Raw genomic sequence first — 72,089 nt, forward strand, 5'->3', positions numbered from 1 at the left:
AAATAACTTGGTTGCTGTTAAGATCATTGACATAGTCTGTTGATGTGAGAAATTGGTTTTGGCTGTCAAAGATGGACATTTGGTATGCCAAACCATGCACCACTGTACACCCTACCAGTGGTGGCAGCATGGTGCAACTCCCCCACTGGTGGATGCCAGGTGGATGCCCCTAATCCTACCGATGACCTGTATCATACTCCCCAGGCTTCTTCTCTCAGTTTACTGAAATCTCTTCATGTAGCCAAATACATACATAAGGAGAGCCTTGACAACATGGCTACTGCTAGCAGCCTGGCTGTTGTCCAAAGCAAAATACAACTATCAGAATCCCAATTTGACAAAGAAACTCTGATCTCAGTGCTATGAAAAGCCAAAGTCCAACATAAAGGATTGATAAGCAGGCATCACTTGCCCTCTTAGCCCCCTTCATCAGCGGAGTTCTTTTTCTTTTGCAGTGTAGAGTGTTCAGTTATTCCCGTTGTGTCACTGTTACCTTGGGAAAGGGACCAGAGAAAACAGTGCATTTTCCAGTTTTGTTTGGACAATGGCAGATGTGCTTCATTTGTGCTTCAAAAAAAGGAAACGAGAGTGAAAAAAAATCCAACCAGCTTGCAGACCGACTGGCACAGTAAAAATGAGGCTATATCAGGATGGTGTAATTTTGCTACAGGAAAAACACAGTTAAATCAATATTTACCTCAGAACAATTTTAGCAAAAAAGTCTTTTTCCAGTTTAGCTCAGGAGAAATGGTTAGCAATTGGATATGTTTCTTATAGTTTTGCTAATTAGCATCAAAGATGTTTACTGGCCCTTAAACTTAAAGCTGAAACTGCTAAAACTATGAAATGGAGCAGGGGCCTTCATGTCATTTTTGCCCCAGGGTCCACTCATGGGTCACTATGGCCTTGCTAAAATTGCATATTTGAAAATGATCAGTGCCAACTATTACCACTCATAACCTACCGTAATTATTGGCAGATAAGACAGTACAAAGGTAATTATGAATTAGTGGCAATAACATTTCATCTTTTGCTGACAGCTGGAACAAATCATAATTTCACTTCCATTTGGATAATTTTGCAGATGTGTTTGGAATTAATAATTGCACTAGAATATGCTAAATCTAATTATTCACTCAGGAATTCCTTGTTCTTCATTCACTTATAAATGCATTACTTCTCATTACTCTGCACTGTGATAAAAATGATGAAATCTGAATGTGAAGTGGAATGAGTGTAGATATTAAAGTTCTCACTCTGTGTTGGAGTGAGCTGCAGGGCATTCAGGATGTCCTACAGTAAGGGAAGCACAGTGTGTCAGAGAATAAGAATCTGATTGCTCCTCCCACAGCACTTCCTTTGTTTGTTTGGGCTGCTGCAGGTCTAACCGTGGAAGTTGGCTGCCTGAAGGGTGAGAGCTGTTTATTGAACGTTTGCTAAAGGGCTTGCTGTACAGCAAATCAGGATAGTGCTCAATCCTCACAGGAACCCCCTCCCCAGTTCTCCCAGCAGGTAGAAATGGATACACTAACAGCCCAGTTTGCGGCTCTGTCCACCTGTGGCTCAAATCCCTCCTCAGCTTATCTGTATCTGTACTTCCTGTGAGAGGTTCGTGTGTTTTTTTTTAAAATCTGTGCTTAGTAGTGCCTCACACAGTTTGTCATCATGAGCAGACTGCTGCACCCTGTTTCCTTGATCTGAGGAACATGTCTAAAGCATGTGACGCAAGCTCCCCCAAGGTGTGGACAGTAATGTGTGACTTTGCATTTTATATCAGTCTAGACAAGCATTCTAACCTCCCACTGGGTGTGTCTATGATCTCTTCTTTACTCACCTGTCTGCACTGACTCAAATGTGTCTGTAGCTGGTAACTACTGTGGCTTTCTATTAGTATACTCTATACCAGGAAAGGAGTGTTTTATTCAGAGGCTACAGCTGTGACTCACTGACTGTGTTGCTGTAATGCTAATACAGTAGATCCTGAACAGCTCTGATGAGGCACATTTTATGATCGATAAAAGCAAATCTGTCCTGACATGTAGGTTTTCAGGCGCACTATAATTCATCATTCTGACATCAGTCTCAAAAGTAAACCTTGTATCCTTGCTCCCTTTCTTCTTTTTGTAATTTTTAAAATATTTGACAACAAAAATGTAGGCAGAAATGCACTTTCCTTGATATCAAATTGTTTTTGTTACACTTTCCATGGAAAAACAACAACATGGAAATATTTGATACAGCTATGTGAACCCTAACCCTAACCCTACAGAAGGGTCACAAGTTAGGGAAAGGTCAGGTTGACAAAATCCTTAGGGATGGTGGGTCAAGTGTGTGCATATACAGTATATTTACATCATATAGCCTAACTGTACATACACAATATAAAAACAAGTGTTTTGAATGTGGTAATTCTGTCATATGATTGTGAGACACACTGTATGTCCAAGGATAACCCGATGCCCACCAGATAAAGAGAGTTTCTTATCTGCAATACAATCAGAAAACACTTTCATTGACAGTTGGCTTTCACCTCTGGTATTTGCCTGGCAAAGGACTTCTTAATATTATTTTGGAGAGAGTAGGTTCTCATATGACTGCTGTAATGGTAACATACAGCTGGGAAGAATGTTTCCCAATCATCATTTAATTAAATTACCCACATTTTTTTTTAAATGCCTTAATTGTTTTTTGTTTTTTTTTTCCTTTCATTTTGATCATGTAAGAGCACTTAAAACTTTAATCTAATCTCTGGATGCTTATTCAGCATTTTGCCAATTCTGTCAGTATAATCTCACAGATTTTGATTACCCGAGAAGCCAGCACATCCATCTCTATTTAAATGTTACATCTTAAAATGTCATTTAAATTAATAAGTACAGGAAAAGTAGCACTTAATCAGTCTGATTAGGCAATGATTACTTCATTACACAATCAGCTGTCAATAATTCTGGAATCAGCCACAAAATAGATCAGTGCAGTCTGTTAGCCCACTATAAAACTGGCTTCATCTCTCCTGATTCAGTTATTCCATGGTCATCATGTTAACTGAGAAAATAATAACTGTTCACATTATCCATTATTCATACTTTTATGTAAAAAGAAAAATTATTGGCGCTGAGGACTGAAACAAACATGGTCAGATGAGTGGAGGGCTGTATTTTAGAGTGGAGAAGACATTACAATAATGAGCATGACACTTGGGAATTGCAGTAAATCAGCCAGGGGCTTGCTTTATCCTAATTTATGCACTTGAGAGGCCTCAGTGATGTCTGCTGGATCAGGCACTCCAGTCTGAACTCCCATTGGTCACATGGCACTTATCTCAAAGAGGATTATCATTAACCTCTGCATACTGGACAAATTCCCTGCCCAGCTCCCTCATTGTCTCCACCTAATTATCCCCGGGTTTAATTGGCTAAATAAATCACTGCTTGGCTGTAACAACTTTGGTGTGGGGTGCATGTCTTGAACTAAATAGGCAAATAAGGATATTGACTCCTGAGGTCATGTGGACATATTAAAGAAACGGGTTTGGCTGAGTTAGGATACTGTATTTCTGTCTTTAAGTTCCAACAAGCTAAGAATCCAGAGGTCATGGTGAGGTTGTGTTTGAACTAGTGGAGAATTCACTCCACTGAAGTACAGTGCCACTATGTTGGTAATGAATTTACTGCGCTGTGATAGGGTTTAAGAAAATAATCTGGGGGATTACAAACTGGGTCTAAAGACCTGTTTATGCTGTACATTCAGCAGACAAATGTTGGGAAACATGGTAAAAAATTGTGGTCAGGAGTCACAAAACTCCCTACAATTGTACTGCAGCTATGACTAACATGTGCAAACTAACCAAAGAGAATGTGAATGACACATAATATAATGACCAATATGACATCATGAGTACTCAGGGCCTAAAACTATGGCCTCCCACTGTCCCAGGAATGAAAAAATTATGTTTGGGACAAATAGAGATCTTCCACAGGGTGAAATAGATTTTTGTATGTATGTTACAGCATGACAAAGGGCAGCCCTGCTGGAGTCCAACACGCACCGGGAATAGGTCTGACTTACTGCCAGCAATGTGAACCAGGCTCCTGCTCTGGTCGTACAGGGACCCTACAGCCCTTAGCAGAGGGCCTCCGACCCTGTACTCCCGGAGCACCTCCCAAAGAATACCACGAGGGACACGGTCAAATGCCTTCTCCAAGTCCACAAAACACATGTGGACTGATTGGGCAAACTCCCATGAACCCTCGAGCACCCTGCGGAGGGTATAAAGCTGGTCCAGTGTTCCACGGCCAGGATGAAAACTGCATTGTTCTTCCTGAATCTGAGTATCTGACTAGCAGGCGAATTCTCCTCTCCAGATCCCTGGAGTAGACTTTCCCAGGAAGGCTGAGGAGTGTGATCCCCCAATAGTTGGAACTCACCCTCCGGTCCCCCTTTTTGAATAGAAGGACCACCACCCTGGTCTGCCAGTCCAGAGGCACTCTCCCCGACTGCCACGTGATGCTGCAGAGATGTGTCAGCCAAGACAGCCCCACAACATCCAGAAACTTGAGGTACCCGGTGGTTTGCCACTGAGGAGCTTCCTGAGGACTACCTCAGTGACTTCGGCTTGGGTGATGAATGAATCCACCTCCGAGTCCCCAGCATCTGCTTCCTCTAAGGGAGGCATGTCAGTGGGCTTGAGGAGATCCTCGAAGTATTCCTTCCACCGCCCGACGGTATCCCCACTCGAGGTCAACAGCTCCCCATCTCCACCATAAACAGTGTCAGTGGAGGGCTGCTTCCCCCTCCTGAGGCACCAGATGGTTTGCCAGAATTTCCTAGAGGCTGACCGGTTGTCCTCCTCCATGGCCTCCCCAAACTTTTCCCAGACCCAAGTTTTTGCTTCCACAACCGCCCATGCTGCCGCATGCTTGGCCTGCCAGTATCCGTCAGCTGCCTCAGTCCCCTTTGCCAACCATGCTCGATAGGACCTCTTCTTCACCTTGACAGCATCCCTTACTTCCGGTGTCCACCACTGGGTTCGGGGATTGCCGCCACAACAGACACCGGAGACCTTACGGCCACAGCTCCGAACAGCCACGTCAATAATGGAAGTGGAGAACATGGTCCATTCGGACTCAATGTCCCCAGCCTCCCTCGGGATCTGGTCAAAGCTCTCCCGGAGGTGGGAGTTGAAGACCTCCCTGACAGAGGGTTCCGCCAGACGTTCCCAGCAGACCCTCACATTTCATTTTTGGTCTGCCAAGTCTGTCCAGCTTCCTCCCCTGCCAGCAGATCCAACTCACCACCAGGTGGTGATCAGTTGATAGCTCAGACCTCCGGCTTAGGGTGTTCTGGTGCCATGTGCACTGATTGACACCCTTATGCTTGAACATGGTGTTTGTTATGGACAAACTGTGACTAGCACAGAAGTCCAGTAACAAAACACCACTTGGGTTCAGATCGGGGAGGCCGTTCCTCCCAATCACACCCCTCCACGTATCACTTTCACTGCCCACATGAGCGTTGAAGTCCCCCAGTAGAATGACGGAGTCCCCGGTTGGAGCACTCTCCAGTACCCCTCCCAGGGCCTCCAAGAATACCAGGTACTCTACACTACTGTTCGGCCCGTAAGCTGAAATAACAGTGAGAGACCTATCCGCAGGCGCAGGGAAACGACCCTCTCATTCACAGGGGAAAACTCCAACACATGGCGGCTGAGCTGGGGAGATATAAGCAAGCCCACACCAGCTCGCCGCCTCTCACCACGGGCGACTCCAGAGAGGAAGAGACACCAGCCTCTCTCAAGGAGTTGGGTTCCAGAGTCCAGACTGTGCATGGAGGTGAGCCCGACTAGCTCTAGCCGGTACCGCTCAACCTCCCACACCAGCTCAGGCTCTTTCCCCCAGCGAGGCGACATTCCATGTCCCCATGGCCAGCGTCACCGTCCAAGGATTGGGTCGTCGGGGCCCCTGCCCACAACCGCCACCCAACTTACATGACACCAGCCCCTTCTGAACCCTCCTGCGGGTGGTGAACCTACTGGAGGGCGGGCCCACGTCACTCTTTCTGGCTGAGCCCGGCCAGGTCCCGTGGGCTAAGACCCGGCCACCAGGCACTCGCCTGGGAGCCCCAACCCCAGGCCTGGTTCCAGGGTGGGGCCCTGGTAATGCCATTCCGGGCGACGTGAACAACCTTGTCTTTATATCTGTCATCAGGGGCATTGGAACCGCCTTTAGTCTGACCCATCTCTGCATTTTGCGGATGATGTTGTCTTGTTGGCTCCATTGAGCCAGGACCTCCAGCATGTCCTGGGGAGGTTTGCAGCCGAGTGTGAAGCAGCTGGGATGAAAATCAGCACCTCCAAGTCTGAGGCCATGGTTCTTGATCGGAAAAAGATGGCTTGCTCCCTCCAGGTTGGGGGCATCTATGTCAGACGCCCCCCCCTCGGGAGGTGTTCCTGGCATGCCCCACCAGGAGGAGACCCAGAGGAAGACCCAGGACACGCCTGGGAATGCCTTGGGATCCTCCCAGAGGAGCTAGAGGAAACGTCCGGGATGGGGGAAGTCTGGGCATTCCTGCTCAGACAGCTGCCCCCGTGACCGCGAAGAAAATGGATGGATGGATGGATGTTACAGAATGTATGACTCGTAAATGATAAACTGTTCTGTTCAGATGAACATGAAGCATTGCACAGGGAACTGCTATTTAATGTGAAAAACACAATAAGATTACTCCATTTTACTTTTAATGGAGGCTAGCAAACACTTAATTCAGGCAAAACATAAATTAAATAAATGTCATCAAACAGTCTTTTTTTGTTTGTTTTGTTTTGGGGCTGTTTCAAGGAGAGGGAGCATGTACATTGCCATAATTAGCCTCTGTGACAAACATAGTTAAAGTGAGAAAATGTCCAGATTAAACCAAGCAAAAATATAAGGAACTCTATGTAAAGAAAATGGAACAGGATGGAAATACTAACAGAAATAAAATAAATAATAATGCTTAAGTAGTTTACATTGCTTGAATAACATAATTGTTTCTGTGTGGCAACAGAAAAATAAATAAATAAAGCAATACTGAGAAACGCATCCCATATTGCATTTCGAAGCTCCCTCAGCCATTGGTGGAATGTAGGGCTCATCTGTGATTTCGGCACCCAGCTATTCTACCCAAGCTTTCCTAAAGTTAGCATCACACCATACTGGCTTCAAGATTAACCAAGCCATCAGCAAGTTAGCTTAAGGTAGCTAGCTACAGCCAAGGAGAGCAGCAGTTACAGTATCTGTTTCTCTGGTGACATGCTGCCCCTCTTTGTCTTCTCTTAATATCTAACAAATAACACCTTTAATGATGGTGCCTGAGTAAATGCTTAGGAGCATCTTGAGGAGAATACAAATGTGCACAGCACATTTTAAGTCTTTCCATCCAATTACTTACACATTTCCCCTAATTCACGTGTAGTGCTAGTGTAGGATAAAAGTCACAAGAGTCGGTGGGATTCATCTTTTTGGCAACATGAATGTCTAAACAGAATTGTACAAGAATCCATCTTATAGCTGATGATATATTTCAATCTGGACCCAAAGACTGACAACCCTTGCTACTCTTGTAACCACTTCATTGCTGAGAAGAGTATTTTGATTCATTTTCAAAACATAAGAGCATGCAGATCAATGACATGTGTCTGCTTACATGTTTTTTCTGTTTACATGAACAGCTCAATCTGAGACAAATTATGACCAGGATTTTATCAGACTTGCTTTGCAATGAATCTGAAATACAGTTGTTATACCATAGTCTTCAATTTTGGCTTGTTGCAGTACTGATGGACTTGTACAGTGTCACTGTTACTGAAACAATCTTCTAAAGTATGCAAATAAGACCAAATATGTAATAACCTGGAATGATCCTTTAAGTGGGGTTTTAGGAAAAGAACAATGTTCACACCCTGAATATTGCACATGCAAAGGATTACTGTAGAGTGATGTGATTATACCTCAGCTTAACTCAAAATGGGCTCTGAAAGAATGTAACAATGCTGAGAAACGTAAGGCTGTCTGAACTCAGGTGTACACTGAGCATGTATCCTACACGCAACATATATACATTGTTAAGCATGAGCCTGGAATTCCAAGGGTAAGATTGGAGGCAAAAATCTTGTCTCACTCCTAAGCTGCAGTAGTTAATGCTTTGAATAGCCCAGGCCTGTGGATCCAGAGCTCGGGTTAGACGCAACCTGCAGTGAATCTCTGAAATACCTTTCTAGATCTGTCACAGATGAAACCTGTGTTTAATAAAGGCACTGGGTTGTCAGCTCATAACCAGAGAGAGGCTTTCACACCATAACAGCTTATCCAGGGGGATTTTCCTGCTTATATGCATCTGCTTAAGATTTCCTTCAAGATGGGCTTTTTTTCTCTCTTTTTTGTCTCTTTGTGAGTCAGAAGCCAAATGCTTAGGCGAACAGCATGAGGCTTGTTCTGTGTGGGAGTATATGTTAGGCAGTAAATTGCTTTGACACATACTTTACCAACTATTTCTTTGTGATAGAAACCAATGAATAAAAATCAGAAGCTATTTGCTGTCCAGAAGTGAACGGTGAAGGCTCCTTTAATCCATGTAATGGGTTATTGACTTTGACCCCAGGGGGAATATATTTGCAGACATGGGATGACACTTTACTTACACTACAGTTTAAGCAATAGAACAATCCGAATGGATGTACACCTCTATTTTCTCACCTTTACTCTCATTCGTTTAGCACTGTGACAGGAGTGCAGATGAGCCACTTGTTTGAGACTGCAGCATGCCTTTGGTAGCCATTAATGGTAATACAGAAATACAGCCCACTACTACTTTATCACCACTACTGCCTCTACTTGCAAAGTGTTAGAAAAAATGTTGAGAGTACTTATACAATATACTATGTGAAGCCGTCTTTCATTCTCAACCTCTCACATTCAGTTCACAGATAGGCACAAATGTACATGTCCTTTGAGACCCTGTCTTCTAAGATGATGTCCATGTGAAGATATTGTTCTGTCATCAGTATACAGTGGACATATCTTTAACTAACTTAGTCTTTGGCAAAGCTGCAACAGTGTCATGTTAATTCTATCAGCTAAACATTAAGGAACTGTGTTGCATTTGTTGACCTGAGGTTTTCAACATGGCTGCTGTGTGGTTCAAGGGTGAGCAACGTCTGAACAACAAACTGGAATAGTAATCTGTGGATGTTCGTAGGTAGCTAGCTGCTAGCCCACCCCCACGGCCCACCCCCTGACTTGACGGACATGCAGGCGCGTCCAAAACCGGACATACGATAAATAATGTCCGCCACGCTTTTTCGCAAACATTGCTGTCACGTTTGCTTTGTGTCTGGTGCAGGAAGAAATGGTAAAAGCGGGCATTTTTCATGAAAGTGTCCGCAAGCAAGAAGTGTTTGAAGGCAAGAAAACATATTCCTACTGGTGGAAAAAGGCACCACACCAACCAATCACAAAATTGTATGGCAAACCACATGATTTGGTTGCTGGGGAACAGGGGAAGTTGTGGGAGAGACAGCGGTGGACGATTGACAGCAGCAGTGACGGTGAGAGAGACAACGACAGAGATAGCGAGTTTTGAGAGTTGAGAGATTTGTGACATACAGCGTGTTTGGACTGTATAGTCAGTGTGTTATGTAGTGTTTAGTGTAGTGTGTTTAGTGTGTAGTGGGGTTTTTTTTTGTTTTGTTTTGTGAGTCAAAACAATGAGGAGACTGCTGAATGTGGAGCAGGCAGGGAGGATCTGAGGGAGACCTGAGCCTGAGGCATTGCCTGCATTTAAATCTAAATAGTTACATATAACTTTGTACATTTCAAAAACTCATACACAAATTTAGCAAACAACAATTTATATTTGCATTATAAGTAATAAAAAATGTTCATTAAACAAACCTGTGGTTTTCACAGTAAAAAAAAATCTAACTTTTTCCTACTCTGATTTGATGTTATTTTGTGATTTTAGGTCCATTGTGTTAACGCAGTATATCAAAATGAAAAAAATAACTGTTCAGTCACACATGTGAGGTTGTGCTCAAAATAATGACACCAAACAAGGCAAGGTCAGTTTCCACTGTGAAATATAATGGTAAAATCAAAAGCAGTCAAAAACAGGCAATTATATCCTTGACTCCCTGAAACCTGATTTATGATCACTAACCCAGACATTATTGTGATCTCAGTGACATTGCCTAAACCTTCTGTATCTTAAATTTCATACATGCTGGAGGTGAGAATGTTTTCTGAATATACCTTAATGGACAGACAGGTAGTGTTGCTATTCTATTTTACCTTCCCAGTTAATCCCAAAACATTTTTCATTTATAGTCCTAAAAATCAAAAATGCCCCACCAACAGCTACCAGCTTCTATGCATATGTCTGTCTCTGCCATCAGTGAAACTGCAACAAGTTTAATTGTGATTTTAATAAATTTGAACTGGTGGAACTGGGGATTTAAACAGGCTCAGTGATAAATCTGAAGCAGGCTTGAAACTCTTTAAATCTTACACAGTTTAGCAATAGCCCCACCAGGGTCAACCCATCGCAGCTGAACAGTGACACTTGCATTTGCATATACACAGCAATGTGAGTCTTTAAATGATCATCACCGTGTACCTAGTTGTGTCAATCCAATGGTCTCACTGTGTTTAGATGCTGCTTTAAACATCTCTTCTCAGTACACTCTTTTATATAAGACTGTGCAGGAATAAACTGGGATCGAAATACACTGTTTCCCACAGTCAGTGATACTTTTGCCCTTTTATTTTTTGCAAGCAAACGTGCTCCTTTCAAAAAGTTTAGTACTAAGAACAGCGATAATCCCTGGTTTGTCAAAGAACTTGCCAGGCTCTTCCATTCTAGAAATAAACAGTGAGCCCTTGCAGGAAAAGAAAAAAAAAATATATATATAATTGGCCGACTTTCAGAGTTTTGTGAAATCAGTGCACTTAACTTATATGGTCAACTATTACCTAACCTTGACAAATGACTGTTTAACTAATCACTCCAAATTCTTAAACACAGAACATAAAAGTATCTGATTTAACTCAGAAGCTGAAAATTTCAGAAGCCTCCATCACAGAAAAACAATAATTTAATTTTGAAAAGGCAGGTCATGCTTTTGATGGCCAGTCCTGTTCTTAAATCCCTCTAGATTCTTTAGTGAGTTAACGCATCAACCATGCCCTCATCCTCTGCTTTCTCATTCAAGCCCAGTTTTTCATGAACTAAATACAGTTGACCTCTAACTATTAAAAGCTGCTCCCTTGGTCATAGCAAAGCTTGTCACTCAAATATTTAATTGGTCTATTGGTTTTAATCAGGTACTAGTTGCTTGGAAGCAAGCTTATGACACTCTTCTCCTTTAAGTAGTTGATATAAAATGAGTAAATACAGGCCAATTTCCAACCTCTCTGTCCTTTAAAAAATGTAATCTTTGGTTGCCAACCAAGTGAAATCATATACATAGTTTCAACATAGTTTCAAATCAGACAAAAGCACTGTAACCACCACTCTGACAGCCATTGAAGATATCAAAGAAACCGTGGGCAACAAGCTCACTTATTTGTCTCTGTTTACAGACCTTACAAAGGCTTTTGATACTGTGGATCGCCTGTTATGTATTTCCATCATTTCACACCTATCTGTGAGTAACCAGAAACCACTGACAGATAGTTAAACATGGCAATGTCTTGTCCGATCCAGTCAATACCACAAAAGATGTTCCACATGGCTTCATTTTGGGATGGTGGCTTTTTTTTTAAGTATATATTTTTTGGCCATTTTGGCTTTACTGACAAGACGTTACAGGACTGAGAAAGAGGTGGAGTGACACGCAGCAAAGGGCCCCAGGCCGGGACTCAAACCTGGGGCCGCTGCAACGCTCTACCAACTGAGCTAAACGGCGCCCCAGGGCCGTTGCTTTTTATAATGTATGTCAATAATGCATGTGAGAAATTCAAATTCTGCAAATACTGTCTGTAAGCAGATGATACATTCATGCACTCCTGTGCCCCCATGACAGAGGTGGACTTTTAAGATATGCAGTCTGACTTCAAAAGTCTGCAGCATGATCTGTCAGGTTTGAAATTGCTTTTAAATTTGACCATGCTCAGTCAGTTGATTTCCACATATAATTTGGAAATTAGTTGGACAAGAGTTTAAATTTTAAACATCGTACAGGCCACCTTGCTATGAAATTAAGATTCACTCCAAATGTTCTGTATGGGCTGAAGTACTGTATTCCAATGGCTTCAAGAAAAATGCTTAGTTGCTGGCCTCTGACTCTTTCTGAGATTGATTTGGGTTATAATATTTGTAGGTTTGCCTCACTGTCCATCTCATCCAAAGTCAACCTCCTGTATCACTCAGCCTTGAGATATGTGACTAATTCTGATGGTATAGTATAGTATAGTACAGGTATAGTCATCCCTCATTATGTGTATACTACAACACTGGTATAACTCTATTCAAGATTATTTCAGGCAAATTTCCAAAGGAAGTTTCTTCTCGCTGCAACACAGTCATACCTTGTATGCTAGTCAACCAACTGTTTTCATCATCACCCATTATTATTTAATTGACATTATTATGGTGACTGACTTCACCAACACCACATGTCACTACAAACTGAAATGAAAAATTGGCATCCCTGACCCAACCTGTCAAATCCTATAGGTGTCCTCCAAAATGCTTCTTATGTCATTTAGTTTGGCCCTCAGAGCTAAATCTCATCACCTTTACATTCTGTGCATTTATATTCTAAGCTTCACCATTTGCCATTTTCTCACTGGATTGGTTTAAATTTGTCCTGGCAACATGTATTCATGGCAGTAGTTGTTGCAGAATTTTAACAGTAATGAAATTAATTACAAATTACAATTACATACTTTTTACACAAATAAACAATCATTCATTTTCAAACATCATCATCTCCACTAGTATTTGCACTAGTATTGATCCATTACATCTTTAAGTCATTTGTTCCTCCGTTGGAAAAAGATCGTGACAGACCAGATTCTAAATGGCACTTCAGCTTTCTGTTTACTTATGAAACGTGTCTGCAAATGTGGATCAATTGGCAGGATTGTGGGTATCTGAGTGCAATATAAAATAAAAGCATGTAATATTAAATTTATTATGCAAACAAGGTAAAATGCTCCTCTTTTAGGATTGTGAAACTCCAACACTATATGCTGTAGTCTTCAACCAAGATGCATAGATTCAAATCTACACTTCTGATTTGGCTTGTGCTGCCCACGCAGCTAAAAGACAGACGGTCTATATAAGAAAAATCACCTGTGGACAACTATTAGCAGCTTTTTCTTAAGGTTGAATAGCATATGTGATGGTGTTAATTGCCACAGTCTCAATCCCATGTCAAAGTTTGTTTTAATTATACAAAACAGGTGTTGCAGAGCAGGAGACAGATAACGGAACCATCAACCGCATTTGCAAAACAATGAATATAATGCGACAGATTTGTCCGTCATTTAAAAGACTTTGCATAATTATGCTCCCGTTGAATAATTCTCCATAATTACTCATGCACTAATGCTCACCGAGAATGGAGCAGTGTGCAGTAAACCATCAGCAAGAAAGTATATTTGCTGTAATTGCCGTCCAGTCTTTTTAACCTCCAATTTGAGAGGCCAAATGTATTCAAATCTGCATTGTATTTTCAAATTCTCATTTGGACGTGATATTGTTGGACAGAATGCTGAAAATGATAGCAAATCAAGCTAATGAAAGAGATGCCATTCATTCCGAGATGAAGTGAGACAAAGTAGCAATTTGGTGCAGTCCACATGAGCTCATGCAGAGATCGCAAACATGGCTGATTTTCTTCTTTTATTTCTATTCTTGCAGTAATTGAAGGTTTGCTTGGGGTTAGTTGTGTCAAATGCTGTATAACCTGAAAGTCATTCATTATATATTTGAAAAGTTAATTCAAACATTACTTTATATTCCCCTTGGAGCAGAAACAGAGAAAGTTGTGATTAGACTGTTCTATTTCTTGTCAAGGTAAAAGATGAATCCTGGTCAATTTGGCCTGGAAAAGCTGCTTAAGCCATGGTCAAGCTCCAGTCAGTTCTTGGCAGCCCCACAGGGCCCACAAGGTCTGGCTGGGGTGCTTTGAGCCTGAGCATTGTCAATTTCTGATTCCTGTCTGGGTGAGGTGGAAGCAGACACCCCTTTTTTTCCTCCCTTCTCTCTTTGAGCAGGTGCCAACACCTGAAGGTAAACAACATACAGGAGGGCAGCGGGGTCAGAGTAACGTCTGGACTCAGCCTCTCCCTACAGACCCAGCTTGTCAGAGCCTGGATCTGGCCTGTCTGGACCGCTGAGAAGAGCTGAGCCACCGCAGCACCTGGGCTTGACACGATGTCAAGCGCTGGGGCAGTGACTGTCACGGAGAAGGGGGCTGCCTCCTGAATCCTGGGCTCAGTGTTAGCATGCAGACCCCGTGCAGCAGGGCTCGTGTTGTGGAGGCCCCTCCAGTCAGAGGGCGACAGCCACAGTGCGGGGGCTAAATGGCTGGCCAAATGAACCCATAATCCCTCGCTCAAGATTTGTGGGCGAGGGAAGAGGACAGAGGTCCTGTGCTGGCTCACAGGGATGTTGCCCGGACATATCAAGGTCGGGGACAACCCAAACCTCCTATCAGCAATCTGAACTGCAGCACTGCAGGTGCCCTCCTGCTCTGCAAACTGCTGTGGAGGCATGCAGAGCTGAAATAACAGTGGCTGTGTTCCTGCTGCAGAGCAGAGAAACAAAATACACTGTCAAAACAGTCAGTATCAGTGTCAGAGTTATGGCGATCCATAAAACATATGAAAAGTGAATTGAGTTGCTGCACAGCAACCTCCTCTGAATAGGCAAGGACACCATTTGTGGAATAGAAATCACATGGATATTTTCCTTCAGCTATTCACACCACATCACCACACACACAACTTTGAATCTTTTCTCTCCTCATATTTCTCACCACTACATTCACACATTTGGATGTGCTTGATGTTATTTATCACATCATGTGCTTCGCTCATACTGCTTATTAAATAGTGTATACATTGCCTTCAGTGTTTGCTTTCATTTGAACCATATTGTCCATAAAATATCATATTTCATTTCACATAAGGAGTTCGAAAACATCTACCTAAAAAGATAATGAAGTCTAATAACGACAGCAGGAAATTATGATAACCATGGGAACAGCATGCTATCAGAGCTCCTAAATGGATGTCCAGAGGTTCTAAACACTTGCTGACTGTTTACATTGTCATCCTTGTATTTTACCCCCACAAAAAGTAAAGTAGTGTGGTCTGTTGAATTCAGTATTGGACAATTTGGCAAGTGAAGTTAAGGTGGTAAACAATACAAACATTGTGCTGCTGAACAGGGATGTCAATAGTTAAACATTACTTGGTTAACCACTGAGAGTATGTTTATATGAGAATATGTGATGCTCTCCAGTTTAGTAATAATGCTATAGCACCACCATACCATGCTAGTCTGAACATTCTGGTTTGTCCAACAAGACAATGCTCGTTGTTAAAATAATGGTTGTCCCGGTTGATGCAAATCGAGAAGTAAAATGGTAGTAATGGTTGGAGTAGTCATTTGGGATGTGATAACACAGCTACCAAAAAAATCGGAAAATGCCAGGAACTCAGAGTACAGTCGTTTACACCTCCCCAGCAGAAAGCAGTGTCGTTGGTGGGCCGTCACTGTTGAAGACTTCCAAAGTACAGGCCTTTCACCGTCTAATCGCCTTTCTAGGCAGGCACAAAGATCCTCCACAGCCTCGCAGCTCCACTTCGCTGATATCCTCACCACAACTTTAGGGAGCTTTAAGCTCGGCGCGCCTGCAGCAATGAGGAGGACTGTGCCGCTTTGCAAAACGGATTTCTGCCGTACGTGTGCAAATACAGTGGCCTTCAGGAGGTTTCCGTAGTGTAGTGGTCATCACGTTCGCCTAACACGCGAAAGGTCCCCGGTTCGAAACCGGGCGGAAACACAGCTGTTGGTGTATTATTGGTCAGTGTGAAAATCAAACAGAAAACGCCACCATGTGCAGCACTGGGAACACCTCGACAAGGCCTGGTGCTTCTTGTTAACAAGGATGCTAATTTGTTGGGCACAATGGACATGCCTTTTTACAGTTTTGGGCAATCATCAGTAGCTGGTAGAAAAAACAACACTCCCCGTCGGGGAATCGAACCCGGTCTTCCGCGTGACAGGCGGAGATACTGTTTATATGAGAATATGTGATGCTCTCCAGTTTAGTAATAATGCTATAGCACCACCATACCATGCTAGTCTGAACATTCTGGTTTGTCCAACAAGACAATGCTCGTTGTTAAAATAGTGGTTGTCCCGGTTGATGCAAATCGAGAAGTAAAATGGTAGTAATGGTTGGAGTAGTCATTTGGGATGTGATAACACAGCTACCAAGAAAATCGGAAAATGCCAGGAACTTATAGCTGTAAGTATGAGCTACCAAGCAGTACACAGATTTAGTTTCAGATGAGAAGACAGGAAGTAACGGCAGAAATGTGATGATGTTGCATTGTATTTGAAATTCAGTAGGAAAAAGGCTCAGTATCAGTAAACTGATATGTAAATGTAGGCAGTTACCAGGCTTGTAATCAGTGAAACTTGGAATTAGTCCAAGAGAACATGCATTCCTTTACTCACTGGGTAAAGAAAATAAAAACTTTCAAGAGTTGTGATCTCAAGGCAAAGTGTGTGTGTGTGTGTGTTCCCTCAGCAATACTCACCACAACACAACCACCTGCTGTGGTTTCACTGTCAGTGAACATCGGACATAAGAGTAACATCCATCTATCACAACAAGTGATAGACCAACTCCAGCAGACCATGTCTACCTCCCCCACCATAGCATGGGTCTGGACCCCTGCACTACTGCACACTTCAGATGCCTCCTCCTTCCATTACATACTGTACCATGCAATACCACAAAGAAACTCCACAGCAGTCCGGGTCTGTCTGCCCCTCCATCCTCATGTTCTGTCCTAATCAGCTGTCTCTGGTGTTATGCTTTGTGCCAGCCTGTGACATAGCTTGAAGCGTGGTAAGAAAGAATTGGGAGATCATGTTACAACATTATCTTAATACCCCATGTCAACTAGAAAAGAAACTGTCTATTCACAAACTTTGTTGCTCCATCTCAGTGTGCCTTTTGCTTGCTATATATATTTTATATAATAAAGAGACATATTTAGAGAGAGAGAAATTTTAAACCACTTCCTCAAATCACCATGAAGAATCGTCATTAAACAAAGATTGGCCCTATTCAGCCAGCCTTGTATAGCTTTATAGTTGGTTAAATAGTTAGCTGACAAAATGCTTGCTGCATAGTATAATACCTGTGTACTTGGGTATACTGAGTGTCAGGATCCCACAGTTTTTACATTGTTCCTGCTGATGCGTCATGTCTTTTTGCCTGTATCCACTAAAGGCTCAGTTTTTTTTTGGTTTCGGCATTAGTGCATCCCATCACACATCGGCTTTTGGGCATTTCTCTCTTGCTTGCTAGCGAATGGAAGTGACCAGGAGGCACCTTCATGTAATACACAGTCGATGGGGAGCAATGACTCAGTCTGAAGACTGTTTCCCTCCAGTGGAGGTGGGCCTTAATTTGCTCTGTCTCTCTCTTTATCTATGATTCATGACTGTTGCAGTACTTGCTGTTTAATTTGTGATGAAACATCATGATCACACACAGACCTGCTGCATAAGAACTGGATCAGTTTGGACCCAGTCCATCTGTGCTGGATCAGGTCTTGAATACTTGGCAATGACTGACCCCACGAAGACCTCTATGGTGGTGGTCATGCACAACAGCTGAGTTTTTGTTCTTTTCAGCACTGGAAAATTTGTATCATCAAACTACTGTCAAAAATGCGTGTCCAAACCTACACAGTGAACATCGTCATAGCGACTTGAGGCCAGCTGCTGCTAAGCTCAGCCTCCTGGCTGTGAGTTAACTTCTCTATCATGTGCTGGGATTCATCTGCTGACTAGTGTTTGTTCATCATCTTTTTATTTTGGTAAACAGCTCCCAACTTGTTCCTCCATGTCTCACTCAGTCACAAATTAACGACAAAAGGCCACACACAGTTTCTCTTCAGGGCAGTGATGATACAACCCCAACACACACCCAAACACACGTATACACACACACACACAGCTATGCAGTGTGCCAGCATCTTGTGTTTCTTAAGGTCAGGGAGATGTTGAAAAATATGCAATGTGAAGAAGATATATTATCCTATTACTCTGTAGCCTCAACCTCATTACATTAAGTTAATAGAAAGCTTCCCACTAGTATAACCTTCATAACAGTTTGGAAACTAATGAATTTAGGCTTTACACAGATTTATTAAATTTAGAGGTATGTCTTTTTCTACCTTTCAAACTCTCGTACATGTTATGTCACATTCGGAAATCGATACTTCTGGCTGGCAGGACGGCGGCGAGCGGAACAAGCTACTGCTAACGTGAGCTGTTCAAAAACTTTCTTTTTAGTAAACTCTGTGTACACAAACAATGTTCTCAATGCTCGTGTTCATGTGTAGAGACCCTGGTGATACTACCAGCAAAGTTTCATGTTGTGTCGAGACTTCTTAGTGTTTTAAAAATAGAGATTTTGATGCTATCGCGTAAGTGCCTGTTGATCTCCCACTGAAAATGAGTTTGACCCAAAAACGAGAATGCGGTAAATCTTAAAAGTGTCTCTTTCTTTGTAATTATGCTTTCACATGAAGGTTTGACTCATATGCATTCACAAAAAAAAGCCTTGGTTGCATTTTCACTTTAAAACAATGAAGTGCCTGTCCAAATCCCCAAAGTAGTATAAAAGAAGCAATGTTAACAAAGTGGCTCTGCTGATTCTGTTACAAATACATTTAATTTCCTATAAATTCTTCACAATAAGAGCCCCACATTATTTAGCAACTTCAAAGCTTTTATTTTTCAGCAGCAAAGAGAACATTGTGTTTTCACCAGCAGTAACAAAACATGACTCCGGAAACAGCTGAAAGAGAGCACAATGAAACAGAGATGTTCGAAAACATAAATAGGACGAGAGAAACTTTCACTAGCAAGGACCACACCGTCAACGAGATGCGTTTAAGGATTTATTTGGTGACAAAGGAAAACAAAGTGTGGAAGATCTCGGTTCTTTTCATTTCTTCGAGTGCATTGTGGGGATTCTTGTAGAGAATCCACTGCCGCTCCCGGGCAGCGACTGACCCCCTCATGGACCTACGAAGGAGAGGAGGGAAAGAAGAAACAGGGAGAGAGAAATGGGGTGGGGGGGAGGGGCGCAGAATATGAGAGCGAGGGTCAGGTGGTTATTTATAGAAATGTGGAAGTTGGTGCTGTTGAGGTGTGGTCCTGCTCCTGAAACTTCACCAGTTAAGCTTCAATAAAAGATTCAGTTAGAAGCCACAAAAGTACTGAGAGCTGAACACACAGCATTATAAAAACATCTTTCTCTCAGGTTTTCTGCACAGATATGAGTTGAGTATCGACTTGAGGGGGAGACGGGTGCTGGTTACGGGTTGGCTGCAGTTGCGAGATGTCACCTGCAGCCTTCTTGGAGGCGGGCCAGGTCCGGCTTGGCCTACTCCAGGGCAGGTTCACTGCCGACATGGCTTGGCTCAAATCAGCGTGGCTCGGTTTGATATAAATTCATATCCAAGGTCTCCTAAGCACCAGAGTTTTCTGTTCCCAGCTAGGTGGCCAGTAGCATGGTCTGAGGGGGATTAGGGCTGCTTGTGTTTCATCTTTAACATAGAGGACTGGACAAGCACCTCAGCCTGACCTTTTCACATCACTCGTGAGCCAATTGTCCTGCAAATCACCAACATGGCAAGGATCATGTTTGAGCAAGAGCTTAACAGCTCAGGAGACCCGCAGGACGGTAGTTGATGACTTATTAGAAACAGGACGAGGCATAAAGAATAGATTAGCTTTGCTCAGTCCCACCCTCCATACGGCTGCAGATGGCTCCCAGGCTCACGCAGTTCCCATGGTACTTGATTAGATTGTCATGTTGGGATACAGACGTGTGGGAATGTTGACAGCTAAAGTGTGTAAATGAGACAACTGTCTGTATCAAATGGTCTTTAGTTTTCTTTTCGGTGAGAGTTAGTTCACCTTGGCTTTGGTTTGTTCAAACTTTATGTTCATGTGGACAAATTAGAACAATGCAATCTTGCTACCTCAAAGACTTTGCTGATATGCAGTTTTTCCACTCCTCCTATTTCCCCCCAGCTTTGCACATTTAGACCACAAATCTAGCATTGCACTTTGTCATCTAAGACATTATGAGCAGGATAGACTAAGATATTTGGCTCAACCTTTAACCCAGTAGATATGAAGTGCTCTGTATACTCAAATGTTACAGGTGTGATCTCACAACATAGGTTTGATCATGTGGCTCTTGCCATTGGATCTACTACTTAAATAAGCAACATGCTAATCTAGTTGTTGAGACTAATTACAAAGATTAGAATGAAGAGAACACAGCAACATCATTTAAACATCCCTCAACATGCAGAAGCAGGCAGATGATCAGACAGATGATCATACAGGTTGAATACAAAAACCTGCTTAGACAAATTCATTTGAAACTGAAAACAGTGGTTAATAGTAAATTACAAATCCCTTGCTGGTTACATCCTCACTGTGTGGTTCAGCTTTGACCTTACCATAGGGCTCACTTGTGCACAGAAGGACTCCTAGCAACATTACATCCAAATAGATCAGTTGATCATTTGCGCTTGCTTGACCATTAGGCCTATTTTTTACAGTGTCGCAGCATCCTATGATCTCCACACCAAGCACACAATGCTTTTTGTTATAAACCTTTTTTTTGGATTCAGTTGTCAAATTTCTCTAAAATGTACATGGCATACTCTTTCTGAAAGCAAGGAAGGTGAGAAAATCCATATGAAGTTATGGCACTGTAGCTATTCGGTCTTGACTGCATGTTGATGGTGTAAATATTGTCCTTTAAAACCAATTTAGGAACACCAGGCTTCCAGAGTCGATAATGTTGTATAGATGGGTTTTTTTTTATTGTTTTAAATAATTTTGCACTTGTGATAATTATTTTATTTTAATAGTGAAATGGTACAAAATATTATCCCTGTATCCTATAGTTTACATGTAAGATCATATAGTATGTCCTGGAGTCATTCATAGTACATTCTCTTAGCCTTTACGGGATGGCAGAGGGCTGGACCCTGGACAAATACTGACACACATTCATATCTAAGGGAAATTTAGAGTGACTGACTGACTTAACTTGCCTCTCCTTTGACTGTAAGAGGAAGCCGGAGTAACCAGAGAGAACCAACACAGGCATCTTGAACCAAGGACCTTCTTGTTGTGAGACAACAGCGCTAACCATTGCGCTACAATGCTGAGTGCATATAGGAAATTACGTTCAGTGGTCATTCATGGTCAGGGGTGAAGGGGGGGCACATTGTACACCAGATAATTGATCACAGATGGTTTTGTTCTTGTGTTAACATACCGTGATTGCCTGTACAAGTAAACTCTATGTGTGGTGATAATTGGACTACCAACATACAGACCAGTTTTGTGAGAAAGGTTACTTCCTCTCCTGCCAGGAAGTAACACAGGAGGGTGAAAAAGGAAAATGTTAAAGGTAGTGAGGTAAAAGAGGTTTGGAAAACACCTAACATAGTGATGGAATACTTGACCAAAAATACAAGGTTTCATTGGGCTTAAGTAGATGGAAATTGTCATCTGATAGCTAGTAGTTGCTGTTTGAAAGGATTAGCGTAACAAAGAGAACTGAGTGCACTTCCCTGTCTTGACTGATGCTTGTAGTCGGCTATTTTTTCAAGCGTGTTTAACAGGTAACATCAGAGAGGGTAAGTTACCAGAAATAAGTCCATTATGCTTAGCTAAGGTTACAGACTGTGATCAGATTTGTTTTGACATCTCTTCAGTGGCCAGACAGAGCGAGGGGAGACACTCAGGTAGGTATTCTGCCTCCTCAGCTCCATCATATACACGATGCATTCCTCTGCAGAGCAGTTATCATGATTCCTCTGCTGTGTAATTTGTAGTGAAGCAGCTCTAGGCACAGCCAAATATATCTGCAGATCAGCTACATTACCATCACCCCTATTTAGACCTGAGCAACAGACTCGGAAAACCCTTTTTTGTCATTTTTTTTGTAAATGGGTCAACAAGATGAAGTCATGACCTGGCTCAGCGATCAGGGTCAATCACTACTAGATTTTCAGATAAAGTTTGGTGGGTGTAACATGGCCTGAGGTAAGGTGAATAAATAGTTCACAATGCATGGTGAAACACGGCCTGCAATATGAAAGAATGGGTAACAGAGCCTGAGACTGCCTCAGATGATTTCGCTGTGAGTAAACACTACTTGCTCATTACATTCACGAGTAATACACTGAGTGGTTAAACCCTGCAACTGCAGTCTCCCTCTCGCTCTCAGGTCCTCAAGTCTGGAAGGAGGATTTATTACCAAAGATATAATTCATGACTTGGTGTTGCAAAAATATAGATCAATCCAGCAACCTATTTCTGTGTACCCCATCTAGTGGCATCATTATTATTGGCAACGTGTAGTGCCTCAGTATCTGGAGCATGGGAGATGCCATGGGAGCAGATTATACATATTAAACATTGGTTACAAAAATAGCAGTATGGATAATGGAGAAATTATTAATACTGTGTAAAACACTAATATTACCAAGTTATTTTGGATCAGCTATTGGCTGTTGGTTTTAAACAGCAAGATAAACACAAAATAGCATGTGTGCTTATTCTAGGTCTGATTAAACAGAGCATTAATTGTGGCCCACTGACCTCCATCCCTCCCTCTTGTTGTCCAGGAGAATACCAGGGCCAACAAAATCTCTGTCAGACACATTATTATTTCCTAACTGTATGTTCAGTGGTGGACTGGTGGTGTTGATCAGCTATGTCAGAGCAGACGATTGGCTTTTGGGGGGCAGGAGTTGGATATGTGTAATACAATTGCCATATCTGGCATGATCAACTTTCATATAAAAAATGCTTTAAGACTGGAAGGAGCTAGAGTCCAAATTACTGATACAGTTCCCAATTCAAGCAGTAATAGCGGATAAGGGCCTAATAGACAGGGTGGTTAAGTTGGGTAACCCTTGGTTGACCCATACGCTGCAGGTTTGGCAGAGGGTGATCAATATCAGCGGGATAGATAAAATGTTGAGGATATTCAGATGGTTTGCTTATGACTCAGATTTCCTTCCCAACAGACACGACTCCAGATTCAAATTGTGGTCAACGCATGGTCTCACAGCATTCATATCACTTACGCAAAAAAACACTGTGTGCAGCTTTGATACTCTGAGAGTCAAACATGGCTTGGCACGGAACGAATTCCATAGATACCTGCAACTACGCTCTTATATCGATCATGAATGTAAACTAACTGACCTCTCAGATGTTGAATTAGCTTTCTTCCACATTCTGAAAAATGGCATGACTATGTTCCCCTCTAAATCTATTTCAAAATTGTATAAAGCTCTTTCCTACTCCAGTAATAATAACACCCTATACATTAAAGATAAATGGGAGGGGGAATCAGGGATCAAGCTCTCCGAGGAGGCCTGGAGTAATATCTGGTCCTTCCAGTGGTCAACATCTAGCTCTATGGACTGGAGAGAGCATTGCTGGAAGAATATCATAAGATATTTCAAGACACCGCTTCAGGAGAGGTATAAAGGTGCAACTATGCCATGCTGGAGGAATTGTGGCTTGACTGATGTCAACCACTACCATATTTTCTGGGACTGTCCCAAGTTAGTAGTCTTCTGGAGGGATATCCAGTCTACATTAAGCACTGTCTTTAACACCCAAATACCCCTGAGCTTTGATGCACTGTACTTGGGTTATGTTCCTTTTTTGAAAAGGAAGAGAGAGATAAAGCTGCTGCAGATACTCCTGGTGGCAAGTAAAAAGACAATTACAAGGAGTTGGTTAAGTCCGACTCCGCCCACCTCAGACAACTGGATTGGAATTACTTTGGAGATATTTAGAATGGAAAAATTGACCTATCAAATAAGAATCCAAAAGAACGAATTTTACCAAATTTGGAACAAATGGATCTCCTTCATTACCCCTCGCTGGCAATATTATGTTGTACCCTAATCATTTGATCTGCCTGATAAGAAATGTATATTTTTATGTCGGCTGCGGCGGGGACCCCCCCACCAATTGTTTCTGTATATAGTTCTGTACTAACTGTTTACCAAAACTGTTAATAAAAATAAAATAAAAAAAAAAAAAAATGCTTTAAGAAGTTTAAGAGGTTTCTACTTTGTAGTGTCTCCTAAAAGACCTAAAACAGGTTTGACTGAAATCATAATGGCTACTGAGCTTGCATGTCAACAGAACGATCTCTGTGACAACTCAGAAGACTCTGGCCTTTGATGAAGATTTGGTAAATGGCTGAGAAGTGTGGAAAAAGTTGTAAGTGGAACTAAAAAAACTCTTAGAGTTGTCAAGCTGTCATGTCAATGTGAGTATGGCACTGGGTTCAATTATCAAGACCATGGAGGCACTTCCAAGACTAACATTTACACTCTCTTTATTTTTAGCCAGGCTAGCAGCATGGCTTCAGGGTTTGTCAGTGGAACTTTCAAACACACTGAAATATCTCAACAACTAACGGATGGATTGCCATGAAACACAATCCAGTGTTATGACTGTGATGAAACACCTGCAAAACGAATGAAACTCCCATTACTGCCAGTTGTATAGTCCTAATTAACAAATGTTTGCATGCTAACTCATTTGGCTCAAAGCTGTAAATAAGAATTAATCAAATAATTCAGCTTGAGATGCTTTAGCAGCTCTGGAGTAGAACGCAACTCTTAACTCTTTAATTCTATGGTTTAGTACTAATGTATTTAGATTGACTGACATGGTCTTTGCAAAATGTGATGACCTGGGATTTTACACTGTTACTGGTGTTATTTGCAAGTAAAAATGCCATGCTGATGCAGTATGGTAAATTGTCTATGCACAGTCTGCAGTGTTGGCCAGAGTGACGCTCATCAGGGCAGACTTCGCTCCACTGCTGTAGGTGGTCCACCACTTGGCAGCAGATAAAAAGTCATTTTTACTTCCCCTGCAGTCTGAGATTAATTAAAATGCATGTATGCCGTGCCTGTTTCACTTCATAATTTATCCATAACCCAAGATACTAAATAATAATAATAATCCTGCTTTAAAGGGCTGCAACTGTGAAAAATTCATGGTAGATTAATTAAATGTCTGTTTATGTCTTATTTCAAAGCCCAAGGCACTCTTGTGCACTTTGGCCGAACCCAAAATTCCTAATAATGAGACTTCGTTTCAGCCCCTGTATTGGCATTCATTATGTGTGTGTGTGTGTGTGTGTGTGTGTGTGTGTGTGTGTGTGTGTGTGTGTGTGTGTGTGTGTGTGCATGTGTGTAAATGTGAATCTGGGTGTGTTTGGTGTTTTTGTGTGTAAGTGGGTGAGTGGGTGGGTGCCCTTGTTTAAAGCTGAGATCGACCTGACAATTAGCAATTAGAGAAGCAAACAACATCCATATAGGTGACGTGCAGATGAAAAAAAAGAAAATTATGTTTAACAGCATCAGGCTCTTTACAGGTTTTGGTCACGTGTGATGACTGTGGTGAGTTAAACACATCGAAGGAAGGCCGGGTGTTTGAGTTTATAACTGTGACATCACAAGCTCTCCACACTTTACTGCATTCAGTTGAGATTACAGCCACCACAGCCCACAGTGCATAAACAGCTTAACTTAAATGTCTGGATAAGCTTCTGACAATAGTCCCTTTGTGTAGATAAATACGAGCTGCATATTCACAATAGCCTTTTGCCCATGACCAAAAATACAATCATATGAAGCTGCCAAGCTGCAGGTGACAGAGGCATCAGCTTACCACAGGCAAATAAAAGTAAGTGACCCATTGGGTTGCTTTGCGTGTTGGCTGTGGTAGTGAGTGGTGAGGGCACAGAGTCTTTGCTGCAGCAGCTGCAAATCTCAGCAACTTTGCGTTGACATAGCAGTGGAGGATTGACGGGGAGGCCGCCCGAACCCCGCCGGGCTGTTTGTTAGTGTAAGGCATCTGCTCTGTTTGTCAGGGAGATGCCCCTGGCACTGCACCCGCCTTCTCCACCAACACAACACTGTGCAGCATGGCAGCAGGTCACCTCTGCAGGGCCTGCAGCATCCAACTACACACTGAGATACAGAGTGGAGGAGACAGATAGGAAGGAAGAAAAAGAAAGGAAATGTTTAACAGTACAGCTGAAAGTGTTGTTATTCTACCCACTGATACAATTTCTGTTGAAAGTTTCTTAATTAATATGAAGTGCAAAAACCTGCATTCACACACACATTTTTCTATTTTTGTCTTTAGATATCTGAATTGATGACAGGATTGGTGAGTTATTCTAGAAGCATTTTCTGTTATATTTGTAGAAAATCTCTCAAATTCTTGACAGCAATTAATAAGTCAAAAAATGTGAATGAGCTCACCCAATCAATTCACTCAGTGTGAAAGTATGTCTACCTGAAACCAGCCTGACTGCATGCAGTCTACTACAAGGCCTGGTAGATGTATTGCTAAAGCTATTAGTGAGGATGGACGCGAGAGTGCAACTACAATGTCCCAATACTTCCATGCAGCTTGACAGTGCTGAATACTAACAATAGCCATGTTTGTTGTTGACAAACATTGTTGACATCTCTGACTATTTACTAGTTTGTTTTTATTGGTGCTAACATTTACATAACAAACAAGCACAAACAAACAAACAAAAACACTAAACAACAATGAGGAAAAAACAAAATGGTTTATGACCATGGAGGTAACTGCAAGACTAACATTTACAGTTGTTATTCATGGCCATGTAAGCACCATGGCTTCAATGTGCCCAACACATATGGATGGCTGAAATATCTCAACAACTACTGGATGGATTGCCATGAAATTTAGATCTACAAAGTATTAGGCTAGTACAAGTTAATGCTAACACCAATAGGATATGGTTAGCATTGAAAACAGCTGCTAACGTTAGCACAAAGCACCCACTTACAGCAGGGATCAGAAAATTGGCCCTTTCACACAGAGATTCTGCATTATAAGCGTAGCAAAGGCTCTCCATTTCTATGCATTTGAAACCAGTGTGTCAATTCAAACAGCACTCCGGGGCTGGAGATCCAAAAGAGATGTGGCGGTACACATCATGACACTGACAACTGTGTGTTGTTTTTTCAACGTGCTTCCCCCACTGTCCTCCTGTTAATCTACTTAATCTTACTTAATCTTAATGTACCCACTGACTGTTTATGATCATATGGATGTAGTTATAATGTGTTGTGATTGAAATCCAGACCACCATGCATCCTGGAAAGTGACAACATGTTTTTTTTTTGTTTGTTTGTTTTTTGTTTTTTTGCTCTAAATTACATAATTACATCACCATCAGTAAACAGGACGCTGTCTGACTCTCTCTCTTGCGGGGAGGGAGGCTGTTTACTGGGGGAAAGTTCACTGAAGTCTTGGTCAGGAGGGTTGACCTTTGCAGTGATTTTTTTTTTTCACTAAAAGTTGCTTGACAGAGCTGCCTGGCTCTGCTGCCAAGGACAGATGCTGTTTTTTGTGCAGAAATGTGACAAAGAGTCATTAAGACAGACAGGATGACAGAGGCTTTTTCACATAAATCTGACTCATTTAAAGCTGCAGTCTGGAGTTTTGGGGAAAAGGTGGACTTAGCCAGAAGATTTGAATGATACAGCTCCTGGGTCCCTCCTTCTTCCTCTCTGTTGTGTGGCAGCTCTGCCTTCAAAGCCCCTCCCACAGAGGAGCCTGCTGTGCAGGCTTGTAACCATGGTAACAGAGGACGCCAGATAACCAAGATGGGGCATTAATGTTGGGTTGAATGCTCACTTCTTTGGTGGGGCATTGGCAACAAAATAAGCCCTGATTATTGTATTTCTGATCAACACAACTAAATTGAAATGAAGAGTGCCTCATGCTGAGTCACTGTAGTAACTTGAGTAACAAACAATATTCATCACATCACAATAGATGGAGTTACCAGCTAATCATTACCAGGTGAAATGCCATGCTGCCTCTCTGAAGCATGAATAATGTTATTTCTCTAAACCAATTCAACCACTTCAGAGCGCACTGAACACAAACTAATGTTATAACTGTCCAGTTACTTGAAAGACACTTCTGCTAACAATAGCCATAAAGAAAAAGTTAAATACTAGAGTTAGCGTACAAGCTAACAAGCGAGATTTACCAACAAGCTACGTAGCTCCGACTACAACATTGGCGATATGCGCGATTGCGAGTATTAATGTTGAAAGTATCTGACCAGGTAAAAGCAGACACTGCGACTGTGTGGAGGAGGGGCATGAGAGTGATTGACAGTTTTCAGACACTCCTCTTGGCTCTGATTGGTTGTATTGATTTGGGAGCGTTGGATTCTTGCAAATCAAATAATGGCCACTGGGTGGAGCCACGGACAGTGGATTTTTTTACACCTGATGTATCTTATTCAACTGTCAGATTATAATGACAAATTTAACAAATAAAACAAAAAAACAGTTACAGTTTACAGCTTTAAGTTGCCAAATATACTTCCATTACTGTTTGATCATGTAACATTGCTTTGTAGGTCATTTGTCTTTTATTTGATAAGTAAAGGATCTGTTAAGCCGTCAGACGGCGAACACCATCAGATCGACACAGCCCTGATCTGCACTTCTGGCTTTTCCAATCAAACAGATGCCATTTCACCTCTGCTGCCACTCTGATACTACCTCCATAGGCGGATCAGAGCCACAGTGAAACTGTCCCCCCTCTCCACATCTGTAACTTTCACACAGATGGCGATGCAGAGAATCAGGCGCATGACTCCCGCACCGAAAAAGGGCAGTGTGAATGGGGTGACCGATGTGCTGTGTAGCCTGTTTGGACTGAGGTACATTCTGGACAGTTATTTGGTCATGTCTATATGATTGTGGAAGTTAACAGAGTTGTGTGTATGTATTTTTGGACTATGAAAGGTAAGAGATCTTGTTGACATAGCTAACTAGCCAGTAACACATACAGTACCTCCCACCTGCTCAGTGAGAGCAAAGGGCCAGTTGGTGCCAGTGTCTCTCCATTTTTACCAACCTCAGCTTTAAAGTAACAAACTCAAACAGAATTAAAAAGCCTTATTACTATCTGTTAATCAGTGAGCTGTTCCAAGGCTTTATGGGCCAAAAGCAGAATTTAATTTGTCAATGCTCCATTGTTTGTCCATTGTAAATCTAACACAACCATTATCATGACTTACTGATGAGCTTGTAACAAACTAGTAACAAAATAAACCAGCAGACAATGCATTCACTGTACACAAGTTAAATCATGAAATGTGCAAAAAGTGCAGTCGACTACAAACCATTTTTTTCTTAGATACAAACATAAAATATCAAGTATGTAAAATGAAGTAAATTGCAAATGCAAAAAAAAAGATATGAATTTTCATTTTTGGTGACCTGTTCCTTTAAACTAGAAAGCCCAAAGCTGATGACACGTGCTTTTTATTTTTATTTTGAGCATGTCAAGATCACCGTCAGTTTACACTCGTATCAGCAATGGCGCACGTTTCCGAATGCAACAGCTATGAATGGTCTGGGAAAAAAAAAAAAAAAAAACCTCAACTACAATCAGTATTTTCCATTGGAGCATGACGACCTGCAGTGTGAACACAGGGTAGTGCGTGTTGCGGTATTGATTGAGACACGGATTAGGAGGTGTGGTACAGAGAAAGGGACTCTGGGAGTGAAAGCTACAGTGAGATGACACACTGGAGGATTATATTGATCAGATACTGATTGAGCTCCAGATTAGCTGATTGGATTTATTGCACATCATCAGTGTGAGTGATTATGAGCTGAGTGTGTGTAGTCATGCTGATCCCCACAAGCTCGGACGCTACATCTCGCCTGACGTCCGGTGGTTGTATATCCAGAGAATAGATCTGTGTGGCGGCATGTCAGAAAGCGGACGTATCTGGCATCCTGAGGACGTGTTGGGCATACCAAAGTCTGAACCTGAGCCACTCGCTGGAGGATTGCGAAAACTTCAGCATTGTTCACGCTCCGCCGACTTTCTGTCTGGTTTCTGAAGAGTTGCTCTGTGATTGAGTGTGGCTTGAAGGGGAAAGTGCGTGCATGTCCGGGCCACAGGAAACATGAAAATCTCAGTTTGTGCTGAGAGCTATGTTCATGTTTCTCATCCGATACTCTTGATGTGCAGAGCAGTGATTTCAGCCATCCAGGTCTGCCTGTCCCCTCCTCACTTACACATACCTGCTTACACATGTCAAACTCTGACTTAGGAAGCATATGTTTATGTTTCCCTAGTTTCCCTAGTCCTTCTACCCAAACGTAAAGCATGAAGATTAGTGTCGGTTGCCCCTCTGCAGATTTGTTTTATACTATTTACTTGATGGGAAAAATATACATTATTATTTTTATTTTGTTTATATATATATATATATATATATATATATATATATATATATATATATATATATATATATATATATATGGACAGGTAAACAGGTAAAGCTATGCTTGATGCTTGAGGCAGTAGTAGAAGGATTCATTTATGTCTGACACAATCTGTTGACTTTGTTTAATAAGCAAAGCTTACACTCCAATTTTCCTAGTTGTTTTACACAGGATAGCTAATTAACAGCCTGCATGCTCAGGTCTGTGCAGTGGGGGGTCATTATGAATAAAACTACACCTGAAAACACTTCATTACAACTTGGCTTACCAAACTAATTCTGAGATCTGGGAACACAGTTCAAATGCTAAAAGAAAAAAAAAAAAAGCTTAAAATACGATTCACAGGTTATTAGAAGTTACGTTTTTCACCCTAAATTACATCATTACATAATTGCCATCAGTAAACTGGATGCTGTCTGACTCTCTCACTGTTTCACAGGAGGACAGACAGCAGGACAGACACTTCTACACGTATAATGTATATTTTATTCCTCATATAAGTTGACAGAGACAGTACCAGTTACTACGTTACTGTTGGTTGGTCCTGTAACGTTGCTTTGTGGGTCATTTCTATTTACTTTGTTAAGTGAAGGATCATTTTAGTTATCAGCCTGTGAACACCATCAGACCATCATGCCCACACTCTGCACCTCCAGCCTATCCATTCACACAGGTACGGTTACCCAGTGCTGTTCCTCTAATATTAGCTCTGGAGGCACATCAGAGGAGCAGCAAAATTGAGACTGTCACACAGAGCAGGGTGAATAGGCGGTGGCTGGGCGGGTGTTGTCTTTTAGGATCCTCTGGGCTCAGTGCAGACATCTCTGCTGCTTGGTAGATGGGTAGCTGTGGTGTTCTGGGTGGTTGTAATCCCATGCTGCAGAGCCTTCCAGTTGAACACAGAAATGGTGGTAGGTCCAAAAGCACATCTTCCACTACAGGAACATTTGAAAGCATGGCCTCCCCTACCTAATGCCTATTGACCTAATTTATGGTTGTCACAACAAGTTCATTGAAATCCCACAGTAGATACCTATCGGACATGGGTATGCAAGCCCTTCCCACACAGAGACTCCACATTAACAGTGCAGCGAAGGCTCGCCATTTCTACACCTTTGTTGGTTCACACTGAACCAAGCAGCTCCGGATCCAAAAGAGGTGTGACGGTACACATCATGAGATTAAGATCTATGTTTTTTTTTTTTTCAACTACACTACACAATAGTGGAAGGTGACAAAGGCATGTGGACTTTTATTTGATGAGTGAAGGATCTGTTTAGCTGTCAGACTGTGGACATCATCAGATCAACACCTCTGATTTCCATTCACACATATGTCGTCTCGCCTCTGCAGCGTGTCTGATACTACCTCTGAAGGCAGATCAGAGCTGCAGCGAAACTGTCCCCCCCCTCCACATCTTTAACTGTTCCCGCACTGAAAGGACAGTGTGAATGGGACTACTGATTGCACCACAACAACACCAGACAGCTGTATCGTACATGATCAGGCTGTAACATGTCATAATTAGCCTATATTCCCCACTGTGACAACGTTTACAACGTTTACACAACATTTTTCAATGAGGTCTGCCGTGTTTCATTACTGAATGTGAGATCTCTGCATTCACTGTATTAATACACTTTCACTCACTGTGACAGAGTGGAGATTGCAGTGAGAACATGGTCTATGGTGGAGATGTCTTTCCTAGATGTGTGTGTCCGTGAAAAGGGATACATAACTGAGCCTGTCCTCAGGTTCATTTTGTCTTCACTATCAATGATCAGATCAAACCTCATTAAAGGCAACAGAGCTAGGAAAAGCTGACCAATCAGAGGTCTTGTAGACTCCAAAGCACACATGAACTGTGGTGTAGCCTGCAACATATCTACAAAGCCCTGTGCTGTTAGCTGCGGTGCGTATAAACATGTTTCACAGAAGAATAAATGAACCCTTATAGCCTTGTTCCGTGTGATGGTCACCAGTTGAACTTTGCTCTCTGGTATGCTGCATGTGTGGCTGGTAATGACTCTAAGAGATCCTCCCCTTTTAGGATATCAGTGCTGACTCAACAACATCCAATTAGTGTTTCTACAAACCACTACGTGTCCTATATTCCATATTGATGTTCCTGCAGTACCTGTTACATCATGTCACTGTACATGTTTCTAACCTGACTTTCATATCGGGAGGGGTGGAGGTGATGGTGGGGGAGCAACCATCCCCTCCACCTTGTGATGCAAGGTGAGAAGGAGACCACAAAACCGTTTAAAGAGACAAAAAAACACTGTTAATGAGAAGTTGGGACATTTTAAGCTGTATTTGCAGCGACCAAAACAGTCAGCTAAAACAGGATCTTTTAATTCCCCTAATCAAGTGGTTTTTGACAGGAATGAAGGTAAAAAAAAATAAATAAATAAATAAATAAAGCATTTCAAATTCAAACATTAGGAAGAGAAAAAACAAGCGTGGGAACCCATAAAATCTTGATGTATCATGTCAAATGTGTCATGCCAGGCTGGAGGCTCTTGCTAACGTTTTGCATCACTGAGAACTCTTTATTGTTTGTTTGAACTGCTTCCCTCAGAACTCCCTTCATCCGTTTCATCACCTCCCAGAGAACCGGCACGTTAAAAAGGGCCTGGCTACTCTACTACTCTGTTAAATTGTGTTAAATGATACTCAAGTAGACAAGCCTGTCACTGCATGCAGTCAGAGTCTGAATTCAATGGATGCACATACTGTTCATTCCATGTACGTGTTCAAAGTACAAACTGATGGAGCATGTAAGGATCTGCTTCACTGAAGAGTCCTTGAACACATTTTGCCACCCTCATGTTCTGAGGCTGCTGCTGTGAAGGTGACCCTGACTTTTGACCTTCCTGGAGAAGGCGAGAGACTGAGCTTTCCCACAGGGATTAATAAATGATCACATCACTCTGCATCTAACGTGCTTTACAGGCAATTGCTTTGACGTTATCTGCCTGCATGCCTCCTGACCTTGTGCCAGTTAAACTTAGTTTTCATTGCAGTCGTTAGCTGGTCTTGTCTCTCGCTAATGGGACCAAAATCATTCTGGTATATTAACATCTTTTGTTCAGTTTTCGTAGTTTTGGCAACAACATTTTAATCACCAGTATATTTCTAAGATCTGGGAACACGATGGTATCACTAAAAAAGATGTCAGCAGTCAGACAATCAGACCAGCTAAAGACAGTAACCAAACTTATTACAAATAAGTCATTAAGGTAAATGGTAAAATGATTTCTTTCTGTTGTAAACATCCTGGTTTTACTAGAACATACTTTCTACTGTTCTTTAGATGTCAGCACACACAGACTTCCTGTATAGTTCAGATGAGCTTACTGAAGAGATGAGTTTTTACTGTCCTCCAAAGAAAAATGATAGAATAAGCATGTAGCTCAAACGCTAATAACATTTGTTTGTGTTTAACTTTCTTATGAGCTTTCTTATGTTGGAAAGAAGAGTTCAGGATGGATGGATGCTGTTGGACTTAAACACTAGGCACAAGGACATTTCTGCAAGCTTTGTTGTTTTCATTTCTTTACTTCCTTCTTTTACACATGATTGCTATCTTTCCTCAGCTTTAAAGGATAAGTTCACCCATTCATTCATTATATACTCAATGTTATGCCTATGGAAAGTCAGGCAAGGTTTCGTAGTCCACAAAGAATTTCTGGAGCTTCATAGCAAAACAACATTGCAAAGTAAATGTAAATAAAGTAGATGGGGTCTTGTTTTAAAGAAAAATCAATCAATTTCTACTTTTTTATTTTTTTTCTAGAGCTTGCAACTGCACCTCACAGTCTTCATCTGCAAATGACATTAGCTCCATTGTTATAGAAATCACGTGTCAGCCACGTTTTCAAAGCAAATCTGGTGGAGAGCCGGTTTCAGGAAGTTCTAAATTAATCTGAGCAGCAACAAGAATTCTGCTACTAGAATAATTAACAGGGAATACCAATGGATAAGAGAATAAGAATAAACATGCACTTGAGCCAAACAAAAATAAAACATAAGGCTGAGCTCTCAGAGGTGGAAGGGGCTACAGCAGCAAACAGAAAGGTGATATAACGTTAATAAACTTTTTCACTCCACTCATCAAATACAGCAGCTTGGTCAGTGGACCTACACTTCAGACTATTGCTGCTTTTCTACCAAAACTGTTGGGTCTACACAGGTGTCTTAAACATGGGTCAACACGTGAGGAAAAAAATCACCTCTCGATCCCATTCCTACTTCCTACAGGCAGGGCCCAAATGTGCCGGAAACAGCTGTAACAGGAGAGGAAACAACAATAGAACCATTATGAAAAAATCGAATGAGCCATTCAGACCATTAACATTTGGAAAGACTAGAAGAGCCTCATGGTTAAATTAAATTATCCTCCTTGATGTTGGCTGGTCCGCGATCCAGGTATATTTACAGCCAGGATGTCAAGCTTTTTTGGCCTGGAAACACCACTGAGCAGCTTCCATAGGAATTACCAGGCTCCACCTCCACCCTGTGTCCAGTAATAAAACATCCTTAACAGACCGCATCACAAAGTCCCTTTATTTACTCATCACCACCGGATGTTGATAAGGTGTCATCACTTTTTAACAACTGTATTTGGTCAGGTTTAAGCAAAAACTTGGTTTGGTTTAGGAAAAGATCATGGTTTAGATTAAAATAACTGCTTCCATTAATGTCACTTATATTGTGTAATGTATGTACATTACTTGTTTTACTTGTGTAACAACACACAGCAAATCTAATCTCCAGACTTGGTCAGACATGGACTGCGCCCTGGTCTCCAAGAGGAAGTCCTGTGAATGATCCATCCAACCGTCCCCCAACTCAGACTTATCTCACTGTTGCACTTGAGAGGCACTTTAAGAAATGATGCTAGACAGACAAATGCAGTGTCATAATGACAAGTATGGGATCACAGACCAGGCTGCTGTATTCAACAAATTAGCAAGCAGGAACCAATGCTATGCTTTAACTAGCAGACCTTGAGACGCAACTGATTTGTTAAACAACTGTTTCAAGGTCAAGGAGGAGTTTCTATATTCGACAAAATAATTCCCAAATTATCAAACAATCCTTAGAAGATTTTCTAATGCCTGTATGATCAGGATGACTTCATGTAACCTCGAGTCAAGATGATCACTGTTGTACTTTATTTGGTTTATTTGGCTGTTGTCTTGTTTCCAACCCTGTAATTTGTCTCAGTGATGTAACCATGCTCACAGATCTCTCCATTTACATAAGGGAGTACAATGTTAGCATAGCTGACCAAATTCTAAAAGCAAAACTCAAGTTTGAAAACAAGAAAAATGCATGGGAATCCACTGTCTGTCTGTGTGTGCCAGCATAAGCTTATAGCTATCTCCCCCAATCTCAAGTTTAGATCTGTGTGTGAGTATGTGTGTGTGTGTGTGTTTTGCAGGCCACCCAGGGCACAGAGGTTTCATTAGGCACATTTCATCCCAGTCATATCACAAACTCCTTGACCTCCTTGACCCTGCAATCTCCCACATAGGCTAAAAGCAAACCTGACTGACACAAAAGAAGTTCCAAGACTGGAATGATAAGGTTAAAAGCAGCTTTACTGAAGGTCAGAGAGCTTTTGGGTGGGATTCTACGTATATGTATGTTGAGCTTATTTCTTAACATTTGTACACGGCTTGATTTTGATTTGTCATTATTCCAAACTAGAGGAAATTAAAAGACGGCAAATTAGTTCATCACCTCTGCAATGAAAGTCTTACAGTGGAACAGTGGACATTTATTTCAAATTAGTCCAAACTCAAATAAATCCTAGGGACTAAACTTTCTTATTGCCAGACACACAGACATAGCATCCACAGACACACGGCCCTCACACACGCAGCTTTAAAATGGCTGAAAGAAAACAATAGGCAGGAAGAAAAGGCAAAGTTTTTCTGTTGTCCCCACACTGACTGACTGCCGTGTTTGATTTCAGCCTGATAGGTGATCCTCCTGAGGCTCGCAATTAATATTTAACTTGATAGGCTGGAGAGGCAAGCTTTCAGCAAAGTGAGGACACATAACAATAGAAGCAATTCAAACGTGCAAAACGAAACTATTGAAAACTGAGGATCATAAGTCATCTGTGGGCGATTCAAAGGGCCAGTATACTGGGCTGCGGTCTCAACATTCAATTAAAAATGTGCCATTTTATCCCCTCTCCCATATCTGTTACTCTTTGTGAAGCAGCCACGATCACATCCATCACTCATACGTGAAGTGAGAGTGCATGCCGCCTCAGTATGGCATTGTCTGGTGCCAGATTCAATCAGAGACTTAGATTATTTGCAAATAAGTGTAACACTTTTAATTCCTCTTTAATTGATTATTCATCCTTCGCTGACCTCTGACACCAGCTTTCCTTTCAACTCTTCCTGAGTGAAATCCAACCATCTCCTCCAAATTATTCTTGGAATCCCCCCCGCAGAGTGTGACATTTTGCCCTTTCCATGCCTCGTCATATGTGGAAGTAAACATTCCAGTAAATGAAGGACGCTGCATTCCAGCGTTCAGGTTTCACACAGGCAGAGCTGCAGAAAAAAAGTACACAAAACATGGACGCCCATGTTTGGGCACAGGAAAAGTGCTTCTATGTCAGGTTGGATTATTTTCCCAGAAGTAACCACCAGCCTCTATTATGTCAAAAGAAAACCAGTTGATTTATATGTTCATTTTGCAATGTCCCCCAAATACACACACACACACACACACACACACACACACACACACACACACACACACACACACACACACACACACACACAAGCCTCTAATTGTATCAAGTCATTTTTGTTTTGATTGGCCCGTATGTGCCATTTATCTGTTTCTCAATACAAAGGAGGTGAAAGGAATTCTGTTTGTGTTACAGTTTTTTTGGATTGCATAAACACTAAAATCAAAAGTTGTACACAATTATAAAAACCTTACACTCAAGGAGCAAAACTCCGGACCAGATTAGCACAACTATAAGCACAATGTCGGCTTCACACTTTTTGCAAATGACTGCACACAGTAAACTGCAAAACACTAAACACACTTGTATACATCAGACACAGATCATGATGTCACATCCTTGCAAATTCCAAAGCACTGACTTTCAAATGACCACACACATTATCTAATTGGTTAAATACAACACTCAGGTGCACCAACATATGATTGCTTAATTGTAGACACACAAATCAGGTTCAAGCACTACAAAAAGGCAGCAGGTGAGTTCACCTGTCTTCTACCACAATGGAACGAGTAAGACGAGGAAGAGTAAGAATGAGAGGAGGAATTCAAAGAGAAGGAGAAGGAGGTGAAGGCAGAGGCCATGCCAGAGGTCAAGGCCGAGGTGGAGGTAGAGAAGAGGAAGAGGAAGAGGAAGAGGAAGAGGATAAGTCAGAGGAAGAGGAAGACCGGAAGCAGGAACACATGCCCTAAGAAGGAGAGGACCAAATTTATCAAATGAAATTCGAGCAACATTAGTTGACCATGTGGTGAACCACAGACTGACGCTGAGGGAGGCTGGACTGAGAGTTCAGCCAGATCTTAGCAGATATACAGTGGCATCTGTGATCAGGACATTTCGACAAGAAAACAGGTAAAAACAAACCTTTCTACAAAAGTTATCAACTGCTTAGTATTTACCATATCAGCACTGTTCATACTGGTTCCTGTGACATCCTATGTATTTCTCTCCACATAGGATTCAGGTTCGAGAGCGACAAGGAGGGAGGGGGCCTATTTTCACACAAGAACAAGAAAGAGCAATCACAAACATGGTTCTGGCCAATGATGCAGTAACTCTCAGAGAAATTCACGGCGGTTCTTCCCTCGTTGTCTTGCTAATGAAGATATCGCCTGTAATGTCGACGAAATTCTCTGGCCTGATCCAGCTCGGCGAAGAGATAATCCCTAATATTTTCCCTGCTGGATTTTCTTTTCTTTTTTTGTTCCCCCCATATTTTTTATAGTATCTTCTTTTTGTTGTTGTTTTTGATTGGGTGTGTATTATTTTTTTATTTTTTTTTGATGTTATGCACAGTACTGTTGTAGCATGGACATCTTTTGTTGAAATTTTGACTGATTTAGATAAATAAATCACTCTTCAGCATTGGTCTTGTGTTGTATTTGGTCATTTTTAGTATTGTATATTTGCACTTTCTCTGTGTACTTCACTTACATTACTCAAATAACTGAGGAGTAGAATTGCTAAAGGGTTTTAGGTTAAGTGCAGCAGTGTGCAACTGGTTCAGCCAGAATTAAGTCATATGAAACGTGTGTGTTTTCATGTGGTAACAAAATATCATTTTTATAAAGTAGTGTATAGTTTTTATAATGGTGTTTCATTTTGCAAAGGATGTGAGGTGTTCTGCTAATTGTGTGTAGTGTTTTGAAAAACCGGGCCCTATATTCAAAATCGTGCTCAAGCAATTGAAAAAAACTGTAATACAATACCATACAATACAAGGTCACATAATTCCCTTTCTGTTTTAATTTCCTAGGCTACAAATAATTCAGACCAATTGATAAATAACAGTCCAGTCAGAAAGATAAACTATTCATGGTGGAGTGTTGCAAACGAGTTCAAGAGCCTCACTGCCTGAGGAGTAAAACTACTGTTGGTATTTTTTCAGTGATGAAATATTCTGACCAGATAATTTCCCCCTTCTGTTTCTGACTGTGCCTTTGTTGTGTACAGTACCCATGTTGAAAGAGGGGAGGACTGCAGCAACGCAAGCCTGGCAAACTCATTTTCACTGATGGATCAAGTTAAGTAAAATTATAGCTTTTGATCAAACGTGTTTGTATCAGTGATGTTCAGTCAGGTTGAGTATTAAAGACCAGAACTTGGTTATAGTTTGATTTTTTTTTTCTCATTTGGTGAATTGGCCATTGGCGTACAAGAAGGAATACCGAATCATACAACATGTAATCAAGTTAAAGAACTTTCCCCTCAGTTCAGCTCATACAGCCTCGACCAGATCTGAGTTTTGAGCTCTAAACTGCATTAAACACAGAGTGACTGTAGGTTTAGTATGCAGAGAAAGAACATCTGATTGACTAGTTCAGTCGGTTTAATGAAAAGTCATTACACACAGCAGATGTGTGTTTTGAGGAACTCTCTTGTTCCTGCCCTGAAGAATTTAGCAGGAGGGTTGCTAAATGAGCAGATTAGATGCTGTCACTCTATCTAGGATTTTTGCAACTAATTTGCAATTGTGGCACTGTGTCAATATTTGCAAAGCTGATATATTCTTTTCTCCTTTGTTAAACTGTCAGGAGCTGATGTCTTTGTCAGGGACGTCAGTGAATGGCGGCAGGATCTGCCTCGTGCTCTGCCAGGCTGCAGTAAAGCCTTCCTGAGATATAATTATGGAAAACTTAAAAAGTTGTCATCAGCTTCAGTTGAGATCAGTGATACAGGCTTTTCCAAAGGAGGCATTATCGTGTCATTTTTGCTGAGTAGTGTTACCTTTTTAGTTCTCCAGATGGTTGCATACATGGATTTATTTACACTACAAGGAAAGTCCATTTCACTACCCTTCATCTGAATTATTTCTTCTTCCAGGAGAGCTTTATATATATATATATATATATATTACATTTTTTTCATAGGCTTTTAGTGAATGCAAGAATGATGTCTTTGTGATGGATTCCTCCCTTATCTATTATGACTTTTTATGTGTCCAAGACCATAAACATTTTTGCAGCCGTCTCACTCGTGTATCGCCGCTCTGTTTCCATTCCTGTGGCTCTAAAAATATCCAGGGGCCATCATATCCTCGCCCTCCTCGAAGACTGGCTGCTGTAGCACGGAGAGGACCGTGAAACACGCCATTAGATAGATTTGAGGAAGACAGATGACCTGCGCTGGGCACTGCTGAGCGTGTTTAAGCAGCAGTGGGGTTTTAGGCACAGAGATATCCAACTATCAAAGAGTCTGAGGCTGAGAGAGCAAGTGGTGGTTTTAATATGAAATATCAACAAATGTTAATTTATTAGCAGTTTTAAATGCAGTGCATAATAAATTGCTCTCTATCAATCTGTAATTTTTCCAATCTCAGTCTTAAATGTGTCTGAATAAAACGTTCTCACTCCCGACTCTTCACAGCAGCTTGGTCAGCGCCTTAAGTTTCGAATTATGAAGCTCACCAGTGGTTAGACTGAGTTTGTGTGGAAACATTTCACACACGTATTGTCACTCTTGGACTTTTATTGTCGAAGGGTCGATAGGATAAGGCACAAAAAGTATTTGGTTAGGTTTTTGGAAAAATCACACCCTGACAACTCATAACTTACATTAAGGGAGTTACGTAAGTTACATCACTCACATTGAGCGTTCTAATTACATCCTACCCTTTTTGCCTTCATGTGATCTTGTTATGGAGGTATAGCAAAGCTGCCAACAGACAACTGACTGATGTCACACACCTGCAATTGCCGCTTCCATAAATCTTCTAAATTTCCACTTTAAAGGAAATGTTTAAAGTAATTTTAGCTATCAGTACTTACACCTAAAATTGAGAACAGGGTTAGCTTGTCACAGAATATATCCTGTGGCAAAGAGTTGTGAGAAAAAAAACCTTTGTAAGATCACAAAATATCAAGTTGTTTTCGAATGAGGGTCCAGAACCTGGAAGTTCCGTCTCTCCGCTGCTTTTTGTACGTCTTCTCCGCTCCTTTTGCATTAACACTAGTCGGGCCTGGAAGTACGACGACCAGCACAGGATAGCAGGGAATATTTGGAACACAGCGGCCCACAGATGCTGCCCAAAGAGCCGGATAAGCTCCACTATCACAGAAGACATAAGCACCCACTTCAGTCTTCCTGTACTTGAAGAGGAGAATGCAAATGAGCAGGCTGTTCTCTGTAAATAAACAAGAGCTGTATAAACCCTCCCAATTCTGCAGTTCATTCAGGAAACTCACCTCAGCTGCCTAATGAGCTGGCTAATTTGTCTCAGATTCAGTTTTATGAAACGCTGCCGTGTTTGTGTTTATCTGATAGGGCTTGTTGGGATAGAAAGGGGAGGGAGTAGAGTGTTGAGGAAGCTGATCATCATTCTACACACCAGCTGGAGACCAGTAGGAGCTGGACAAGCCTCCCTTCCCCTCATCCTCCCTCTCAGCACAGTTGTCCAACGGCGAGTCGTATATCCGCCAGCTCTCTGCCGATGTGGAAGGCAGTCATTACGAGAACAAGTGATTTCTCTTTCAGACTGGTTCATGGGTCAATTGCTCTCTCCCTTTCTATTTCATGGCAGAGTTGGTGGGATTGAAGCTCTCCTCTAACCTGAGCTCCCCATTCCCACGCATTCTTTGGGGCTATTGAATCCTCCGGAGCCTCACAGTTTGCACTTGTGCTTTTGCAGCATTGTGTTTTACTTTATTGATCCTAACAAGGCGGCGATTTGTGTCATCCGAACAGGCCAAGCGCTCTGTTTGTCCAGATTTATGTGCCCTGCCTAGAGTGAAAATCCCTTCCCAGTAAAATCTTTAACACCCCTTGCTGTCTTCTTATTGAATAACTGTCAGCTGTCTGTTGATGACAGAGTTTAGGGCTTTACTCCTTTCTGTTGCCACAGAGGTCTCATCACACAGCCTCAATAAAGGCAAATACATAAGTGGCCAAGAAAAAGCATGACCCTGTCTATTTTCTGGCGTCTCCGTAGTCGATATGACAAAGCACAGGACACGTTTAATGAGGGCTGGGGACGTCCTACATCCCAGGGTTTGTCGTCTCTCTCCGGAATTTCAAAGTAACTTCCTTACAGCCAGTATTTCATGAACAACAGATGGTTTTCTCCGTTTTTATATGGAGAATTTTATGGTGTTTCTGCTCTATTTGATTTGAAACTACAGAAACAAAACAGGAGATAAAAAAATGATTGAATAGATATACTTACAGTAAATAAAACAAAGTTGGTGTTTTATAGGAAACCCATAAATGTTCATATCTGTGGCCTTTCTGTTTGGTTGTTCTTCCACAGTGAGCACATGCATACAAAGGTCTGGGATCTACTGGTGCTCTTGCATTTACAAGCTTCATACATTTGCTCATAAGTCCTGGCTGTTCCTCATATGCCCGCATTAAGCCCCACCCCTGTCTGTATTAAAACCTTTGCACGAGTCAAATTCTCATCACCCAGTGAAAGCTGTTACACAAAGACACCTGCACTCTGAGTCCGACCCACGTTGTATTGTTTTTGTTGAGAAAATTCATTAGATGAGAAAAAATGGGGTCATCAAGCAGTGATGATGATTTAGTAGTCCCCTCAACTTATTATCATTTCACTCGAGGAAATTAAGCAACAGTATTTGAATTTTCAGTGCCTCTATTAATTTGCACTATGGTGTAAGTGTCATCACTCTGATCACTCGCATTTGTTGATAGGCTAACGTTACCTCCTCTTTGCTGTGTAAGATTTCAAGGAGGACATTGCTTTCATGTATTTCGACTTCTGTCTTTTGCTGGCCTTCCATTTCAGCCAGTACATGAGACATAAGACCAGGCATGTTTACCTGGTGTTTAGCTGCCTGGAGCACAGTCGTCTCAGGATCATCTTTTATACACCTTCAGGTGAAGGCCTGACTGTCAGACCTACCTGTGCTCATTATAGAATCAGATTTAGAATAAAAAGCAAGGGAAAGGTCAATGGAAAAAGAAATCGCACAAAATAAAGACACAACACAAACCACATGTCCTGTGAGCTGTGCTGCTTTTGAGCACTTTATCATTTTGAATTTCTGCATTTGAGGTTTTGTTGCTCACTTGCACTTTGTACAGTATGATTTGTCATAAAAATACATTTAATGCTTTATATACGAGCAGCACATGAGCCCGTTCTCACTGACCCACACAGGCATCCCAAGGTCTGATTATTTTGGACCAAAAACAACTGAAGCAGGTCAGATGGATCCCCAGTATTCTGACGTGAACACAGTACGTGCTTTACACTGCTTGCCATTTTCACTCAGCGCAGCGAGGTGTCCCTGTGGAGCTCAGAGCACAAAACGTTAAGACAAACCACAGTTCAGTCATAGTACTGTCATTTAGAGTCTCTCTTCTTCTGCTGCTGTATGTGGGGTGAGGGGGACAGCGCCTGTTATTACCTCATCTTTGACCCCACCTGCTGCCCCCGCCCAGCACCGGCCTCACTTCAGAGGGCAGGTATGTAAACACAGCTGCCTTGTTGACTTTAAAGCCTTGTTTGAACCCCCCAATATATCACAGGCAGCCCCCCTCCACTCTCCTCCTGCTGTAAGAAAACACATGGATACGCTGCCAAACAAAAGCCGGCCGTTAAAGTTGTATCAGCTCCAGAAAGGTAACATGATCTCCTTGAAGCTCAGGTGCGACAAGTCACACAGTGATTTAGCATCAACAAACAAGGACGGATGTCGCCACTGAGAGACTCCGGGGCAATTTACTAACTGAGAGCAAACTGCAACCTGTGCATGCAGGAGGCTTCAAGGGTGTCGACGCTTGGTGGCACTTTCACTCAGAGGAGACCAAATTTAGCTGGAAGCCCACTCATGAAATACACCTTTTATGAACAGACACCTGTATTTTATATGTAAAGAAAATCAAACATATAGAATTCGTTGATTCTGGCATTCACTATACAATGGAGGAAGAGAGAATTTCACTGGTGCTGCTGAAGGCATTGAAATGTGGAAAAAATTCAATAAAAAAGGATCATTACATCAGCCATTACATCCATATATGGCTGGATCCAAGACCATAAGCAATTGTAATGGATACGTGGCTGCATGGGGTCCCCAATCAAGATTTTTTTTTTTTTTTTTTTCGTATTGAATAAATTAAACAAGTGATAAATGAAATTAAACTGAGGCAATGAATCAGAACAAATTTAGGTATTGCCCTTCTCTAGCTGGACATCCCAAAAATGCACCAGAAAACAGGAAATCACATCTACCAAATTCAGAATTTTCTTGGGGAGGACCTCCAGGCCCCCTTCCCCCATTTGCGCCCACTTTTGTATAAATAAGATTGGGGGGGGGCTTATGCATCTGTACCCTGGGGAACAGTAGTTCATAAATTATTAATAAAATGTATAATGTAACATTATAGTGAGACATTTGTGTCCATAATTATCAAGCACAGGTAACTCTGTGCTAGTGGGAGAAGGGCCCCCAAATCAAATTCTTCTTAGGGCCCCCAAAAGGTTTGGGCTGGCACTGTTGTTGAGGGAGTGATATTGGACTAATGAGAAAAAAAAAAAAAAAAAAAGTATGATAGAAAAGCGCTGCTCATTATGTGTGTATTTCAGCTTTTTCTGCAGCTAGCTTCTACATGGCCCAGCACCAGTCAGGGTCTGGGAACCACTGTGGACTGAAACGACATAGTGGCTGTTCAGAGTGCTCTGATCACAGCTGGACAGCTCAGGTGTGAATGACCCCCAGGAGACATTGAGGACACGTTAATGGTCGTATTGCTCTGACCAGCAGATGTTTGTCAGCGCTGATCTTGAACTACTAACTCCCTGAACAAATCTTGTGATTTAAAAATGTTCTTTCATGAATTGACAAAAAAAACCAGTGTTTGTTTGTACCAGTGATGTGTGTGTTTATTTTCATATATAGCAGAGAAGTGAGATCTGATCACAAGTGGTCGCATCCCACTCTGAAGGAATGAAAGCTGTCCCCTTTCGTTCATATCACTCAAGATGAATGGTAATAACAGGTCTGAACAGCCTCATACAGTAACAGCTGTGGGAAATGGCAGGAGGGTGACATCACTGAAAGCATTAACATACAATTTTGTCAGAAACCGATGCGGAGCGGCAGAAGTGTGCGAGCCATCAACGGAAATCAGCTCTGATTGTAAGTCATATTAATTAATAAGATCCCAGGAAGCCAGCGGCATTAAGCAGATCGCGGGGCATGGAGCTCCAAAGGCATGTGGTAACCCAACACACCCAACCGGATCCAAGCACTCAGCGTCTGGCTTCACAAACAGGGAAATGTGCTCAGTTGAGTTGAAAACAAACCTTAATTTGATGGTATTCAGTATTCTCATATTTGGTTTGGCTGGAGCCCAGGTGATTGATGTGGCAGCAAACCTGACTGAGAGAGGCTGCATGTTGTGTTGATGGTCTACTTCACTCCATAATCAGGTGGAGGGGTGTGTGTGTGATTGATTGTCCCAGTTGGTATGCCTTCCTCCACTGTGCGCGTGAGTGTGTTTTCAAGATTTTGCTACTGTACTGGATTACCTGGCTGGTTAGAAAATGCCTCCCAGTTTGTGTATTTGTTCTCCTTGGCAGATTCCCTTCCTGCACTGAAAAGACAGACCACTGCATCTGTAATATTCAAATCAGTTCCAGAGAGGAAAAAAAAACAAAAAAAAACGCTACTGTGGGGAAAGTGAAAAAATGTCTATTTGATTTGGAAGTGGGTCTGCAGCTCTCTATGCACACTGTAGACAACACTTTCTTTGCAGACTGATATTTTATTCAGCGCCACCAACACATCTCAGAGACATTTGGGAGGAATGATACATGTCTTTTTCACTGCAGTAGGTATGAATCTGTCGTGTGGCTGCCTTGTAAATCATGACTCCTCTCCTGAGTGAGGGGAGCTTTCCCACTGCTATCAAGAAGTGCCATCATCTTTTATTATTATCATTATTGTTTCTACCTCCAGCTCAGTATTTCTGTGTGCATGAATGCAAAGGAACGGTGCTTCGTTTTAGCGGCTGCTGTATAGTCGGCCATAGTATAATATAATCGTTGCCACTTTGAGTTGGAAATGTACAGATGGTGCTGCAGTGAAAATCTAAAGTCAAAGTAGTTAAAGAGAGAATGAAAATCAGCTGTCACACTCCAGAGGACATGCTAAAAAGTGTGAGCTGATGAATCTTCAATGATAACAAGCTTACACGTTACACTCGTGGCCTACCCTGCTGAGACGGAGCATGACATGTCATATGTGAAGCGTCTGTGTTCTTATGTGACAGCAGCTGTCAGAGCAGGTACTCTATCTCAATCAACTGCTTGGGATACTTTGTAAAATGTTTGGTGGAACCTGGTAGTCACAGTACTTATTATCTGATTATCTATAACAATGTGGGGTCCAATACAGAATGAATCAAGGGTAAGGGGCTAGCTAGTTGGTGTTACTATGGTTACGGAGATGCCTGTCGCTGTCACTTTCAAACTACTTGCCATTCCCAGGTACACCTTTCATGCACAAGTTTTGCCTCTCTTTGCTCCTCAATTCAACTTCTGTGACTAACTTAAATGATCTAAAAGATATTGCTTGGTAGATTTCAGACCGGCGACTACAAATTCAAAAATCAAATCATCATGACACATTGATATTCATCCTCGCTGTCCCACTTCTGAATTTTATGAAAAAAAATCCTTGGTGGTTCAGGAATGATGACCCAATCCCTGTAATTTCACAGAAGGCAAACAGATAAATCACGCTGACAAACAAGCACCGAACAACCAAACAAACACTCAAATACATGAAACATGCTGTTTTTGGTGTTTAAAGACAGAATAACAAATACTTGTTTACAGATCCTGTAGGCGTATCTTTCTTAGCTGAATGTAGAGAACCTTCACATGCTATAAAGTATCCACAGGTATCAGTTGCCATAGCGGGCTGATTCAGTATCGGGTGTGATATCGGAGTCAGCAGCATTCCCACTCAGAACGAATGTTTAATGAGTTTGATGCATGGTGGGCACCCATGTCTGTGCTTGTTTCCCCAGCAGAAATGAATGCTGGGACAGGGATCCCATGTGAGGGGAAACAGAGATCTGCTCCTGAGATCATCAGAGGGGTCTCCTGGGTCCAGCCATGACGGCCTGCAGGAAGGAGGCCTGGCAAGGCAGCCGTAATGACCAAACACCATGCTGATTGGACATCTTGCATGCATTAAGGTGGGTTAGATGATGCACTGCGTCCTTCAGCCCGGGAGATCCGATAACAAAGCAGAGCTGTATAGGGTAAGCCGATCCTGGCGCAGGGCCACGGCTGCAGGCCGCTGCCTCTGCTCCCAAAGAAACACCTCTCTGTTCCACTGCCATGAAAGTGGAGACCTTGAGATGCACACAATAAAGAGTCACATGTGGACACGGACATGTGGAGAGCAGACAGGGGGACAGAGGAAGAGCTGTTGTATAAGGCTCCATGGATAGGAGGCAAAACAATAGGCTGGAAAGGTTAAGACATATTTGACAAAATATCATGTATTTTCTTAAGTTCAATAAAGATCCTATCTAATATACCTGTTACCAGTTTATAGGCTGCTTAACAATGTTAATGAAAGTTTCTTACAGTAGTTTATAATGATAAGATAACTAATGATTATCAATGAGCAAATATTGAATTTAACTCTTAAACCTGTAGCTGCAAAATTATAGTTAACTGTTTACAAATGCATATAAGAATGTGATCACCTAACAGTAGCTGAGTAAATGTTTAACAATGACATGTTGACAGGGTAAGTTAGTTATAACTAGTTCATGTATAAGAAATGCGTGATACAGTAAGTCACTCGAGGCTTTTATTAACATTCATAGGATGTCTTTAAACTTTACTAGTTTTTTGTATTCTGTTTAAAGTCTTATTAATGTAATGATGCTATTATTTATAGCTATGTAGTATTATCAATGTTATATAGACTTATTTGGACTGTATTACCTGGTAACTAAGTCTAAGTGTTGTATTCACGGATGAATAGACAGACTCAGGCTAAATTCTTATGAAATGTGAATTTAATTGTGATGTAATGTTAACTTGAATTAACATTTATTTTGCTTTTTAAAAAACACTTGTCACTTAAAGCCACTGTAATTTCTACCACACTGTATAATTGTACAAATGTGATACTTGCTGACCATAGTATCAGTCATATGCCAGGTGAGCACATGGCTGGAGTGAGTTCCATGGAGAGGCACTGACTCTTTACTGTTGGCGCCACAGTCACAAAGGCAGTGCACATGGCTAATGCTAGCAGCCTGGCAACTGTCCAAAGATAAAACAACTGCCAGAATCCCAAATCTCAATGCAAAGAATTGGCAGAAATGGAGGTGTTAGTAGAGTGTCATAGTTTGAAGTTTAAGATCTCTGACCAAACTGCCATGTTTGACAAGTTGGAAGTGAAAAAGGTTTTCATATCTGATATTATAACATTTAATTGGAAGTTGACTAACCCTACAGTGTGTCTACAGTATCACATTGCATAATTTTCAACTTAGTAGAACAAGAAAATACAAAAAATAATAACATTTGGATTGAAATTACCAGTGAAGTCCAGCTGTGCTAATACTGAGCGTGACTCATACTTAGCATTTTTTTTTTTTGTTTGATGTTTAACTTTCCCGAGGGAAAAGAAAAGGGTTCATTCCAACTATCAGGTGATTAATGAGGCATATCATCTAATAAAGATATAGGCCAGAGTTGAGAGGTTGGGATTCTACTTTTGCAGTGTGACATCTTAGCCAGCTATCCCCACAGTCTGCAGCTACAGCACACTCCACAGTGCAGCGGGCCCTGTGGATGACAGGCATTTTTTCAGAGCTCTGCATTTGACCAGTGTCTCAGCTGAACTGAGAGGTACTTATGAGTCTGTGCACTTGACATCTCTACAGCATGTTCATCTATTGTATATTCTGTTGATAATAGGGCCCAGAAGTTTGTGTGTTCCAGACAGTGTAAAAAGATTAGATGTAGTTGACCTTTGGATGCTGTTGCTGCAGCGTGGTTTTTGCTGCCTCAGTGTTTTGAAAAGGTTTGAAGGTTATACTGTTCTTAAATTTTAACTTAGACGAGACATACAAACTCTTTTGTCAGTTTTTTTTTTTTTTTTTTATATTCCTCAGAAGCAGATTAAAAAAACCCTGAAATTTGAAAAGGTTACAAGTAATTTAAAAGTAAGTAATCATATAATTAAAAAAACTGGATGGGATGGTTTATGAATAACAATAGATAATTTTGTGGTGGCATGTCTTCACATTTTGAGTCGTTTACGTGTCACAGGTTTAGTGTTAGGACAGGTCACCTCTTAGTCATCATAGTAAAAGATAGTCAGATGACCTTTGTCATCATGGCAATAATGATAAACACCTGATTAATGTTGTGAAATGATTGCAGTTTTTAGGCAACAGAATGACTTATGTTGAATTAAGCATGTTAACTTGCATACAGGACACAATCACAGGACGCCTGGGACAAAGTCCTGGGTTTAACCCATCCATCCTGTGCAGTCTCTTCCCAAAGTGGGCTTTGTTCCTCTTTCTCTTATGCCACCTAATATGACTTTCCCTATGATATTTGTTGAGTAAAATAACCCGAGGACAGCAAAGTATGCATTCAAATAACATGCAAAATGACTAAACAATGCAGTGTTATTGTTTGTTGAGACCAGGCTGAACTGGTTTTGGTTGGCCTTTAGACGGCCCTGCACACCCCCACAGGTGTTTACAGTCATTCTGAATAATTACTGCTCTGCTGAGGCTGCAGTTGTTGGGAGCACTGCTGACAATATTGTGACATGATGTATTGATGAGAAGAATGATATTTACATTTATCAACAGATACATAGCAGAATGTCTAACATCAGCCATCTAAGTTTACTATGGACTTTTTTCTCGAAGTTCTGAGGTTTTTCTCTGAAAAATATAGCCAGAATTCTGAGGGGAAAAATAGTCAGCACTAAATTTATTTATTAATTTATTTTACAGTGACCCTTATCCTCTTCATTTTAGAATAAACTTTACAGTATTAAAAAACAGAAATAACAAATTTAAAATTGCCAACACCCATGATACCACCAAATGTTGAACCCTGTAATGTGCCCATATACATTCAAGGAAGAATGTTTCAGAGAAGAATTATCAAGTGAGATAAGTTTTGGAAATCCTCCAAATTTTTGTTGGCAAATTTCTGACATTAGAACTGACTTGTTTTCTAGATGGTCTTAATCCCCCTGAACACAATGCCAATATTTCAGTACATGTTGTCTGTGTTCACTATAATCCTATATGGTTATTATCCCACCTTGTGTGTAAAGGCCCTGACATCAGTCAGAAGAACTTCCTCAGCTAACTACAGCCAGATATCTGTTTTTGTTTCAGAACTCAGTCTTTCAGTCTCTGCGCCTGCACAGATGGCTTTATTTCCAATAGAGAAAACAAAAGGTCCATATTTTTGTGGCTGTAATCAGCTGGCAGCACTCTCAGCGCAGCAGCACTTTGGGTTATGTATGTTGACATTTTTATTCTCAATAAGATCACATCTACCAGTTTCAACAACAGCATGAATTACAAGGGTGTACTTTATATGGAGCCTGTCTTGTGATGACATGCGTGGGAAAGACAAATGGTGGCGGTACAGTTCCCATTCAGCCACAAGAAGAAAAGAGAAACATACGTCTGGCCATTAATTATGTGACACAGAGCAGCAGATTTGGTGTGAGGGGAAACAAAAGGTGTCTTCTGGTGAGATTTGTCTCTTGGCTCTGAGCTGACTTCTTTACAAAGATCTATTGTTCTACTGCAGAGACACAAGAGGCTCACTGAGACCAACAGCCCCCTGATCCCCTCCTCTCAAAGAGCTGAATGATAAGTAAGTGGTCCGCTGCATGACCACCAGTTGATTCCACACGAAGCATCATTTGTGTGATTGAGATTCTTTTATTCCTTTTCCAGGAGGAAATAAAGACAGTGGTGATGCTGCTTCAGTATGAAGGACAGAGCAAAGTCAAAGTTGTGGTCTTTGTAGAATAAAGGGGCACTCTGGTGATTTATTAGCAGAGTTTTATATAGTTAGGCGACTGATTTTGTTCATCATTAAAACTAAAACAGCAAAAGAAAAATATTGCCTTTTTTGTCCCCAGGCAGCCGGAACCCAGTTAATGCCAATTTTATATATGATACATATATAAACATGTGTTAATGCCATACATGCCATATTGACTGTGTACTATATGTGTCATGTCACATTCACATTACAGGAGGACGGGATGGTGACAGAATCACAAGCCAGAAGGCTGCCAAGCTACTGATCGCTGTTAGAGGCTGTGCTTCAATTTGTAAGTCTCACATTACTGGTCAGGATAATTACCAACCATGATCGTGGAAACAAAAGTCTGATATTTTTGAGACCTCAGAACATTTCCAGTTGTGTTTGTGGTGACCAAAGCAGGTTTCTTTTCTTTTTTTTTACTAAAGCAAAATATGATCTTTTCTCACCAACTGTTTTTTGTTCATGAACCTAATCAGGCCATGAGCACATTTTCACAACATAGAAATAAAACAATTAACCGAAATGTTCAACAAATTCATATTCTTTCAGAACATGTACACTGTTAACATTTATTCAGGCAAATTGTCTGAGTCTCAGTCAACCTCAAAACACAGTGGAACCTATGATGTTGCAGAAACTTCAGAAACTTCAGATGCAGATGAATAAGGTGAGAGAAGATGGAACATTCTTGAAAATATGTTATTTTCTCACAGACTACTACACTCAGGTTAGTGGTTCTAATCGATGTGTATTCTGTTTTAGAACTGAAGAACTGGTGAATGCAGTTTGTCATGCCATTCATGTGCTTTGCTGCCGCCTCCTGCCACCCACCCCTTCATCCAGGATCCCCCTCTTTCCCCAGCACCCCCATCCTTCGAGAAAGAGAAAGAGAAAATAAAGAGATCTAAATGTCAGCGGGGAGCTGAGTGCATTCCTCTCGCCGTGTCCCGAGACCGGTCACCCAGAACAACTTGTGATCCTGGGACAAAGCTGATGACAGCAGGTGGCCATATAAAGAAATTTTCCTCCCAGAATTAGATCTTATCCCAGGGAAGTGCCATTGAGTCATAGATAATACCCTACCCCCTCCCCAATCCTGCTGGGTGCAGAAGGATTTTCATTTCAATTTCTTTACACAACGATGCTTTTCATCTTGACCAGGGTGAGATGACAGTGCTGCAGCTATGAAATAAATGGGAAGCAGTTGAAAGGCAGAATTATCCCCTGGACCTGCAACATTGCTTGGAATGCCCCACTGTTTCCATTCATGTACAATTGTGACATTTTCAGATGCAACAGAAAGTTCTCTCTCTGGCTAACACACACACACACACACGCACACACACACACACACAAAGAGAGAGAGAGAGAGAGAGAGAGAGAGAGAGAGAGATGCAGTCATGCACAGACAGACAGATAAAATCAGACAGGAGTGGTACCTGTCTACACACACACACACACACACACAAACACACACACACGCACACACACACACACTTTAATCCAAACAGGGCTGGTATTTTATAATTTCATCTCCTCTGTCTCCTTTTTCCCATCCCCTGTTTTCTAGGGGGCATATAAATGATGCATGAGGACGAAAATGTCACCCCCAAAATAAAGAGAAAGCAATTTTGTCACATAGAAAATGGTTATTTTCCTCTTTTTCCACAGCTTTCACAGCTTGACTATAGTGAAATGCCAGCTGTTACAAAGAGCAGGATGCTTCAAAGACGACACGTAATTCTCACAGATGCTGCCAGATGATCAGAGGTCAGACTGTAGGATCTATACTGACTTCAGTCTGAGTGACACTGATATAATGAGTCACACTTGTAGTAAATTTTGCTTTTTGACATGCAACAGGTACTTCAGACGTAACAGTTAAAGCCATTACTTAACTTTCGGTTTGAAATGACCATTGCACTGAAGGCGCAGTATGTAATTACTGATGCTAGTCTTTTAATTTAAACAATGACAACAAGTACGCAGTTTGCATGGAATCCTGGGAGATGTTGTCTTCAGTGTTAAAAAACAAACTGCTAATGCTGATGACAATCTATCTTTTATGTTTCATTCATTTTGCATTTAGTCACATTCACCAACTTCCTTCCTCACTATGTCATATTAATTGTTGTTTCTTAATCAATTAATTTCTTCATTAACTGGATCCATTTAGCCATGGAGCAAGAAACAAAATCACTTGGATATCAGACAGGTTGTCCCCCATGATCCCAGATTATGTATCATAACAATACTTCACAATTTCAAACTTTTTGGAAACGGTATCGGTAAGTGTATCAAGCTGAGGAAGTAGGAATATTATATTTTTTCCACAGATAACAACATGACATCATCTAGTATGCAGGATTACAAGTTATAACTGTTAAGTCTTCTGAACCTAATATAAACAGGCTCAATATGTATCATACAAAGATAGAAAACCTTGAAGTCAACACAGAACAAATATCAACCTGAAATTAGTGTGTTTTTTTCTGTTGTTTACTGATGTAGTAATATAACATCTTTGATTTTGTTTTAAATGCAGTAAATATCATCACTTAATATTACCATCACCATGAAATCTGAGTTTTATTTCCATTATGCAATACAAGATATCATTTTGATTTGTAATGTTTGTAATTCCCTAAACTGCACAGACCCAAAAACCTCAGAGAGACTAATGAATAATGATTAAGTCAGAAACATGATTATTCATAACTGAGTGTTGAGGATGAGTTCAGGAGTTGCAAGAAGCTGCTCTGTAATCTGGTGGTGCAGCAGTGGATACTGCTGTATCTTTTGTCAGATGGCAGCAGTGTGAACAGACTATGGCTGAGGTGGATGTTGTCTTTTAGTATCATTTGGGCTCGCCTCCTGGTGTTTCTTGCTCCATCTTATTATTTTTCTTTGCACTGTCACCATGGTCCAATACTATTCCCGACAGACATGATGGCCGAAATGATGCAAACAATCTACTTTGGTACAAACCAGACTTCCCCTTTAAAATCACTCTGCATGTCAATAAGGGTTTTTTTCTGACTGTTTTGACATCTATTTTTTTTATCCATGCCCATTTTTCACTGTGACTCTTCAATTTACACAAGGTGTAGACAACTTATGACTTCACCCTGCAGACCAAAGTGAATATTTGAAAAGCTCAACCCATGGTTTCATTTTTCTGATAGGTGGCTTTGCTGGGCAGTGTACTGTGGTTTTAAATCCCTTTATGTGTTGAAAGTACAGTTTGAACTGTAAACTGTGGTTTTAAATCGCTTTTTGTGCATATGACAGTAAACGCTTTGAATCTTGAAAGTACTGTATTTGAACTGTAAACTGTGACTCATAAACATAAAAGGCATGTTTTCAGGAGATTATAGAAGTATAAAAGCATCAAGAATGTTCCATCTGAGGGTTGTATTTACAGATAGGTCTATCCAATTGTGTGTCTCAGACTCAGACTTTATGTCATCACGCTTAATCAAAATCCAACATCCAACATGCTCTTAACCTCAGCTCAAGCCTCATGGAATATTATCATGTTTCACTTAAAATAAGGGTTACCTCATATGCAAGCTTGCCAACTTTAGATCCACATGCATGTGTATGACATTATGTGGGTTCAACAGTTTGACTTAAAATGCATCCAACCACGATATGAAAAAAAAATATATGTCGCTATCGCATGTATTTTAAATGCTTCTACGTCAGTCAGTGGTGTTGTCAGTTGTCTCCATGAAGTCTCCCAAGTTAAGACCACTGAAACGCCACATAGAGTCAGAGTTGAAATATTGGCATATTACCTAATAATTCAATAATTCATTATAGTAATGTAATTTTCAGTAAAAAAACAACAAAAATTTGATTCTCAGGAACCACATTACAGTTACTTATCCCATGATCAACTGTTAGCATTTGAATGGTCAGCGTGGCTTAACTTGCAGGGTGTTGGAGCTAAAGGCAGAGGGCTAAGAACTGACATTCTGTAACTCCATATTTGTCTTAGATGCATAGGACGTCATCTTAGCTGACTTACTAGGACACGTTCTAGTGTGATCAAGGCCTTAAATTATTCTCAACTTTTCAGCAAGGCATAGAGTCACAGCACTCGTCAAGGTTACACTTGGACCAGACAACATGCACATGCACAGATTTGGCAAATCATTTTTCAAATAAAAAGACTTCTTACTATTTTATAATTGGGCTATTATTGAATTCTTGTGTCCTGGGAAATCTGGTCTAGGGGTGTCACAAATAAGCAGTATTGACGATAATTGTGGTATTTTAAAAATGAAATATTTTTTGCATTTTAATAACAAATAATAAAATATCATGCCGGCATAAATAATTCAATGCCTCCTACATCAGTTTCATTTCTTTCTGTTCTTGCTTTGTCATGGCAGCTCACAGTAATGCACCCTAACGCTGGTCAGTCAAGCAAAAAATAAAAGAAGGTGCAGAAACTGCCAGTTACACAGCCAACATTTCCATGTGGGCCACATATGGATTAAATGTGAACTACACATATGGGTCCCAAGTGGGGGTGTCCACAGGTGCCATGGTTGCCTCGCCTATGTTAGCCCATACATGGCCAAACACAGGTCGGGTTGATATATATGGAGCCTACATGCCCATATGTGGGCAAACCTATTCCCTCCTCTCCACAAGTGATATTATTTGTATGTAGATGTATAATAACACAGATTTTTTTTATCAGTTTATTGGCCTGCCATTTCACTTTTAAGCCGGGTGTTATTGTTCTTATAGTACAATTTTGTACTTTTGTTATGTTGCACAGGCCTTCACCACCTCATTTCTCTCATATTATGAGTGTAATACATAATAAATGCTCAATAAGTCTATTTAAACGGAGCATTGATATAGTGTGCTTCTGAGGATCAGTGTATCATGCATGGTTACCCTCCTCTCCCTCTCCTCTCTATCTGGTCACACGGGGCCCGAGCCAGCCAATCTGCTATCCCAGCCTCACCTTTCCTGGATCATTTGCTGGCTAACACCTGATACTTTCATGTCGCTAACTCACAGGCTGCCCAAAATTGCCTTGCCAAATGGCCTGAGACCACCTATTCTGCAGGTCCCTATTGTGGATCAGTTGAACTCTGTCCAGGAGCAAAGTCTGCCTAATTGACCCCATATGTTCTTCTAGAGTTCAGATCCACCCGCTGGCAATATCTATGGTTCAGTACCAAACTTGCTTCGATTCAGACTTTGGGCATGTATAGGCTGAGCGATCAAAGGCACAAAGATGGTATTGATCAGGAGGAAACAAGCCAAGATTAAAGCAGCCTTGTTTTTGTAGCCAAAAGAGAAAATTCAGAAAAATAAGCTGAAATCCCGTAGTGTATAAAAATGCCATACTTAACGTTAAGTACATGAAATTAACAGAGTCGTTTCAAGAGAAAATCATGAATTATTTTGATTTGTGACATTTGAATGTGTGGGGTGTTTATCTTGTCAGTACAGTGTGTCCCGCAGCCTGTGCCGTGTTCAAAGGCTGCAGTGACGAGGGGCCTTGAAAAGACATGTCTGCCAGAGAGCAGGGACAAGCAGCAGTTGGCAGGACTGTTGGGAGTCAGCGACCATTGGCAGCTGCACCATGTGGAAGAGCTGCTGCTCTGCGTAGCCTTCACTTCCAATTGTGATTTATTTGCAGGTTGTTAAGGAAATTTGTATCAACAATCTGGGACATTTACTACTAAAGATATTTCCATTGTGTTGCTCTTTATAAAAACAAAAGATGATTTAAGCAAACTGTGAAAGCTTTACATTTGCTGTTTGCTGTTTTTCTGGGTGGAAAATCATCCTACACATCCTATGTGTAGGATGTTTTTCTGTAAAGATGTTCAGAGCTAATGTATGGTGGATCTCATTAACCTGATAGATACTGATAGATAGTGCTCAAATCGTACTTATACGAACTTTGGAGCAGACTATAAAGTTCCAGCGGCTTTTTTTCTCATGGCCATTATTTGCCTTCGCTGACCTGCCATGGCTGCCCTTCCATGAGAAGCTTTTGATGACTTTTCATGTCAAAAGAAGTACACATATTCTTGAAAAAATGACATCAGGCAAACTCTGGAGGAGTTTGTTAAAGTACAGAGGTGTTTTGTAGACATAGGTGCGATAGATATGGGGGGATGGGGTAAGAAGCACAGGAACATGTCTAACTGAACACTAGCCAGTAAATGTGTTCAGGCAAGGACTCTTATCAAACAAGTCTAGTGCAGCTTTGTCCATGTACAGTAGAGTTACAACAACTTCCTCTTTTATGGCGAGTCATTAACCTTCACCATGCTTCCATGGTCATGCCATTTGAAAAAATCTCAAGATTTTGATAACATTCTTATCACACAGGTGTTAGAATTGGCCTGTGAAAATGTATCAATCAGGCTAAAGCTTGAGCAGGACTTTGTTGAAATACAGCAAAATTGCTAACAAGGAGAACATTAACTGAATATTGGCTAGTGGGTGTGCTCAGGCTAGGACTGTTATCTGTCATGTTAGGGGCAGATCTGAATATGGGCAGTGGAGTTGTAGCAATTTCCCATTCAATGTTGCATATCAGCATTTGCAATGCCACCCTGGCCACGCCCTTCGATGAAAACTTTGGTCAGGAGGAGTAAATCACCGTTTGAAATATGTCGTTTCATGCTGCCACTAGGGGGTACTATGACTGTAACTCAATAATTGCATTCAGTGTGTTCAGGTTAAAACTTTTAATAGCTTCTCAGGTGTTAAAGACTGCCCTGACCAAATTTGAAGTAGATCTGGTTAAAGCTGGAGGAGGTACAACACATACAAAATCGCAAAAAATGAGCACAAAACTCAAAATGGACGACTTCCTCTTGGGTTGAGGCTACGGCACAAATAGGCTTGATTGTACATCTGTGTATGATATATTAGCCTATTTCTTTTTTTTAACGGGCCTCTAAAGCTGCAGTTTAAGGGGCATAGTCCAGCCATTTAGCCATGACCCTACACACAAGACCCTTATCTGGTGTAAATAAATTATTATCCATATTTGGTTTTCTAGTGAGAATCCAAAATAAGTTTGTGTGTGTGTGTGTGTGTGTGCGTGTGTGCGTGCATGTGTGTGCGTGCGTGCGTGCCTGCGTGTGTGTGTAATGAAGGAAAATGTCCCCTAGAGCAAAATTGTGGCTCACTGATGCGTTTTTTAATAGTTTCTGGATAACAATGGAGCTCTATGGCACGGAGAAAGAAGATCAGGCTTCGATACACAGACAATACTTTTCAGGATACATTCATTTTTGGTTGAAGGCCTTTTCCATTAAAGGAAATACAGAATATCCCCACTTATCCCTTGCCATCCTTTGCGCTGTACTACTGTATAATGTATACATACAAAAAGCTGAGCATGGAAAAAAAACAGTAACAGAACCTCATAAAACCACCCACATTTAAAGAAAGAAACATCATTTAACCGTAAGAAAGTGTCTTTGTGTGTATGTGGGGCAAAAGGCAGAACTTCAAAATGACCTATGAGTACATGTAAACAGCTTGGTCTCTGTGACAAACCTCCCATAGTGCCGTTGGAGAGAACCAAGTTTGCAGAATTGCTGCCTCAAACGACTCCTCCAACAAACTGAAGCACAGACAGTCTGTAACAAATTGTAATCTGACTCTTGCTGGAATTTGCAAGAGCTGCCTATGAAAATATCAGCAATAGCAGGAAGGGGTCTCAGAGTCTGAGCCATAGTGGCAGTTAAACTGGAAAAGTTGTCATAGCAGTCATTAAATCAGACTTGATAATTAGTGTCGATTGAGTGTACTAGGATGCAGAAAATTATAATTTTGTTGCATCTGATTAATTGTGCTCATTATAACACAGCAGAAGGCATACAAATATTTATCACTGTTCTCTTTTATTTTTATTTACCTCATTATCTGGTCCAAATTATCCATCACTCATAATTCAATAAGTGTATAGTGAAAGTAACAGCCTCCTTTTGGGACATAACATTGTGTGGGAGGAAACTATAAACACTGTTTTTGACTGCCACATGACAATCATGACAATGTGTTTGATCGCTGTATTCATCAAGTCTAAATTCATTCTAGCAGCCCTGAGCAACACAGCGTGCAGAGATATGAATGCATTACCACATCCCACACAAGTGATCGTCCAAAATGTCTCCCAGATGAGTTGCAACATGAAACTCTGAGAATCTTACTCTCAGGGAAGAGATTACAAAGAAGGTGTTAACTGACTGGTTTCTGGAGAAATTACAGCACACAAATTTCCCTGGGACTCATTCCAGATTCTGTTTTCAACATGCTATAACAAGACATTATAACAATCTCTGAGCCTTGAAGAGGTCATAGTGATTAAAAGTCACACTATCTTGATTGCTAAGTGGTGGTGAGTGACTGGTTACACGGAGCAAATCAGGCCTGATCAGACTGAGTGCAATTTTTGATGTGAGTTTGCATCTTTCACCAGTTGTTTTCTAGAGTCAGTGAGCCTTTTGTGCCACACTTATGCGCTGGGCATTTCAAATGCATTGAGGACTTGACATTATAGCAGGCAACCAAATCACTAGAATAAATGTTAGCAATGTACCTTTCTGCAAACCACAGATATGTTTTTTTTTAGTTCTTTATGTTGGAACTTTATGTATCTCCAGGCACAATTTTCAATTTGATGTTATGACAACACTGTGCATTGTGTCTTGTAAGTTTAAAGCTGATAACGATTAGGAAGGCATGATTTTTTTACTTAAAATACCTGTTTTGTCACAAGGATCCTTCAAAAGATCTTGTAGTGCCATGTAACACATGAGAAAAGGCCGTCTTGAACTGCAGTCAGTGGCGTGGCAGCCCTCTTGGCAAGGTGCAACTTCACCAACAGTGTGTAACTTTCCTGACTCTCGAACCTGTCCTCCCTCGAGGAAAAAAAACATCATTCATTTCAGAGTAGTTATCAGTTACACCTGTGAACATCCAAGTGACAGGGCCCTCTGGTGGTAATTATGACTGCAACATAGGGAGGATCTCTTAAGAAGTCTAAATGAATGTGCCAGCTTTTTCCCCAACTGAACCTCATAACACTGGTATATTTATGCATGACCATGTTCATACCATAACCTTAATCTCATGTTTGTTCGTAACCACAGCAATGGAGCCCCCCTAACCTTTTTTTTAAATTTTCAATGTCTCTTATTTTACCAATATCTAACCTGCGCAAAAAAAACAACAAAAGAAAAACCAAAAAAAAACAAAAAAAAAAAAACAATGTGCTTTGAGAGTGATAGGGTATCATTAGAGCTTGTTAAATCAACCTGAGAACAAATATGATTAGAGGTCATACATGATCATTAATAATTTAGTTTGTTTCTTCCTGTTCTTCTCATTAAACCTGCTGTATTAGTCATGTTTGTTCTGATGGCTCATGGATCTGAGAAGGAAAAGACAGTGATGGAGGTCTCCTCCTGTCTAAGGCCAGTGCACTGAAAAAGAGCACAGCTCTGTCCCATTGACAGGCCATGATGAAGTAGCCTTTAGGACAACTGACCAGAGCCCACGATGGATGGGACAGAGCAGTGTGTTTGACCGGGGCACCTGGGCCTTGTCAGTCATGAGACACACTCCTGCTGAGGTGTTTCCTGGTCAGTCAGCCATCACTCTTCTTCACATTGTAAAGCAATTCTAAAGGCTTTACCCAAAACTGGTCAAATGGATCAGAACTTCCTGCTCTGCTACTCTTCCTGTGTGACATTTTAGATTTAGTACATGGCATGCATCTATGGGCCTGACAGATGTTTCGATACTATATACACTTTGTCTCATTACTAAGGTAAGGCAAAAATAAACAGTTGTTGCTGTTTATTTCATTTTTTTTTTTTTATCCAGTGATCCATCAACCCCACATACTGTCATTCTGGGTCGATCTGGATTTGTCAGGTGATTGGGGTTATGTTTGTAACATCATTATGTGTTAATTAGACTGTATAAGTGTTAATAATAGTAAAATAAATATCTTTAATGTTAGATAATAAGATATAATTAATTATGCATTGTTTCTACTATGCTAAAAGAAAGAACAATGTGAAACTGAGCATAATAAATCTGTAATTATGCACTTAACAGTTTGTTTGTTATAGATTACAAGACATACATCAATAGCTCCAGATTGGAATGATGACAAAAGTGTCTATTATGCTATAATAAACACTTACTGTATGTTGTCTTTTTACTCTTATAAGGAATTATAAGAGCCTTATTATCTATTAACTAACACTTATCATAAGAACATTAGGTAATCATTCCCTAAACTAAATGACCTTTAAAAGGGGACAATTTGTGGTTTTATAGAGAGTTACATGGTGGGATGTATCCCTCCATCCAGCATCTGCAGCTATAGCACAGGTCTGACTACAGGTTTTGGTCTCTGTACAGGAACTATGGTGACAAACATGGCAACCTCACTGTGGCAACAACAATTGGGGACAGGGACATTGCACAGTCACTGCATGATGTTGTATCAAGAAAGTGTTCCACTGACAGTTTGTGGATTTGACAAATGAGACATATGGTATTTAGCAGTGTTGGTAGTTCTTTTCACCCTGGGGAGACCCAGACTTGCTGATTCTTCCTGCCTCTAGTTTTTGCTGTACGCTGAACTGACCACATCTTGACCCCAACTCTTTACTTAACAAATGAAACAAAGCAAATGTATTTCCCATCTGATTTCTGGAAAGAAAGCATATAAATGTGTTTTAAATCTTGAACTATTATATGAACAAATTCAGCAGCTCTAATGCTCCCTTTGATGAGAATGCCTGGAAAATGCCAACATCTTTCATTGTAACACTGGCTCTCTGTTAAAAAAAAAAATGTTTCAGAAGTGTATGTGTCATCCATGTCTATGTATCACATGCCAAAATGAGAAACCCAGATAACGTCAGAATGACATCATCAGGGGTTATTTTTTTTTATAAGACAAAGCTCTCACTGAGCCACAGAAGAGGTGGGTCTCATAATGAGTAAACTGTACTCATGTATGTAAGTGGTGGAGTTCCCCTTTAACATTAAATGATATTTGGTCATCTTGGATCTACAAAATATTCTTAGCACATCTAGGAATATGTAACTGGTATAAAAAGTAAGTATCTGCATGTGTAGTAGTATTTTCAAGAGAAAGATATACTCAGTTTTTGAGCCTTCCTATTTTTTTTTTCATAAAATGTGTCCACTTGAAGTAGTTGGCACAGAAGTGTGTAAATCACAGGGTCAACAGTTTCAGAAATCCAATTTTCATCAAAATTGGACATAAAATAAATCATAGCAAGTAAATGTAGCAAGTAAATATCCATTAATGAACATCAGGCCAAAGCAAGTTAGTACATGAACATTTAAAAATAAATGGTCAATGGTTTCAGCCTCTGATGAACAAAACATGTAAGGATCCAGTTCAAATTAAAATATTGTGTGTAGAAAATCACTAATGGAGTAAAAAACACCCATGTTCCAATATCCCTCACTAACTTTGAACAGTATAAACATCAGGTATGGCATATCATCACAATACATGCTAATAACATCATCTAATTTATTAAGATGAATATGTTGACAACAGAAAAAAGTATTCTGTGTTAATCTACATCTTGTGAAATTGCCAGGGAGGCCAAAGAACAGCATGAATACAGCAACTGTCAGCATTTGGACAATTTCCAGGAACATGCAGCTTTTGAGACCCGGAGTTCAAAGCAGAACTGTCAATAGTTATTCATCTTAACAAGCTCTTAACTCATGGCACATGAGTGGCAAAGCCACTGTAAAGCCGTCTTTACTCAGAACAGGTTATTATTATTTTAATCAGTATTGAAACAACCAAGTAAACAAACACTTCATCTGTTTAGTTGCAAACACTAGCAGTGGTGGTGCTGCTCAGAATTCAGATCTGTGAAATGGTAATCTCTTTTCATGGTCCAGGCCTCCTTGCTTTTGTCCTCAGAGGGACTCCCACCGAGATCCGTGACTTGATTTGAATAAGAGGCACAGCGTTGGCACCTCGCTGCAAAGGGAGCCCTCTGAAGATAGAGTTAGAACAGATAGAGAGGAAAAGACCTTCACTAAGTCATGGCAAGGTTTCTACTTCAAAAACTGCCACTCACCAGGGAAACATCGTCACTTTATTCAACTTTGCACAACAGCTGCTTCAAATGGCAAGCTTAGGTAATATTTGAAAGGTTTGATCTTCAGAAATCATGAAATCAGAAACCGCACAGATTGGTTTAAAGCAATCACAAACTACACTCAGACTGTAATTGCTTTATACCAAAGAAGAGAGAGACTAAACATGTACAAATGTAGTTTTCTCTGAACAGAGTACCCACTCACTGCTGTTGTGTTGAGAAAAATACATCAAAATTTATTCATCAGGAGACAATTTTTATGATGTTCTGTATAAAAAATCTGAATATCCAAACAGATGCATCATCTTAAGTACATTTTTTGATTTATCAATGGCTAAACTGTCCGTAAATTGTCCTTGTTTTTAAGTCCATAAACAAACAAACCAACAAAAGGATAGTGCATATGAAAACAGGAAATTCTAATTAGTTGTTAGAAAAAGACTGGGAAGACGTGAATATTGCTCATTGATATATGCAATTTAATGTTATAGCAGCACAATCAATGGTGATTCTCTGCGATGAGTCAGTGAAGAGCCTCAGTAATATCTTTAATTTGGCCATGACAAATACACAAAGAGAAATGCAAAGGGCCAAGAACAGAGCCCTGGGGAATGCCATACTTCCCATAAGTGAATATTGAAGTAATATCACAATAAGAGATGCATAGTGTTCTTACTAATAGGTAAGACTTTAGCCAAGCAAGAGCCCGGTCAGAGATGCCAAATTGACTTTCAAGTGGGTCTGACATCATGCCATGATCTATGGTATCCAGTAGCAGTGAGAGATCCAGTCAGGGAAGTACTGAAGTAGAGTTTGAGTCTAGAGTAAGAATGTAATCTACCATTACCACACAACTCTTTCCAAGACTCTGAAAGTGTTTAATGATAGTAGCATCATACATTATGAAAACTTCTATTGGATGAACAAATTGCATACACCCCAAAGTGTGGGATCGGTCAACTATTTTTATCATATTTCATTAAACTACAAAATAAAAAATGCCACCAAAGTACCAAAATACCATGAAGAATGCCTACACAATGGCTGTTCGAAGTGTGTGGAGACGACAGTAAAAACTAGAATGGAACTCAATAGAGTGCATACCTTGAGTTTGAATTGATAGCTGTTACTAACTTCAAATGGCACAGTCAGTCTGTTCTATCTGTTGAATATCTGTGTGTCCAGGGCACACTCCAGCAGGAAGAGGACCGTTACAGTCTCTCCAAGCCTGCTGTCAGCCGGCCTTATTGATGCCCATGCCACCACCAGCTCACTGACTGATTGCTGGATGAACGTCCCTCTGATTGATGTGACAGACAATTGGCCTGATGTCCCAACCCCCTGCCCTCCCCCACCAGCTTCCCCTTTCACACAGCAGAACTCAGCTCATATGTTGAGTATGAGTGGCATAGTTTTTTTTCTCTGCAACAGCCCCAGACTTTTAGGGTTGGGTTTTATCCAACAGCCCAGCTGGCATCAGCGGTCGACTGATACAATTGGTCTTGTGATGAAGGGACGTGTTGCCCCAAAACACATTCTGTTGATGAATTCAAGCAGCTACATAGTCCTTAGAGAGTAAAACCATGAGCAGTCTTCTTCTTCTTCTACCAGACATGCACATTTTGTGAGGCCAGATACTGCTGAGGGCATTCAGATTGTCCTCTATGTCAGTGGGCTGAAGAATAGTCAAAGAATGTGCATTACTTCTTATTCAGGGGCCACAGTAGAATTCCCTGCTGGAGCTGTTGCTTGCCTGTCAAAACCATTGTGTTCACATTCATGTTGCCGTGTCAAGTTCTTTCATTGAGGGTGTCAGGGGCTTCGGCGTTCCAAAATTAATGTTGTGTTATCTGGAGGAACCGGGCCATAGATGTGACACTTTTCACAGCCTGTTCTGTCAGGCAGACAGGCAGGAAGGTGGGCTGTATGGAGGAAGACACCAGAGGTGATGTCAAGTCCTGCTCCAAGCCTGCATCATGGAATTCTCTGAAGGAATTTTAAGCTGGAGAAGAAACTTAAAATGCTTTAAATAACTTGTGTGGTTTGACAGGATGGCTGACAGTGTCGTATTGTACCAGTTTGTAAAAATGGTCAACAGGTTTTATGCTTATGGAGATTTACTTACAATATTTTGCGTGCTCTCAGCATGAATGTCATTTGTACCTCCACCATTGTTAGGGTATGTAAAGATATCACATTTGTGAAACAGTCTCAAAATTGAGAGACTTAGTTATATGTGCTATATGTTAATACAAGTCTTTGTGAAGTATTGACAATATTTGATCTTGAGAATTTGTGTAAATGGATATATTGAGTTTCACAGAAAAGTGGACAACTTGTGCTGATACACATAATTTCTCTTGATTAAATGTTGTCAGTTTTGATGAACAGCTTGTTAGACAGCAAAAATGTTTGGATCTTTTCTGAAACTTTATGCTTGAAGGAATGCTCTGATACCCTGCTCCTGGCTACTTCACAGTGTCCCACCAAACTCTCACCAAGACTATGTGTTTGTTGTCTTGAAATGATGAATTCAAAATGGGTATGTCTTATGTCTTATTATATTTTATTTTAAAGGTCCCATATTATTAAAAACACATTTTCTCTGGTCTCTACATATATAAGCTGGTCCTCCCTGAGCCTGCCAACTCCTAGAATGAGGAAAACAAGTGATTCCTGCATGGTCTCTGCAGCCCACCCACTGGTAACACTTCGCTCCTAGAGGCTGTTCAGAATCTGCTCCTTTTGTTACGTAACGAAAGGAGTCATTTCCATAGTCCCGCCCCCTCTGCATGGTGATAGGAGATATCCTAGATGGGGGCGTTCATCCCCGAGGTGAAGTTCGGTGTGTCCAGCAGTAAGACAGCAGTGTTTAACAATGTCGTAACTCAGAGTTAGACATGAAAATTACTCTGTTGTTGGCTGTAAAAAATCAACATCAGTGCCTATATTCTGTCCCAGCTACAGAACAACAGAAGAGACAGTGGTTGTGTTTCACTTTTAACGACAACGTGCCGGCTGTGGTTCACTGTTGTTAAAGTCAAAATTTGTGTGTTTGTGCTGACCACTTCACATCGGACTGCTTCAGTAACGAGGGTCAGTACAAAGCAGGCTTTGCCTCGACACTGACCCTCGTAAAAGTATCAGTCCCAACCATACCGGACCCAGCAACTGCACCCGAGCCACCGAAAAGTGTCGACGCGGTTTGATAGTATTTACAGTTGCCTATGAGTCTGGTGAAGTCAGCTGGAAATTGGCTAACTAGTTAGCTCCACTTCGGTCCGCTATGCAATGGAGTTTGACGTGAGTTTAATGTTAATGATATTACGATGGAGCTTGGTTGTTACAGTGAAAAGTCTGGAAACGTGCAGACTGGAGACAGAGATGATGCGAACAGTGTCCAAGAGTTTGGAGACTGAGTTGGAGACAAACACAGCTTTCACTAGCTGTTAGCCATTAGCTACATGGTGGTAAATGTAACAACACATAGAACAAACTAACATCATTCAGACACACTAACCATTCTGAAATGTCCTGCTGCAGCCACAGAGTCTGTACTTCTTCAGGAGCCTCTCCTTCTGGGTCCCATTCTGGGTCAAACTGGTTCGGTTGAACGAAAGCATCTCCACAAGTAAGAGCGATGCATCCATCATAACATAAATGCATGCTACCCTAGTGTGAGTGGCATCTCTCCCTGAGAGGGGCGTGTAGCAGGAGCTCATTAGCATTTAAAGGTGCAGGCACAGAAACAGTCTGCTCTCAGTAAAGTGACTTTTAAACAGCTGAAATTCAGGACCACGCATAGGTTTGGGGCAACACATTTCAAATACAGTGTTGCTGGACCTCTGACCGCTGTGTGATATTGATGAAAAACAGTATAATATGGGACCTTTAAAACACATAACTTGTTGACTAGCATTACACTACATCAGAGTTGTAAGGCCTAAGGCCTCACTGTATGCTGTGAAAAGTGTCATGCTGACAAATGTGAAAATGCAGTTGCCAACTTTTGGAAACAACGATGCAGACTTGCACATTAACTTTCTGACTGAGACCTATCAGTCATGACATACCCTCTGCAGATTGATCACACCCCTGTCCATGACCCGTTCCAGGATTTTGTGTCATTCTGCTCCATGCTCCGTTCAATCCCCACTGGCTCTGTTTTGAGTGCAGCACGGTCCAGCACTGCTGGATAGGTGGAGTTGCATGACTGAGGAGTTCCAGCAGTAACTGCAGAGTCACGCAGTAATATGTATGTGTTATAAACACAACAACAATAAGTGTTCCAAACCGAAGGATTAGAAGAAGTGCTTGTTTTTGTCTCCTTTTTCAGAATTTTGTGTTGGCATCAACACTGAGTGTTTTATTATGAAAATTAACCAAATGCTCTGTTGTTGCTTTGGTGTCTGTCTTCCTGTCTGCTCTGTGCTGACATTTGGCTGAATTGATGTGCCGTGCTCCAGCAGCTCTGGAGTACAATCATTCATCAGACTTCATTGTGAAATTTTGTTTAAAAAAAAAACTGAAGACAAAAAAATGTAATGTAAACATGTGTGATCCCAAAACCATGAACTTGAACGGGTAGTGGAAACACCATTCATATAGTTTGTTTTTTCAAGATGGGAATATTGTGGCGTCATTCCACCTCACAATGAAAAGTTACATGAAAGTTACAGAGGTGGAATGTGGAGACAGTTTTGCTATACCTCTGATCATCTATGTCTTTGATGTGGTTCGCAGTGCTCAAAACAAAAGACGTTACAGATAAAGGAGAAATTACTGACACTTCAACCCACTAAAGCTGTCTTGCCAAGGACCAAACAACAGCAGGCAGGTATGTGGTAGCACTCAGTCTCTTTGACAGCTTATATGAAGAAATTCCAAATTTATATGTTAAAAATATGCTGACGATCATTTTTGTCCTGCTGACTCTTCATCACTCTTCCACCCGAAAACAGTGTCTGACCCAGGCAGCGAGATCCAGGCAGGTCCAGCTGTTGACTGTGATTATGTGACGCAATTTCAAGCAAAAAAGTTGTATAGGATATAAAATCACCAAATTTAACTTGGAAACATAACTGTGACTCAGTCAGCCCTTCCTAGTGAGCATCCCTCTCCCTCTCCCTGAGCCAGATGGAGCACACCTTTTACTGATGGCGAATATGTGATGCAATTTTGAGCAAAACAAATGTATTGCTTTCCACAATGAATGGTGGGTCAGGATCTCAATCACAATACAATATAAGAGTGGCTTCATGCCACCGCTGCTTAGTTCAGTGTGAACAAACAAAGGCAATGTGGAGGCAAGCCTTCATTGCTATTGTGGAATCTCTGTCTGAAAAGGGTTTCTGTCTGCCTACAGGGATCTGTTCAGGCTGAAATGGTTAATGCATGTCGACCCTCCCTCACTGCCGTGCTCCACTCATCAGGGTTGGAAGTGGGTTGAAGGCTGTTCAGCTTTAACAATTAAATTCAGTGATACCAACATCCAAGATCAAGATCATTTAAACAATGTGTCAAAGAAAGAGAGAATAATATAGTGGAGGAGAAAATAGCGTGCATGTGTGCATGCAGAGTCGATTAAGAGTGAAGGAGCATTCATGCTGACAGCCAGAGAAGTGAACCTGGAACTTTTATCTGGTAGTTATTGCATGTAACTTAGTATAATCATCTTGTCTATCAGTGGAGTGTATGACCTACACTGCCAACACAAGAAGCAGGGTTACAGCTTTCTGTTGTGTCAAAGAAGCATCAGTGAGGTCCAACACTGAAGCTGGGTAATAAGGTCTGTATCACAGCCCACGCTCCAGTTCATCCCAAAGTGTTCTGTGAGTCTAACTTCAGGGCTCTCTGCTTGCCCAACAAGGCTGCACACACTGAACTGGGAAAACCATTTACTCATGAGGCAGGTTTTGTTCACATGGACACTGTCATCAGACAAGTGGAACAATCGCACACAAAGTTGGAAAGGCACTATTGTCTTTAATATCACAATACAGTTTGCCATTCGGTTGTGACCTCATTGGAGCCAGACCATAAACGCTGTAAAAAAAAGTATGTGCACATTATTTTGTACTGTGTATGTGAACATGTCATTATCATATCAACCGCACTTAGTGGGTGACAGTTATTGGGATAATATTATAAAAACACCACAATCAAGGTCCCTGAGTGGCTCGCACCTGCTTGCTGTGTAACATGCTGTCGGCATGAATACAGTAAATGCAAAACAATTAAATGCAACAACTGAGAACTTCTAAAAACCCGCAAGAATGACATTTACTATAGGTTGTCACCAGCTGGTTGCAGTGTAATCAGATGAAGGCCTGGCCAGATGGAAGCCTGGGACTGGATCCATCCACAGCTAACACCTCGCTCCTGGTCTTGCCTGTAGACTGAAACTGGAAAGTCTGTGTGATGAAAGCCTAAAACATGACTGGTAGCTTTGACTGAGGACAGGGCAGCTCATCCTCAAGCTTCAGTGTGACTGAAGCTCCTCCAATGTTTCTGTGGCTCAGCTGTTTGATTGTTGTGTGACTTTAGCAACCATCTGCAATTTTAGTGGGACAGTTTTATATCTCTCTTCCATTTAAGGCTTTTAACAGTAACATTCATTCAAAAACCATTATGGCTTAAAGGAGCAATTTGTAAAACATGGCCAGAACTAATATTGTCAATAAAGTGGAGGGAAACAGCAGTGTTGACTTCTATGTACTGGTTTTCAGAGATAGCCTATTTACTGAAGTTAGCATGCTAACTAGCTAGCCGCAGGCTGGCCTGTCTCCTAAAAGTATTTTTTAACACAAAGGTGATAATCTGCTGTCCCCATGGTTTCATTTGGAGATGCATGTAAACTGTGAGTCTGTTTGCCTTCAGGACAGGCCAGGGCTTGCTGGTGAGCATAATAACTTCACAAGCTTTATTAGCTTTCAGTGTAACAAATTGACAAAGATAAAGTTGCACAATGGAAAGAAAGCAAAATAGAATTAAATCTGTTTTCCTTAGTAAACAAAGAAATACAACCATACACCTTCTAAACTGAAGTTTCTGTCTTCTATCTAACTAAGATGAGCTTATTTTCATAGTTAAGTCATCGTAAAACATACCCCATTAAAAATCAACATGGACAAAGTAAAACCCACCTACATACTCTTGGTTTGTCTCTCCTTAATTATCTCAGTTTTGGCCTCTTCTTTGTTGCGTCATGCCTCTCCTGTCCCCGCCTGCTGTGTCTTCTCATCCCACGAGTCATAGTTGCTATACTGGTGAAAGCTGCTGTAAATCACCTCCGTACTGAATTCCTTGTCACCCCGTTGGTCTCAGAGAACGTATTTTGTTTGCAGCATTTTTTTTTTTTTCTTTTTTTTCATGCTAGGGTACAATCTAATAGTATATATGCCACAGTGTCTCAGATTTAGCAATTTCATACTGCACCTTCAAAAAGTTGGTGCTCTTGAGAGAAACACATTGCAGAGCTGTCCTGATTTGGGTCCTAGATTGACAACAGAAAGACATTCTAATGTAGTTATGACAGTGACAGCGATAGATAACTAAAATTCAAGATTATGTTTGTAATTCTCTAGGCTAGAAGTAGAATGAATAAATAAATAAAATAAACAACACAGATTAATAAATAATGATTAAGTCAGAAAAAATGAATTATTCATTGTGAAAAATGAGGAGGATGAGTTCAGGAGTCACACAGTCTGAGAAAAGAAGCGGTTCTGTTGCCTGGTGGTATGGCAGTGGATACTTCTGTATCTTTTGCCAGATGGCAGAGGGGTAAACTGAAACTAAACTGAACTTCAGGTGTAAAAGCGGTGGAATACCTTTAAGTTTGCTTTGTGAATGGATCATAACAACCTTTAAATGAACTTATACAATGTGTCCATGTTTCTGCCACGACTGGCAGACTGCTATAGAGTAATGCCATTGTATCTGGTTGCTATTGGAATGCTAGGGGTGTTATGACCACTTGTGTCATAAACCTAAAGAGAAACTTGAAGGTTAGAAAAGTGGGTTGCGGTGGATAGAGATCAATCAAAAACGCATAGAACACAATTTTATCTGAACAAATAGGAATTGGTATTGATGTGGGACAATAACAGTTGTTGAAAATTCCTAGTCACAGAGGAAGATAGCCGCCCACAGAATCTATGAAAGATGATTCAAGGTCCCAGAGGAAATTTGTCTGGGTGTCTTCTTTTATCTTCTGCCTTGGAAAAACAACGAGAAAGGAAAATACATCAAATAGAGAAATGAGGGCAGATGTAGGCCATGAGTGGAGGAGATGCTTAATCAAACAGCTGATGTCTGTAGCGCGGGTGCAGATAGCGCTGATCATAATTGCCATCATTGCCTTTTTTTTCAGGGCACAAAAAAGGAAACAGCCTTTTTTT

At 41.1% G+C, this 72,089-nt stretch overlaps 1 non-coding gene across 1 annotated transcript; it reads left to right on the plus strand.

Annotated features, from left to right (window-relative positions):
• The first annotated feature begins 15,981 nt into the window (after positions 1–15,981).
• trnav-aac lies at positions 15,982–16,054 on the plus strand. The gene has a single exon. It is a non-coding gene; the product is annotated as a tRNA-Val (tRNA).
• The last annotated feature ends 56,035 nt before the right edge of the window (positions 16,055–72,089 follow it).

This window comes from Acanthopagrus latus, chromosome 22 (assembly GCF_904848185.1).
Source record: "Acanthopagrus latus isolate v.2019 chromosome 22, fAcaLat1.1, whole genome shotgun sequence".
NCBI lineage: Eukaryota > Metazoa > Chordata > Actinopteri > Spariformes > Sparidae > Acanthopagrus > Acanthopagrus latus.